Source organism: Bos indicus x Bos taurus, chromosome 7 (assembly GCF_003369695.1).
Source record: "Bos indicus x Bos taurus breed Angus x Brahman F1 hybrid chromosome 7, Bos_hybrid_MaternalHap_v2.0, whole genome shotgun sequence".
Classification (NCBI taxonomy): domain Eukaryota; kingdom Metazoa; phylum Chordata; class Mammalia; order Artiodactyla; family Bovidae; genus Bos; species Bos indicus x Bos taurus.
This window is the reverse complement of record NC_040082.1, coordinates 67,840,620-67,912,708: the sequence shown is the minus strand read 5'-3', so window position 1 is coordinate 67,912,708 and position 72,089 is coordinate 67,840,620. Positions and strand designations below refer to the sequence as shown.

Below are 72,089 nucleotides of genomic sequence, written 5' to 3'. Positions count from 1 at the left end.
ATCAAAGTGACCTAACAGTGTATTAAAGCCTCATAATTGTCCAAATTTAATGTAAGCACAATTAACATTAGATTGTTTATAAAGTAAGAATGGATGTGTCTAAGCATTTGAACAGATTAAAGAAAAAGTATACACATTAGAACAAAAACTTGATAAAATTAATTACTAAATACTGATTTAAAATCCATCCTAACTATTAATAACTAGTAGTAGAATAAGATATTCTAACATCCTATTGTATTACTTTCCTGCCAATATGTGACATTCATTTGTTAATGGAATTACTGAAAATATTATCTCTAAGGAGCTTCCCTGGTGGCTCAGATGGTAAAGCGCCTGCCTGCAATGCGGGAGACCTGGGTTCTATCCCTGGGTTGGGAAGATCTCCTGGAGAAGGAAATGGCAACCCACACCAGTACTCTTACCTGGAGAATCCCATGGATGGAGGAGCCTGGCAGGCTACAGTCCATGGACTCGCATAGAGTTGGACACGACTGAGTGACTTCACTTTCACTTTTCACTATCTCTGAGGGGCTTCTCAGGTGGCTCAGTGGTAAAGAATCTGCCAGCCAATGCTGGAGACGCAGGAGATGCCAGTTCGATCACTGGGTAGGGAAGATCCCCTAGAGGAGGAAGTGGCAACTCGATCCAGAATTCTTCCCTGGAAGATTCCATGGACAGAGGAGCTTGTTGGACTACGGTCCATGGGGTCACAAAGAGTCTGACACAACTGAGTGACTGAGCACACACACACATCATCTCTAAATTGTTAAGCTAATTCTTTCTTCACAGGTGTGCACTGTATATTTGTCAACATTAACAGCAAGATCCAGGTTTCCTTTACTTTTTGCAAGAAGTCTTTTTGCAGAGAGTCTTTCTCCCTCTAACACAACATTCCTTTCTCAGAAACAGTGAACTCAAACATTAGGTCCTTGTATACAACTCAATGGACATGAGTTTGAGCAAGCTTCAGGAGATAGTGAAGGACAGGGAAGCCAGGTGTGCTGCAGTCCACGGGGTCACAAAGAGTCGGACACAACTGAGTGACTGAACAACAATACATTTCTAATCTTGTGCAATTTGACCTCAACTCCTTGCTTCCATCCAGATATTGATTTAAATTTGTTCATCAAAAATGATGATGTTTTTAATGCAGAAATTCTGATAACAAAAATGGTCTAAGTCTGTTCTCCCATTGATCAATCACTGCTGCTGCTGCTGCTAAGTCGCTTCAGTTGTGACCGACTCTGTGCGACCCCATTGACAGCAGCCCACCAGGCTCCCCTGTCCCTGGGATTCTCCAGGCAAGAACGCTGGAGTGGGTTGCCATTTCCTTCTCCAATGCATGAAAGTAAAAAGTGAAAGTGAAGTCGTGCAGTCGTGTCCGACTCTTAGCGACCCCATGGACTGCAGCCCACCAGGCTCCACCATCCATGGGATTTTCCAGGTAAAAGTACTGGAGTGGGGTGCCATTTCCTTCTCCAATGCGTGAAAGTGAAGTCGCTCAGCCGTGTCCGACTCTTAGCGACCCCATGGACTGCAGCCTACCAGGCTCCTCTGTCCATGGGATTTTCCAGGCAAGAGTACTGGAGTGGGGTGCCATTGCCTTCTCCGATCAATCACTAAAAGGCTTCATTTCTTGTGAAGAACTAGCTGAACTCTGTGGGTTGGCACTGCCAGATTGAGACATCTATCTTTACATATCCACCTTTTATTCGAGCATACCATGTTGATCACCTTCAAACCAAGAAATCACAGTTAATCAGGGCCTTTCTCCTGGGTGAATGTCTTGAAGGGTTAGCCTGATTTTAGATGTGGACAGTTTAAGATTTAAAAAAGTAAATTTAATAACAAAAATGGTCAACGTTTATCTTATTCTCTCCTGCCTTAAAGGGAGCCTTCGTGCAGTCAGGGCACTGTATGTGGTTCATCTAGAGTCATCAGATGGTGAGAAACTGAGATTTCAGACTGGCCAGATCTTTGAAAATTTTCTGACTTTGTAAATAAGAAAGCAGGGTTCTGTGATGTAAGTGCTTGTTACACGTCATCCCATTTCTAGCACAGGTGCTGCTTTCCTACTTGGCTAGGTTCAATTATAAACTCTCACTCCAAATTCCATTCATCGCAGTCTGAATTTAAACCTATATTTCATCATTGTTGCGGTTACATGTGTTAATATGTATCTCACCCTTTAAGTCATAAAATTTGTGATGGAAGAAACTGTATTTGCTAAGTTCCACCTTTTCTCTCTAGATCTGACATGTTGCCTTCAGTGAAAATAAGTTAGATACACTATCAATTCAGGATTGGAATACAGGTCTTAGAACTCTGGATTTAATTCCTGTATCAAAAAGAAGCTTACAGGACAAAAACCATTTTTCTACCTAACAGCATTATTTTGTTGCTTTTATGATCCCTCATTGACTTCAGAGCATTTGGCAGCATTTTATCTGGTTGAACTATATGGGAAGAGGATCATCATTTCTATGTCCACTTGAGAAATAATATGCATAAATGACTAAAGGACATACAACTTTGCTAGTCATATAGTTAAATAACACTTTCTTACTGCTTAATAGTTATCTGCTTAACAAGATTGAACCCTACAAATATTATTTACAAATAACTATAGAATTAACATTAGGAATGGATTTTTCACAACCAGAAAAAATTGGATTCTCTATCAAGATGCTTACCTTGAATTTGTGCTCAGTCATAAGATCTTACAAAGTATAAAGTATTAAAAATTCCTTTGGCCCAGTGACTCTGATTATACCGTTTAAAAAGACAAGTAAACTATTCAGTAGGAAAAGATAGGTAATTGGGTATATCTTGATAAGCTGTCTCTCCTCAGCCTAAATTGTAAGCAGAACTGGAATCTCCCTAATTCCTCAGTGGCCTGGGATTTAGCATAGAGCGGCCAGTCACTCCGAGCATTGCTGCTTCCTGACTCAGCCCCACCAACTGCTCATTAAGGGTTGAGGTGCCCAGGTGTAGTGGCCTAAAGGAATCTTCTCTCCAGGATATAATTAGTGTTTTTTAAAACTATCCACTAGCTACATACTCTGAATTTTTTGTTTGCTTTCCTGTCAACATCACCATCATTTCCTCTAAGTTCCAACTTGTACTTTTCTTTTACTTTTAATCATTAATTTCATACAACCATTAAGTAACCAATATTGATTTCTCTTTTCTAACAATTCTTATTTTCTCCTTCATTTCTATTCATAGGACCCTCACTCTAGACCTATTTCCCCTGTGTAGAATATCACTTTTTCTTATCTTCTTAGCTAAATTCTCCCTTTTCTTCAAGGTCAGATTTAAGTCTTATCTCTGCATCAAAATCTACCTTTATTTCCACAGTGAATACCAGCATGTTTTCATTAGTTAATTACATCTCTCTCTCTCTCCCTTGGCTTATCATACCTACGTCACACTGTAAATGATTTTTTCCAACTCCCTTACAATTAACAGTGGGAATAAAGCTATGGAAGCCTAGGATTTTGCTTCAGTCCTCATTATGTTCCCTCCTTTTTTGTCCCTCTTTTTCATAAATTATCTTTTTCTTAGTAGGCACTGACTTAACACTATTAATTAAATTTATGTTTCATTAAAATCAACAAAAGCTGTACTATATGCTGAGAACTGAAATGGAAAAATAATAAATGCAGTAAGATCTGATCAAGTGGGGAAATTGATTTATGAAAAAAAAGAGAGATTATGATATGACCGATTAGTACCACAACAAAATTATGTAGAAATTGCTATGGTTCCACAAGTGAGGGAGGATTAAGTTGTCTAGATAGATAATTGGTAGATTATTAAAGGATGGTTTCATGTGTATAATAACATCTGAATTGAATTTTAAAGAATAAGTAGGAATGAATGAAAGTAGAAATGAGGAAAATTTAAGCATGGGAAGCTGTTTCAGAGCAGATGGACTAACATGGTTTTTATGGAAAAAATCATCCATAATTTTGATGGATATAGAAGCTATAGGAATGGACAGGGAATGATGATGGAATATAGAAAGAGGCTCAAATGTATACTCAGCTTAGGGGAAGTGAGTATGATCTGGGCACTAAATTATTGTACACCCCGACCAAAGGGAGAAGCTTTTATGATTAACAGGTATTATGAAATAAAAGACAGGTATTAGAATAATCAACATACTTAAATGGCCACATAATTGAAGACAGACACAGCAAGGCCCTTGAAGAATTTAAGGAAATGTGGAAACATCTTGTGTTTGGAGAATTCTGTGCCTTTTCATACTCTCCTCTGCTCTTCTTTTCCTCACACTCGACTTTGTTGCTTCTGTCCACAATTGCTTTTGACCTCCAATCAATTATTTTGGCCATTAGAATTTATCAGGCAGAGTTTTTGGATACTTTCCTTCTAAATATGAATTCAAATAGGTTCTTGATCAAAAAAAATTTAAACTGGTTCATCAAACTACACACTTTTAATAGACCAATAATACTTTAAAATAAACTTTTATTTTCTGAAAAGTTCTTGATTTACAGAGAAGTTGTAAAGATAATACAGAGAGTTCTCATAAATTCCTCACCATGTTTTCATCTTTCTTGACATTTTATTGCTGTTCAGTTGCTAAACTGTATCCTACTCTTTGTGACCCCATGGACTGGAGCACACCAAGCTTTCCTATCCTTCAATATCTCTGAGTTTGCTCAAACTCATGTCCATTGAATTGATGATGCCATCCAACCATCTCATGTTCTGTCTCCCCCTTCTCCTCCTGCCTCAATCGTTCTGAGCATCAGGGTTTTTTCTCAGTGAGTCAGCTCTTTGCATTAGGTAGCCAAAGTATTGGAGTTTCAGCTTCAGCATCAGTCCTTCTAAGGAGTATTCAGGGTTGATTTTCTTTAAGACTGACTGGTTTGATATCCTTGCTGTCTAAGATACTCTCAAGAGTCTTCTCCAACATCACAATTCAAAAGCATCAGTTCTTTGATACTCAGCCTTCTTTATGGTCCAATTCACACATCTTTACATGATTAAAGATGAAAAACCATAGCTTTGACTAGACGGACCTTTGTCGATAAAATGTCTCTGCTTTTTAATATGCTGTCTAGGTTTTTTCTTCCAAGGAACATGCGTCTTTTAATTTCATGGCTGCAGTCACCATCTGAAGTGATTTTGGAGCCCAAGAAAATAAAGTCTGTCACTGTTTCCATTGTTTCCCCATCTATTTGCCATGAAGTGATGGGACCGGATGCCATGATGTTCATTTTTGAATGTTGAGTTTTAAGCCATCTTTTTCACTCTCCTCTTTCACTTTCATCAAGAGGCTCTTTAGTTCTTCTTCACTTTCTGCCATAAGGGTGGTGTCATCTGCATATCTGAGGTTATTGATATATCTCCTGGCAATCTTGATTCCAGCTTGTGCTTCATCCAGCCCAGCATTTCTCATGATGTACTCTCCAAGTTTATCCAAAGCTTCTGGTCTGGGTGTTATATTTTAAGGACAAACTAACCATTAGGACTGTGTTTTATGTTGTTTTCACTTATGGTTTTTTAAGCTTTTAATCTAATTGACCCTTCTATTCAGGCAATAAATTCATTGTATATATGTGATTTATAGAAAATTCATATCAAGTAACAATAAGGGAACACGTTTTTTTCTACATGACATCATAGACACTTCCACTCTTGCAAAATTCATATTACCTTAATGATTAGTCATAGTAGTTAATGTGCCTGATAGGTACAGGTGAAATTAGGATTTCTTTCCCTCAGGCTTACCAACTTTTCCTTCTTAGATATTCATAGCTCTACATAATCTTTCTCCTTGATACTTGTATAGTCCTTTAAACTCCTACACATACTCTTGTTGAGTGCACGAAAGGACATGCACCATTCTCCCGTGAGACTCCTAAGACTTCATTACAAAAACCTAACCATAACAGCACAAGAATGGGAAAATTATAAGCAAGTTGTACTCATTAAAATAGTTTCAAAAATCCTAAAAAATTCAAATTATCTCTAATTGTGTATTAAAGTTCATAATTATTTAAATTTAACATCAGATCAGATCAGATCAGTCACGCAGTCGTATCCGACTCTTTGTGACACCATGAATCGCAGCACACCAGGCCTCCCTGTCCATCACCAACTCCAGAGTCCGAAATGCAGTACTTGGATGCAATCTCAAATATGACAGAATGATCTCTGTTCGTTTCCAAGGCAAACCATTCAGTATCACAGTAATCCAAGTCTATGCCCCAACCAGTAACGCTGAAGAAGCTGAAGTTGAACGGTTCTATGAAGACTTACAAGACCTTTTAGAACTAACACCCAAAAAAGATGTCCTTTTCATGATAGGGGACTGGAATGCAAAAGTAGGAAGTCAAGAAACACCTGGAGTAACAGGCAAATTTGGCCTTGGAATACGGAATGAAGCAGGGCAAAGACTAATAGAGTTTTGCCAAGAAAATGCACTGGTCATAACAAACACCCTCTTCCAACAACACAAGAGAAGACTCTATACATGGACATCACCAGATGGTCAACACCGAAATCAGATTGATTATATTCTTTGCAGCCAAAGATGGAGAAGCTCTATACAGTCAGCAAAAACAAGACTGGGAGCTGACTGTGGCTCAGATCATGAACTCCTTATTGCCAAATTCAGACTTAAGTTGAAGAAAGTGGGGAAGACAACTAGACTATTCAGGTATGACCTAAATCAAATCCCTTATGATTATACAGTGAAAGTGAGAAATAGATTTAAGGGCCTAGATCTGATAGATAGAGTGCCTGATGAACTATGGAATGAGGTTCGTGACATTGTACAGAAGACAGGGATCAAGACCATCCCCATGGAAAAGAAATGCAAAAAAGCAAAATGGCTGTCTGCGGAGGCCTTACAAATTTAACATAGATCAGATCAGATCAGTCGCTCAGTCGTGTCTTACTCTTTGTGACCTCATGAATCGCAGCACACCAGGCCTCCCTGTCCATCACCAACTCCCGGAGTTCACTCAGACTCACGTCCATCGAGTCAGTGATGCCATCCAGCCATCTCATCCTCTGTCGTCCCCTTCTCCTCCTGCCCCCAATCCCTCCCAGCATCAGAGTCTTTTGCAATGAGTCAACTCTTCTCACGAGGTGGCCAAAGTACTGGAATTTCAGCTTCAGCATCATTGCTTCCAAAGAAATCCCAGGGCTGATCTCCTTCAGAATGGACTGGTTGGATCTCCTTGCAGTCCAAGGGACTCTCAAGAGTCTTCTCCAACACCACAGTTCAAAAGCATCAGTTCTTCGGCGCTCAGCCTTCTTCACAGTCCAACTCTTACATCCATACATGACCACAGGAAAAACCATAGCCTTGACTAGACGAACCTTTGTTGGCAAAGTAATGTCTCTGCTTTTGAATATGCTATCTAGGTTGGTCATAACCTTCCTTCCAAGGAGTAAGCGTCTTTTAATTTCATGGCTGCAGTCACCATCTGCAGTGATTTTGGAGCCCCCAAAATAAAGTCTGACACTGATTCCACTGTTTCCCCATCTATTTCCCATGAAGTGGTGGGACCGGATGCCATGATCTTCGTTTTCTGAATGTTGAGCTTTAAGCCAACTTTTTCACTCTCCACTTTCACTTTCATCAAGAGGCTTTTTAGTTCCTCTTCACTTTCTGCCATAAGGGTGGTGTCATCTGCATATCTGAGGTTATTGATATTTCTCCCGGCAATCTTGATTCCAGCTTGTGTTTCTTCCAGTCCAGCGTTTCTCATGATGTACTCTGCATATAAGTTAAATAAACAGGGTGACAATCTACAGCCTTGACGTATTCCTTTTCCTATTTGGAACCAGTCTGTTGTTCCATTTCCAGTTCTAACTGTTGCTTCCTGACCTGCATACAAATTTCTCAGGAGGCAGATCAGGTGGTCTGGTATTCCCATCTCTTTCAGAATTTTCCACAGTTTATTGTGATCCACACAGTCAAAGGCTTTGGCATAGTCAATATAGCAGAAATAGATGTTTTTCTGGAACTCTCTTGCTTTTTCGATGATCCAGCGGATGTTGGCAATTTGATCTCTGGTTCCTCTGCCTTTTCTAAAACCAGCTTGAACATCAGGAAGTTCACGGTTCACATATTGCTGAAGCCTGGCTTGGAGAATTTTGAGAATTACTTTACTAGCGTGTGAGATGAGTGCAATTGTGCAGTAGTTTGAGCATTCTTTGGCATTGCCTTTCTTTGGGATTGGAATGAAAACTGACCTTTTCCAGTCCTGGGGCCACTGCTGAGTTTTCCAAATTTGCTGGCATATTGAGTGCAGCACTTTCACAGCATCATCTTTCAGGATTTGGAATAGCTCAACTGGAATTCCATCACCTCCACTAGCTTTGTTCGTAGTGATGCTTTCTAAGGCCCACTTGACTTCACATTCCAGGATGTCTGGCTCTAGGCCAGTGATCACACCATTGTGATTATCTGGGTCATGAAGATCTTTTTTGTACAGTTCTTCTGTGTATTCTTGCCATCTCTTCTTAATATCTTCTGCTTCTGTCCTTTATCGAGCTCATCTTTGCATGAAATGTTCCTTTGGTATCTCTGATTTTCTTGAAGAGATCCCTAGTCTTTCCCATTCTGTTGTTTTCCTCTATTTTTTTGCATTGATCGCTGAAGAAGGCTTTCTTATCTCTTCTTGCTATTCTTTGGAACTCTGCATTCAGATGTTTATATCTTTCCTTTTCTCCTTTGCTTTTCGCTTCTCTTCTTTTCACAGCTATTTGTAAGGCCTCCCCAGACAGCCATTTAGCTTTTTTGCATTTCTTTTCCATGGGGATGGTCTTGATCCCTGTCTTCTGTACAATGTCACGAACCTCATTCCATAGTTCATCAGGCACTCTATCTATCAGATCTAGGCCCTTAAATCTATTTCTCACTTCCACTGTATAATCATAAGGGATTTGATTTAGGTCATACCTGAATAGTCTAGTTGTTTTCCCCACTTTCTTCAACTTAAGTCTGAATTTGGCAATAAGGAGTTCATGATCTGAGCCACAGTCAGCTCCCAGTCTTGTTTTTGCTGACTGTATAGAGCTTCTCCATCTTTGGCTGCAAAGAATATAATCAATCTGATTTCGGTGTTGACCATCTGGTGATGTCCATGTATAGAGTCTTCTCTTGTGTTGTTGGAAGAGGGTGTTTGTTATGACCAGTGCATTTTCTTGGCAAAACTCTATTAGTCTTTGCCCTGCTTCATTCCGTATTCCAAGGCCAAATTTGCCTGTTACTCCAGGTGTTTCTTGACTTCCTACTTTTGCATTCCAGTCCCCTATCATGAAAAGGACATCTTTTTTGGGTGTTAGTTCTAAAAGGTCTTGTAAGTCTTCATAGAACCGTTCAACTTCAGCTTCTTCAGCGTTACTGGTTGGGGCATAGACTTGGATTACTGTGATATTGAATGGTTTGCCTTGGAAATGAACAGAGATCATTCTGTCGTATTTGAGATTGCATCCAAGTACTGCATTTCGGACTCTTTTGTTGACCATGATGGCCACTCCATTTCTTCTGAGGGATTCCTGCCCGCAGTAGTAGATATAATGGTCATCTAAGTTAAATTCACCCATTCCAGTCCATTTCAGTTCGCTGATTCCTAGAATGTCAACATTCACTCTTGCCATCTCTTGTTTGACCACTTCCAATTTGCCTTGATTCATGGACCTGACATTCCAGGTTCCTATGCAATATTGCTCTTTACAGCATCGGACCTTGCTTCTAACACCAGTCACATCCACAGCTGGGTATTGTTTTTGCTTTGGCTCCATCCCTTCATTCTTTCTGGAGTTATTTCTCCACTGATCTCCAGTAGCATATTGGGTACCTACTGACCTGGGGAGTTTCTCCTTCAGTATCCTATCATTTTGCCTTTTCATACCTTTCATGGGGTTCTCAAGGCAAGAATACTGAAGTGGTTTGCCATTCCCTTCTCCAGTGGACCACATTCTGTCAAATCTCTCCACCATGACCCACCCGTCTTGGGTTGCCCCACGGGCATGGCTTAGTTTCATTGAGTTAGACAAGGCTGTGGTCCTAGTGTGATTAGATTGACTAGTTTTCTGTGAGTATGGTTTCAGTGTGTTTGCCCTCTGATGCCCTCTTGCAACACCTACCATTTTACTTGGGTTTCTCTTACCTTGGGCGAGGGGTATCTCTTCATGGCTGCTCCAGCAGAGCGCAGCCATTGCTCCTTACGTTGCACGAGAGGTATCTCCTCACCACAGCCCTTCCTGACCTTCAATGTGGGACAGCTCCTCTAGGCCCTCCTGCGCCCGTGCAGCCACGGCTCCAGAAACTATTAAACATTACAATGTTTATAAAAAACAGATGTTTATTAAAGAAAAAGCATTGCATTAGTTACAAAAACCTGATCAAACTTGTCACTAAGTCATGATTTAACATCCACCCTAAGTTATGACCAACCTAGATAGCATATTCAAAAGCAGAGACATTACTTTGCCAAAAAAGGTCCATCTAGTCAAGGCTGTGGTTTTTCCTGTGGTCATGTATGGATGTGAGATTTGGACTGTGAAGAAAGCTGAGTGCCGAAGAATTGATGCTTTTGAACTGTGGTGTTGGAGAAAACTCTTGAGAGTCCCTTGGACTGCAAGGAGATCCAACCAGTCCATTCTGAAGGAGATCAGCCCTGAGATTTCTTTGGAAGGAATGATGCTGAAGCTGAAACTCCAGTACTTTGGCCACCTCATGCAAAGAGTTGACTCATTGGAAAAGACTCTGATGCTGGGAGGGGTTGGGGACAGGAGGAGAAGGGGATGACAGAGGATGAGATGGCTGGATGGCATCACTGACTCGATGGACGTGAGTCTGAGTGAACTCCGGGAGTTGGTGATGGACAGGGAGGCCTGGTGTGCTGCGATCCATGGGGTCACAAAGAGTCGGACACAATTGAGCAACTGAACTGAACTGAAAGCTGTTAAAGCCATATAAAATTTTTTCTGATCTGATATAGCAGGGTTTTTTTTGTTGAGTAGTTACTCTCATGGCAGCATTAGTTTCAAGGATTATATCACAAATAGAGAGAGTGAAGTGGATTTAAAGGCAAAGACTGGGGAGAACCAAGATGGCAGAGGAGTAGGTGGATATCGAGTGCATACATCTCTGTCCACAAATGTATTGGGAATACAAGTACACAGATCATTGGAAGAATACTAACAGGAGTCCTTAACCAACAGAAAGAATTATATGGATAGACACATGATTGGGTATGGCAAAAGAAAGAAGGAAGATGGAGGAACAGAGCAAAATCAGGAGAAGACCTGCAGTGGGGGTGGGAAAGCTGAAGCAGGAGAGACTCCTACATCCAGGGAAATCAGTTGGAACAGAAGGAAAGCATTTGAGGCTGTTGAAGTAGGGTGAAGCAGCTGATCTGTGAGAGTCTGAAATGAGTGAAAACCACAAAATCAGTTCTGCAGCTGTACATATCCCAGACTGAGACACAGGTCCAATGGTATGCACCAGGGCTGGGGACTAGAAACTCAGGTGGAGGACTGCTGTTGACTGAAGGGATTTGGCATGAGGAATGGTAGGGAGGAAATTCACAATAGACATTTTCTCCAATGTCTTTGGAGAAAAACTGGGTACCCATGGAAGCTAGGGGCTACTTCTGAGTTGTGTACAGGACTGGAGCCACCACTATAGACCTTCTCTCCCCACTTGGCAGTGCTATAAGTTGAGCAATAGAGGCACCAGTCAGGACTGCCCTTTCAGTGCTTACTGCTGGAGGCTAGAAAAGGCTCCTAATAGAGCCATATCTCTTGTGCCCATGGCTGTCAGATTCTCTGCACACCCTGTGTTGCCAAAATCCCTGCAATCCAAGCAGTCATGCCACCTCTATTCATTGTCCTTACTAGGGCAGACCCAAGTCCTCCAGGGACACCTCAGGAGCATACTCCTGTGGCTGTCTCACACACAGAGGTGAGTATAAAACCACAATTGAGCTCTAGGGGTGGGGCAAATAAGAAGCAGGATTAAAAACCTTTCTATCAGCTGCAGAAGCTGCAGATGAAATACATACAATCAACTAGTTATACTGTGTCTATGGAATATGTAAAAGGACAATGAGTGTTTTCACATAAGAAAACACTAGGTCTGGCAGCTGCAGACATTGGAGGCAAGTACACATATGAGCAGGGCCAGACTAGAGTCTGAGCTGCCCACAGTAGGTCCAGAGACCAGCCCTCCCTAGAACTGGAGGGCTTCTTAAGAAGGTGGAGGAAGGTTGTGTCTCAAACCTGGATCAAGAGCACTGACAGCTGAGACCCTATGAAAACATAAAATTATTTTAACAATGCTTTTATTTCATTCCTATATTTCTACTTCTACTGTTTGCTGTTTTATGTCTTTTCTAGTTTTGTTTGTTTGTGTATGTATGTATGTGTGTGTGTATATATATATATATATATATTTACTTCTATTTTAACTTTGCTTTTCTGTTTTTTCTTTTATTTTCTTTACAATTTTTGCCTGTTTGTCCTATTTATGTCCATTTGTCCTATTTGCTTTATTTCTCACTTGGCACTCTCTTTTGGTTTTTTTTTTTTCTCTTTTGTGTTTTAGTTAGTTGTTTTTAATTGGTTAATTTTGTTTTTTATTTATTTTGTTCATTGAATCGCTCTCTTATAGTGTGTTTTATTTGGTCTCAAGTACAACCTTGAGAACTTTTTTTTTCTTTTTTTCAACCACACTTTTAATTTCATTTATATACTTCTAACTCCATTTTGGCTTATTGAAATGCTTTTTTTTTTTTCCTATCTTGTTTCTTTGTTTTTCTTATTGTTCTTCTCCTGCTGTAGTCATTCTTTAATACATACAAATCTTTCTATTACTTCTATTTAACTTTGCTTTTCTGTTATTTTCCTCTTACCTTTTCTTCCTCTTTCTTTCTTTTTCTTTTTTTAACCATGTTTGTTAGTTTGCTTTGTTTTCTTTGCAATATTCACCAGTTGGCACTCTGCTTTGGTTTGGCTTCCTGGATTATATTTTAGCTAGCTTTGTTTCTAATTGGTCGATATACTTTTTTAATTCCTTTGCCTACCAGGTCAATCTAGTGTATTTTTATTTCCTTTGTACTGTTTCAACTTTGTTTATGTGTATGTGTGTGTGGGTATGTTACATTGTTTTTGTTATTATTAGTCCAATTTTCCACATACCATTCCTCTGGGCTCAACTTTTATCTTTTATTATGTTTTTTGTTTGTTTTCTTTGTATGTTTGTTTTAATCCCCTTTAAAACCATAACAAGTGACATGTGGAGTCTTGATTCCCTGCCCAGAGATCAGTCCTAAGTCTTTGGAGTAGGACTGCTGAGTCCAGGACCCTAAACTGCCCAAGGACTCTTAGCCCAGGCGAGTACTAATTAGTGAGAACTCCCAGAAAAGCCTCTACTTATATGCAAGACCCAGCATCACCCACCTGCTGACAGCACCCTGTACAGGATGCCTCACTCAACTAGCAAGCAAGAGAAAAATACAGACTCAATCAACAGCAGACAAGATTACCAGAGACACTCCAAAACTTACCATCTCACACAGCCCTACTCATCAGAGGGAAAAAAAGAAAACTCACCTCTGTGCTCCAGAATGCAGACACAAGTCACTCCCAACATGAAGCCTACACAAACAACTAGACCAACCTTATGCATCGAGGGTAGAAAACAAAAGGAAGGAATAATATGACCCTAAAGCCTAGGAAAAGGAGACCTCAAATATAGTAACTTAGAAAAAAGTGATGAAAATACAGAGAAATACTGCACAAATGAAGGAACAAGGCAGAAAGTCACAAGACCAAATAAATGAAAGGAAATAGTCAAGCTAGCTGAAAAAGAATTCAGAGTAATGTTAGTAAAGATAATCCAATACTTTGAAAATAAAATGGAGAAAATGAAAGAATCAGTTGGGTCACAAACGAAGCTTCAGTAAATTTAAGAAAATTGAAAACATATGAAGCATCTTTTCTGACCACAGTGCTATAGGACATTTATCAATTACAGGGGAAAAAACTGTGAAAACATAAACACCTAGAGATTTTACAATACATTTCTAAACAGTGAATAGATTACTGAAGAAATAAAAAGGGAAATAAAATTCCTAGAAACAGATAACAATGAAAACACAATGACCCAAAACCTATGGGGTGCACCAAAACCAGTTCTAAGAGGGAAATTTATAGCAATACAATCCTACCTGAAGAAACAAGAAAGGCATCAAATAGACAAGCTAACTACATGCCTAAAACTACTGGAAAAAGAAGAACAAAAGAACCATAAAGTTAGTAGAAGCAAAGAAATCATAAAGATCAGAGCAGAAATAAATGAAAAAGAAATGAAGGAAACAATAGGTTAATAAAACAAATATGGTTCTTTGAAAAGATAAACAAAATAGACCAACCATTAACCAGACTCATCAAGGAAAAAAAAGGGGAGAAGAATCAAATCAACAAAATTAGGATGAAAAAGGAAGGTTATAACAGGCAATATAGAAATACAAAAGATCATAAGAGACGATTATGAACAACAAAATGCAAATAAAATGGATGATCTGGAGGAAATGGACAGATTCTTAGCAAAGGTCAACTTTACAAGGTTGAACCAGGAAGAAAGAGAAATGATGAACAAACCAATTACAAGCACCTACATCAAACCTGTGATAAAAAAAAAAAAAAAAAACTTCCCCAAAAAACAAAAGCCCAGGGCCTGATTGCTTCACAGGTGAATTCTATCAAACAGTTAGAGAAGAGCTAAGCCCTATCCTTTTGCAACTCTTTCAAAAAACTGCAGAGGAAGGAACAGTTTGAAACTCATTCTACAAGGCCACCACCACAATGACACCAAAGCCAGACAAAGACAGCTCTCTGTCTCTCACACACACACATATACACACAGGGGGAAAAAATTACAGGTCAATATCACTGATGAACTTAGATGCAAAAATTCTCAACAAAATTCTAGCAAACAGGACTCAACAACACATTAAAAAGATCATACATCATGATCAAGTTGGATTTATCCCAGGGATGCATGGATTCTTCAATATACAGAAATCAATCAATGGTTAATACACCATATTAACTAATTGAAAGATTAAAAACCATATGATAATCTCAATAGATGAAGAAAAAGCCTTTGACAAAAGCCAGCACCCATTTATGATAAAAACTCTTCAAAAATGGGCATAGAAGAAACCTACCTCAACATAGCAAAGGCCATAATACAACAAAACCACAGCAAACATTATTCTCAAAGGTGAAAACTGAAAGTATTCCCTCTAAGATGAGGAGCAAGACAAGGGCACCCACTCTCACCACTATTGTTCAATATAGTTTTGGAAGTCTTAACTATGGCAATCAGAGGAATAAATGGAATAAAAGGAATCCAGATAGAAAAAGAAGTAAAACTCCCCCTGTTTGCAGACAACATGATACTATACATAAAAACCCTAAAGATACTATCACAAAATTACTAGAGCAAATCAATGAATTTAGTAAGGTTGCAGGATACAAAATCAATACACAGAAATCACTTGCATTCCTATATACTAACAATGAAAAACAGAAAGAGAAATTAAGGAATCAATTCCATTTACCATTGCATCAAAAAGAATACAATACATAGGAATAAACAAAACTAAGGAGACAAAAGAGTTGTATACAGAAAACTATGACACTGATGAAAGAAAACATAAACAGATGGAGAGATAATCTGTGTTCCTGGGTTGGAAGAAACAATACTGTGAAAGTGACTGTCCTACTAAATGCAATCTACAGAGTCAATGTGATCCCTATCAAATTATCAATTGCATTTTTCACAGAGCTAGAACAAAAAAACCTCACAATTTGTATGGAAACACAAAAAAATCACAAATAGCCAAAGGAATCTTGAGAAAGAAGAATGGAGTTGAAGGAATCAACCTTCCTGACTTCAGAGTATTCTAAAGAGCTACAGTCATTGAGACAGTGTGGTACAGGCACAAAAACAAAATACAGACCAAGGGAACAAGATAGAAAGCCCAGAGATAAACCCACACACCTGTAGGCATTTTATCTTTGACAGAGGAGGCAACATACAATGTGGCAAAGATAGTCTCTTCAATAAGTTGCGCTGGGAAAACTGGACAGTTACATGTAAAAGAATGAAATTAGAACACTTCCTAAAACCATATGCAAAAATAAACTCAAAATGGATTAAATACCTAACTTTAAGATGAGAAACTATAAAACTTAGAGGAAAACATAGACAGAACACTCAGTGACATAAATCACAGCAACACCCTCTATGACCCATATCCTAGAATAAAGGAAATAAAAAACAAAAATAAACAAGTGAAACCTAATTAAACTTACAAACTTTGCACAGTAAAGGAAAGTATGAACAAGGTGAAATGACAACTCTCAGGATAGGAAAAAATAATAGCAAGTGGGAAAACTAACAGAGGATTAATTTCCAAAGTATACAAACAGGTCATAAAACTCAAAATCAGAAAAACAAACAACCAAGTGAAAAAGTGCGGAAAAGACCTAAAGAGACATTTCCCCAAAAAAAGATATACAGATGGCTAATAAACGCATGAAAGGATACCATTCATTATTAGAGAAACGCAAATGAAAACCACAATGAGGTATCACCTCACACCAGTCAGAATGGCCATCATCAAAAAATCTACAAATGCTGGAGAGAGTGTGGAGAAAGGGAACCAAGCCTCTTGCACTGTTGGTAGGAATGTAAACAGATACACCACTCTGGAGGACAGTATGGAGATTCCTTACAAAACTAAGAATAAAACTACCATACGACTCAGCAGTCCCAGTACTAGGCATATATGCTGAGGAACCCATAATCTGAAAAGGCACCTGTACCCCAATGTTCATTGCAGCGGTGTTTACAATAGCCAGGTCTTGAAAGCAACCTAGATGTACATCAACAGATGAATGGATAAAAACGTTGTGGTGCATATATACAATGGGATATTCTCAGCCATAAGAAAAGAATGAATTTGAGTCAGTTGTAATGAGGTGGATGAACCTAGAGCCTGTTGTAAAGAGTGAAGTAAGTCAGAAAGAGAAAAACAAATACCATATGTTAATGAACATATGAAATCTAGACAAATGGTAATGATCACCCTATTTTCAGGGCACAGATATAGAGATTGGACTTGTGGACACAGCAGGGGAAGGTGAGTGTAGGATGAATTGAGGGAGTAGCTTATAAACATATACATTACTATACGTAAACTTAAAAGCTTCTGCACAACAAAGGAAACTATAAGCAAGGTGAAAAAACAGCCTTCATAATGGGAGAAAATAATAGCAAATGAAGCAACTGACAAACAACTAATCTCAAAAATATACAAGCAACTCCTACAGCTCAATTCCAGAAAAATAAATGACCCAGTCAAAAAATGGGCCAAAGAACTAAATAGACATTTCTCCAAAGAAGACATACAGATGGCTAACAAACACATGAAAAGATGCTCAACATCACTCATTATCAGAGAAATGCAAATCAAAACCACTATGAGGCACTATTTCACGCCAGTCAGAATGGCTGCTATCCAAAAGTCTACAAGCAATAAATGCTGGAGAGGATATGGAGAAAAGGGAACCCTCTTACACTGTTGGTGGGAATGCAAACTAGTACAGCCACTATGGAGAACAGTGTGGAGATTCCTTAAAAAACTGGAAATAGAACGGCCACGTGACTCAGCAATCCCACTGCTGGGCATACACACTGAGGAAACCAGAATTGAAAGAGACACGTGTACCCCAATGTTCATTGCAGCACTGTTTATAATAGCCAGGACATGGAAGCAACCTAGATGTCCATCAGCAGATGAAAGGATAAGAAAGCTATGGTACATATACACAATGGAGTATTACTCAGCCATTAAAAAGAATACATTTGAATCAGTTCTAATAAGGTGGATGAAACTGGAGCCTATTATACAGAGTGAAGTAAGCCAGAAAGAAAAACACCAATACAGTATACTAACGCATATATAAGGAATTTAGAAAGATGGTAACAATAACCCTGTATACGAGACAGCAAAAAAGACATTGATGTATAGAACAGTCTTTTGGACTCTGTGGGAGAGGGAGAGGGTGGGATGATTTGGGAGAATGGCATTGAAATATGTATAATATCATATATGAAACGAGTCACCACTCCAGGTTCGATGCATGATACTGGATGCTTGGGGCTGGAGCACTGGGACGACCCAGAGGGATGGTATGGGGAGGGAGGAGGGAGGAGGGTTCAGGATGGGGAACACATGTATACCTGTGGCAGATTCATTTTGATATATGGCAAAACCAATACAATATTGTAAAGTTAAATAAAATTAAATTAAAACAAAAAAAGTAGAAGTTAGTTGGAAGTGGCCGTGTAATACAGGGAGCTCAACTCGGTACTCTGTGACAACCTAGATGGGTGAGATGGGATTGGGGGTGGCAGGGAGTTTCAAGAGGGAGGAAACATATGTATTCTTTTAACTGATTCATGTTGTTGTACAGCAAAAACCAGTACAACATTGTAAAGCAATTACCATCCAACTAAATATAAATTTTAAAAAATAAAGGAAAACGCCATTAGTTTAATTTGAATCAGTTGTGAATGATGCTTGACAGTCTATCCAAATGCAGCTTTTAATAGTCTTTTGATAAATATGACACAGTATTCCTAAGATATAATTTGAATCATCAAACTCCTAGAATATCATTTCTTGTGAACAACTTCTTAGTAAGAACTTATTAACATATACTTGTATATTTTCATCATACTTTTACTTTCATGAGAAAAAAATCAAGTGTTTACATAGCTAATTTCACAAAGCATTAAGGGAATTCATAGGCCTTCTACTCATCAGCAAGAAACAAAACCCTAGGGAAACTTTAAGATGACAACAGGCTCAGGGCCCCAAAGGAGGTGATATTATATACATATTCCAGGGCCCAGTGGGGAAAAAGTGGCTGTTTAACTGTGGGTATACCTTAGAGAAGTTCTGGAAGCTCAGGGAAGTGGAAGATCCTAATAATTAAAGTGAAGGGACAGAAATCCCACAGGGGATCTGAAACAAGGCCCTAAGCACTATTAAGTCACCAGAATGAAAGAGGTTTGCTTCCTTTTATGAAATACTTCACTTTAATACTTTGAGGAAGGTTTCACTCCCTCAAACCCAGCTCATATTTAATCCTTAGTTTATTTTGGCGTCAAAACCTGTCCTCAGGGCTAAGCCTGTGACCCGATGAAAGTGAAGATGTGTTGATCTCTGTCAATATCACATTTCATTTCTTAAAAACACAAGGTGTCTCCTTGTGAGAACAGTCACCACCCACTGAACAAAAGTCTGAAAACCAACATTAACAAGAAAAAGATCGGATGGATGGACTTGAATAAGTCTGAGAAGTTATCAACTTGCTAAAACAATATTCTGAGGTTTGTCATTTTCTTGGCATCTTCTAGTCATTATACAAGCATTTTCTGAAGCATAAAATTACAATTAATAGACACGATTGAGTCAGGGCTTGGGAATAGATGTAGAAATATATGAATGACTACGACAACAGTAAGTTTACCTGTACTTTATTTTCAGCCCTTCCTCCAAGAAAAAACAAATCCTTGCCACTTTTTGCCACTACTAGGGCATTTTCCAGGGCTTCCTCAGTGGCTCAGATGGTAAAGAATCTGCCTGCAATGCAGGGGACAGGGTTTGATCCCTGGGTCAGGAAAATCCCCTGGAGAAGGGAATGACTACCCACTCCAGTATTCTTTCCTGGATAATCCCATGAACAGAGAAGCCTGGTGGGCTACAGTCCATGGGTTCACAAAGAGTCAGACATGACTGAGTGACTAAGCAGCCGAGAATTTTCATAATTAAAGCTCTAAAAGGATATGGAGACCATTTAGCTTGTCTCTTTCCGTGCTATATTTTACAGCACAACAACAAATGGTTCATGTGAGTAACTACGCAGCACAAATAAACCTTTGGCCAAACTCCTGGTGTTCTCATTAGGTGTTCAATGCTGCGGGAGTAGAGATGAAGTATGGAATTGTGACATGACAGACTAAGGACTCAGGATATGGCATATACCTGTGAAAACTTGGGCCAACTTCTGAATCTTTCAACATCAGTTTTCTTGTCTGAAAAATAGAGATGATACTATTTTCTTCATAGAGTTATGATTTATTCATTCTTCATTTATTAGCACCTTCTATGTTCTACAAATAATACTAAATGTGGAGGTTATCAAGATAAATGAGGCAGGATCACAGCAGTCAAAAAACTCATGGTGGAGATATATAGATAGAAACTAAAACTGAAAAAAAGATGAGAATAATAAGAAATTATGAAGGACTGCTTGAAAGATGTTAACTTCTCTATAAATATCATGTAACTAATGATTTCTTACATTGTCAGGCACAATCACTCCTTCCTTCAGCCTTATGTCAAGGCCCCTTATCAATATTTTTACAGCCTCTCTAATTTTTTTTTCTGTCTTGCTTCAGTGCTGTGTCCATTCACACCATCCTCCTTCTGCTCTCCCAACATCACTGTTATATCTGTGCTGTTTCTAACCAATCTAGGTAGATTGGTTAGAAATGTAGCACATTCCACTTTTCCAGCACCTAAATTCCCCACCCTCTCTTTTTTTCAGCACTCAGGTGCCCCTACTTATTGTGGACCCTTGTGGAAAACTTTTAGGAGAAGGAAAACATCCTTGAGCTCTATGGCATTTGAGAGGAAGAAGACCCTGGCTGTAGAGCTGCTCAGGGTCCTGGTTTGAAACCTGACTCTGCTCCTTGATAGCTGGATGGGAAATTATAGAACCTTTCTGTGCCCCCGTTTCACTTCAGCAAAAAAGGAGATAGTACTAATAATATGAACCTCTTTTTTAAATGAATATTTGTGGCATCTTTAATTAGTACTAAGGAGATCAGTCCTGGGTGTTCTTTGGAAGGAATGATGCTAAAGCTCAAACTCCAGTACTTTGGCCACCTCATGCGAAGAGTTGACTCATTGGAAAAGACTCTGATGCTCGCTCGGAGGCAGGAGCAGGAGGAAAAGGGGACGACAGAGGATGAGATGGCTGGATGGCATCACCGACTCGATGGACGTGAGTTTGAGTGAACTCCGGGAGATGGTAATGGACAGGGAGGCCTGGCGTGCTGCGATTCATGGGGTTGCAGAGTCAGACACGACTGAGCGACTGAACTGAACTGAAGCAACTGAGCATGCACGCACGCACGCACGCACTTAATGCCCGGTAAGCAAGTTCTCGCCATTTGTTTTCTTGTCTGTTGTTGCAGAGATCACCTTATTTGATGAAAGGTTGACAAGCCCTGGAAATGTCCTAAGCTCCATCCCCTTCTCTGCTCCCATTGGGTCTCCTGGAACACAGGCTCCAGGGTCTCTTTCTATATGATGGAATAGTGAGAAGCAGCAGCTGTCTTCATCAGCCCCACCCCCTACTCTGCTTTTTCTCTAGTGGAGAGAAACTTAGTTCCTGATGAGGTTCAGGGGAGAGTTCTAAACATGTTTTCCTCCAAAAACAACCAGGTGATAACTATCATAGGATTCTACAGAGCAGACACATAAGCCACTGATATTAGAGGTAGAAGTTTTTGGTTTAATGCCTGAAGCTGTTGCTAACAGATTTAGAGTGACAGGGGAAGCAGCAATGTGGTGGGTGTGGCAGTAAAAGCAGAGAGAGCTATAGCTAAGAGCCCAGTTATTTCTCTCCTTTTCTCCTTTATTTCTCCCTCTTATCAACTGCCTTATTCACTTACTATTTCTATGGTGTCCCACCCACCTTTATTCCTTATCCTATGGTATAAAATGACCAACAGGAATTAATCTCAATTAATAAGCAGTGGTCCAAGAGCAGGAGACTTCTTTGCTTTTATATTTGTTGGTGATAAATGTCCACTGGTTTCAGTAACACATTCTAGTTCTAAAAAGGTCCATAGACTGCACATTATATCTCCTACTTTTGGAGATAGGATCTGACTGCATTCCAGTATTTAGTCATGTTCTAGTGCTAAGCTTGAAACCAGGTTGCCAGTTGGAATTAAGCTGATGCATAATACCCAGGTCTCCCGCATTATAGACAGACGCTTTACTGTCTGAGCCACTAGTGAAGTCCGATGCATAATAACTCTCACCCAATTTGGAGATTTGAGTGCATGTGTTTATCTAGCTGTCTCTACCTCTCTTCATAGAAAATTCAGATTTCTTTGTAAACATGGTATAATTAAGTCATGTTGTGTTCAGTCTCTCAGTCATGTCCAACTTTTTGCAACCTCATGGACAGAGAAGCCCACCAGGCTTCTCTGGTCTATGGAATTTTTCAGGCAAGAATACTAGAGTAGGTTGCCATTTTCCTCCTCCAAGGAATCTTTCCAACCCAGGGATTGAATCTGCATCTCTTGTGTCTCCTGCATTGGCAGGCAGATTCTTTTAACACTAGTGCCACCTGGGAAGCCCTAATTAGGTCATGAAGAGAAGTCAAATTCCGTCAGTTAGAGCTCTGATTCTATACCAATTTTTTTGTGCTTGAGAAAATTTCTTGGTTTTTCTAAAACTAATTTACTGTCATACATAATAGAAGAAGCACATTTCTCACAAACTGTATTTTGATTATGACAAAGAGCCATAAGGAAAGTTTGTTAAAATAAAAAGTTAATTAACAAGTACATTAATTCACATGAATGATTACTCACAAGTGATTAGAAGGACCCAGGGCTTAGAGGCCTCAAAAGTGACCCACAAGCAGAATTTTTGTAATAGTATCTATGGTATGTGCTGATAATATCATAAAAGAATAAAACTTGGGCACCATTTTATTTTATATTTTAGCCACATCTCGTGGCATGTGGGATCTTAGTTCCCTGAGCAGGAATCAAACCCATGTCCCCAGCAGTGGAAATGGGGATTCTTAACTATTGGATTGCTAGAGAAGTTCATGGGCATCGTTTCAGTTAACACATTTCCTCTTCTTCTTTTTCCTTTACATTCTCTAACATCTTATTCCTCCCCCTCCTCTTATTTTACTTCTTTTATCTCCATTCCACTTCTTTCTCTTTCTCCTCCCAATCTTTATTCAACTCCCTTTTTCATGAGCTATTTTAACTCTAGGTTTCAATGATTTGTGACAGCAGCCAGACATACTGCTTGAGCACTGAGCTTGTCAAAGTAAAGAAATATTTCATTTTCATATGTTCACAAAAGTGAATAATAGCAAAGATATAATAATCTTGAAATATCTGCATTCCAATACTTTCTTATACACTTACCTATTTTATGATCCATGTTGTAAAATTGTACTGAGGGAACAATATGTAGGGATTATCAACTACAGGTATTAAAGTTACTACTCTATTCAGTTCAGTTCAGTTCAGTCACTCAGTCGTGTCCGACTCTTTGCGACCCCATGAATCACAGCACGCCAGGCCTCCCTGTCCATCACCAACTCCCAGAGTTCACTCAGACTCACGTCCATCGAGTCAGTGATGCCATCCAGCCATCTCATCCTCTGTTGTCCCCTTCTCCTCCTGCCCACAATCCCTCCCAGCATCAGAGTCTTTTCCAATGAGTCAACTCTTCGCATGAGGTGGCCAAAGTACTGGGGTTTCAGCTTCAGCATCATTCCTTCCAAAGAAATCCCTAGGCTGATCTCCTTCAGAATGGACTGGTTGGATCTCCTTGCAGTCCAAGGGACTCTCAAGAGTCTTCTCCAACACCACACAGTTCAAAAGCATCAATTCCTTGGCGCTCAGCCTTCTTCACAGTCCAACTCTCACATCCATACATGGCCACAGGAAAAACCACAGCCTTGACTAGACGGACCTGTGTTGGCAAAGTAATGTCTCTGCTTTTGAAAATGCTATCTAGGTTGGTCATAACTTTCCTTCCAAGGAGTAAGCGTCTTTTAATTTCATGGCTGCAGTCACCATCTGCAGTGATTTTGGAGCCCAAAAAAATAAAGTCTGACACTGTTTCCACTATTTCCCCATCTATTTCCCATGAAGTGATGGGACCGGATAACAAGTGTTGAAATTCAAAGGGAATCAAATATTTTAAAAAGAAGGTAAAATCAGTTTTTGATCAGAATGGAATGGACAGAGTTTTGAGAAGAATTCAAAAAGGCACTGACATTGATCAGAATGTTAAATGATGGGAAGGATTTGATACAGCCTTTACTGGAGGGAGCCTGGTCTAAATAAAAGGAAAACTATCAGTACATAAGTAAATGCATGAAGATGGAAAGATACGATATTTCATAAGATTATAGTGTAAGTCATTATAAGGGAAAATTTTTGTTGCAATACAAAAAAATTGGCCAGCTAAATTAGTGACAAACTTGTGGAGTATTTAAATGCAAATATAAGCAGCATTGAGCTTAATTCACTAATTCATGGAGAACATTTCAAATGTTGCCACGGAGAGTGACTCAATCACAGCTATGCTTTAAGATGATTATGTTTGAAGAAGGAGGAGTCTGGACAATCATGATAAGAAGACTAAAGATTTAGAATTGAGTGAAATAATAAGTTTGGAAAAGAGGGGAATGTCTGAGAGATATGATAGTTAAATATGGTTAGATCAATTAACTAATTAAATATATAAGGAAAAATAATTAAACGTGGTCTCAATGTTATAAGCCTGAGTGTTTGTGTTAGAGGAGAGGTGATGACTGAAATAATCAAGGCATAAAAGGTGGGAGTTGAGCTCAGTTTTGCCATGATAAATTGGAAGTGTTGGCAGGACATGTGATGAAAGTGTTTAAGAAATTGTTGGAAATACAGAAGTGAGCTCCAAAGAGGATAGACAGGTAAATATATTGTTCTGAGAGCTTGAACTCATAGAATCAGGAAAATCTTCACTCTGAGGTCATACAGTGTCCTGTGCTTAGGAGTGGCCCGTGTGTGATTTAGTGATCTGATGTTGCCATCTTGAAATTTTTAATAATTTTGAAAAAAGGGTACCACATTTTAATTTTGCCATGTGAAATATGTATTTGGTCCTGCATGGGGCTATGAAAGATTGACAAGGGAGATGATATAGACAGAGGAGAGGAGGAGCTACTTAAGACGCTTGAGGAAATGGTCCCGTTGATAAGTCAAAAACTAAAAGGAGACCAAAATATGGAGTCTCATTGTCCCAGGAAATTCCAAATAATGAGTTTTTAATTCTTGGATGGATATGATAACTGTAGATATGAAATAATTTTTAAATAGTGGAGTAAAATGATCAGCATTTAGTGTTTATCAAACAATAAGTTAAAGACTGGTGAACCTCACCTTTTTTTTTTTAATGGATTTCTGATTTATCATAAAAGGATGTGATCAAAGATATGGATGAACATTCAGATGAAAGAAATACGTAAGACATGGAGGTTCCATGCCTTGTCTGAGTGCTTCACTCTCCCCAACTCTCCATATGTTCACACCCATAAGTTCCTCATGTGCATGCTAAATCGCTTCAGTCATGTCCAACTCTTTGCAACCCTATGGACTCTAGCCCACCATGCTCCTCTGTCCATGGGATTCTCCAGGCAAGAATACTGGAGTGGTTTCCATTTCCTCCTCCAGGGGATCTTCCCAACCCAGGGATCGAACTCACATCTCTTACATCTCCTACATTGGCAGGCACCACGTGGGAAGACTGTAACTTCCTCAAGACATTTTAAATATCATTTTGTTCAACTAAGACATAGAAAGAATGGATAGGGGAATAACTAGTCTAAAATAAAGGTTCTTAACTAGGCATAAGATTTACGAGATGTCCCATATTTTTTGTCCCACAGTGCATCAGCCATCATAGAGGAAGTTAAGATATGGCAAAAAGAAATAACATATCTACTACAGATTTCATCCTCTTGGGCCTCTTTCCTGAGTTCCAATATGCCAGCCTCCTGGTCTACCTCATTCTTCTGGTCTACCTCATTGCCCTCACAGGGAACTCCATACTCACCTTCCTGATCTGGCTGGATGTTCACCTCCACACTCCCATGTACTTCTTACTCAGCCAGCTCTCTCTCATTGACTTGTTCTACATCTCCAGCTCAGTTCCTAAGATGGTCATCAACCACTCTTTGGGGAAGCACAGCATCTCTTTCATTGGCTGTGGAATCCAAATGTTTTTCTGCCTGAGTCTAGGTGGTGCTGAGTGTCTCCTTCTGACCTTCATGTCGTATGACCGATTTGTGGCTATTTGTAATCCCCTGCAATACACAGTCATCATGAATTCTAAGGTCTGTTTGCTCATAGCAGTAGCATCATGGACTGGGGGTGCTCTAAATTCACTCATTCAAACCATCTACACCATGCATTTTCCCATATGTGGTCTAAAGGAAATAAATCACTTCTTCTGTGAGATGCCAGCCATCTTAAAGCTATCCTGTGAGGATACTTCAGATTATGAGATGGTGGTATTTGTGGTAAGTATCATATTTATCCTCATCCCTTTCAACCTCATAATTGCCTCCTACATTCAAATCTTCCTCACTGTTCTCAAAATGAAATCTCCTGAGGGGAGGAACAAAGCTCTGGCCACGTGCTCTTCTCACCTGACTGTGGTGAGTCTCTACCTGGGGCCAGGCATAGTGGTGTACATGACACCTGGCTCCTCCCACACCCCAGCATTGGATCAAGGTCTTTCTGTGTTCTACACTCTTCTTACTCCCATGCTGAACCCCATTATATACAGCCTGAGGAACAAGGAGGTTGTGGGGGCCCTGAGAAAGGTCCTGAGGAAGAAGCTGGTATCAAAGTAATTTAAGAAATATCATTACCGTAAATCTAGTTTCAATATGGAAGTCCTGGCTTGCTTTTTCTTCCTCTACACAGAATTCCTATTTAGGAACATATATTATTTTAGAAATATTGACTATCCAGTTACTTTATTATGTTGGAAACAAAATAATTAAGTTCAGTTATGAGTTGCTTTCATAGAAATATTTGGAGAAAAAGGCTTTAATAGCACATAGATGGAAGCATATATACGCAGTTTCCTAATTCATCCACAAAAGTGGATGAGGATTCCCATTGAAAGGTTGTTGTTGAATCATGCGAATACACCGGGATTCTTGGCCCCCGGAGGAGAAGAATTCAATCCGGGGCCAGAGACGAGGCTTGATCGCTCAGAGCTTTTGTGTAATAAAGTTTTATTGAAGTATAAAGGAGATAGAGAAAGCTTCTGACATAGGCATCAGAAGGGGGCAGAAAGAGTACCCCCCTGCTAGTCTTTAGCTGGATGTTATATAGTCACTAGCAGTCTGTTAATGAAAGAAAGGAATATCTTAAAATTCAGAATGGCACCAGGCCCCTCACCCATAAGATGCGTTTTGGGATAAATGGTTTATCCTGGGCCATAAAATGATTAACTTGAATCTTGAAGAAGGGCAGACCACCATACAAATAGTTTCATTTACATAGATTAGGGGAACAATATCCATACTGGTTTGTCAAGTAGGTTCTGGGCCAAGAGGCGGAACCGACTTGGAGACAGAGTTTGGGGTAAAGGCATAGTACATTAGCATAGCTTAAGACAAACATTTCCATAAGAAAAAGGCATTGGTTATCTCTAGACTCGAGAATAGCTAACTTCAGGCAAAACCGGGTGTCATTATGGCAACACAATATTTTAAGAGAAACCTCCCTTTAAATTTGTATAGAGAAGGAAAAAATATTGCTAGTTTGTTTCCTCCTGCCGCTTAAGAGAGATAAAAATGTCTGACACTTGCAGGCTATTTCCTCTATTTGGAGACCCCTGGCCTTCCTGCCTGTTACCCTCTCACCATCATTTTTTTTTAATCATCACAGAGATAGAGAAAGCTGGGACTACTTATTCTAACATTTGACCAAGTATCAGCCTGGTCTGAGAGTAGAACAAAGAAAGAGATAGGGTCATTAATTTTCTCCAAGAAGAACTGTTTTCTCCAAGTTAATAATATTTCTTTTGATTGAGTGAAAACCAAATTTATTTCTTTGACAACTATTAAGGAACAATTATCTATTGACTGTATTTCATATCTTTTAATTTAATGAAATCGCATTCTGACCTCATAGTTACAGTAGGAGTTTTCAGAGATTTGTTACTTTACAGTTTCTTAGTTCTCTAACCTCATCTCCCATTATTCATTTCTCTCAGATAAACAAAACCAACATATCTTTGAGAAAGAAATTTCAAGGACAGATGGATGTCCAATCCCTCCCCACTTCCTATGAGAAAAAGTTGGATGGTGAAAGTAGGGGAGCGATAAAGGAGAGATGAAGACAGTACAGTGTTTTGTTAGTAGATTGTATCTCATTACCCTATCAGAACCTCATGGAGGTCAGCAATATTATAGCCAAACAAAGGAACTGTGTCTTGATACGCAGGGAAACGATTCCCATGATCCCTTCACGATCTCAGAGAGACAGAACATTAGTAAAAGTAATAGTAGCTGATATAACAGATATCCCTCCCAAATCTTAGCTCACTAACACAATAGAAGTTTATTTTTTGTTCATAAAAGGTCTAATCTTTAGAGAGGTAGAATCTGTGGTTCTGTTCCTTACAATCAGTGATCCAGACTGACATAGGTTCTGACATCATTAGCATGTGATTTCTAAGATTGAATGGGCTTTGGTGTATATCCAGCAAAAAGAAGTGCAGAAATGTCTGAGATGGTCTTACAGGCTAGTCAGGGAAGTGGCAAACATGACATCTACCCATATTGAATTTGTCAGAGTCTTACACCATGGGCTTTCCTGGCAGCTCAGTGGTATAGAATATGCCTGCCAATGTAGGAAATGTAGGTTTGATCCCTGGGTAGAGAACATACCCTGGAGAAAGAAACGGCAAACCACTCCAATATTCTTGCCTGGGAATTCCCAAGGAGCTTGGTGAGCTACCATCCATGGGGTTGCAAAAGTGTCAGACACAGCTTAGTGACAACAACAGCAAGTCCTATGCCACATCTTACTGAATGGTGGCTGGAAAATATCTTCTAGCTGTGTCACCAGAGGAAAAGAAAATGGGTATGGTGAATACTTAGCCAAATAATTGTGTATTGTGCCCTGGTTGTTGCTGTTCAATCACTCAGTCATGTCAGACTCTTTGTGACCCCAGTGACTGCAGCACCCTAGGCTTCCCTATCCTTTACCATCTCCTAGAGCTCGATTAAACTCATGTCCATTGAGTTGGTGATGCCATCCAACCATCTTGTCCTCTGTCATTCCCTTCTCCCCCTGCTTTCAATCTTTCCCAGCATCAGGGTCTTTTCTAATGAGTCGGCTCTTCCCATGAGGTGGCCAAAGTATTGGAGGTTCAGCTTCAGCATCAGTCCTTCCAATGAATATTCAGGATTGAATTCCTTTAGAATTAACTGGTTTGATCTCCTTGCAGTCCCAGGGATTCTCAAGAGTCTTCTGCAACACCACAGTTCAAAAGCAATCCTTCAGCGCTCAGCCTTCTTTATGGTCAAACTCTCACATCCATACATGACTACTGGGAAAACCATAGCTCTAACTAAATGGACCTTCGGTCAGCAAAGTAATGTCTTTGCTTTTCAATATGTTGCCTAGGTTTGTCATAGTTTTTCTTCCAAGGAGCATGCATCTTTTAATTTCATGGCTGCAGTCACAATCCACAGTGAATTTGGAGCCCAAGAAAATAGAGTCTGTCACTGTTTCCATTGTTTCTCCATGTATTTTCCATGAAGTGATGGGACCAGATGCCATGATCTTCATTTTTTGAATCTTCAATTGTAAGCCAGCTTTTTCACTCTCCTCTTTCACCTTCATCAAGAGGGTCTTTAGCTCCCCTTCACTTTCTGCCATAAGGGTGGTGTCAATTGCATATATGAGGTTATTGATATTTCTCCCAGCAATCTTGATTCCAGATTCTGCTTCATCCAGTCTAGCATTTCACATGATGTACTCTGCATATAAGTTAAATAAACAGAGTATCAGTATACATCCTTGACGTAATCCTTTCCCAATTTTGAACCAGTCCATTTTTCCATGTTTGGTCTTAACTGGATCTTCTTAACCTGCATACAGGTTTCACTAGGCAGGTAAGGTGGTCTGGTATTCCCATCTGATTAGGAATTTTCCACAGTTTGTTGTGATCCACACAAAGGCTTTAGTGTCGTCAATGAAGCAGAAATAGATGTTCTTCTGAAATTCTCTTGCTTTTTCTATGATCCAAAACATGTTGGCATTTTGATCTCTGGCTCCTCTGCCTTTTTCAAATCCAGCTTGAATATCTGGACGTTCTCGGTTCATGTACTGTTGAAGCCTAGCTTAGAGAATTTTGAGTATTACTTTGCTAGCATGTGAAATGAGTGCAACTGTGTGATACTTTAAACATCCTTTGACATTACCCTTCTTTGGCATTGGAATTAAAACTGATATTTTCCAGTCCTGTGGCCACTGCTGAGCTTTCCAAATTTGCTGGCATATTGAGTGCAGTCCTTTCACAACATCATCTTTTAGTATCTGAAATATCTCAGCTGGAATTCCATCACCTCCACTAGCTTTGTTCATGGTGATGCTTCTAAGGCCCACTTGACTTGGCACTCCAAGATGTCTGGCTCTAGTTGAGTAATCACACCATTGTGGTTATCTGGATCATTAAGATCTTTTTTTGTATACTTCTATGTATTCTTGCCACCTCTTCTTAATGTCTTCTGCTTCTGTTAGTTTCATACCATTTCTGTTCTTTATTGTGCCCATCTTTGCATGAAATGTTCCTTTGGTATCTCTAATTTTCTTCAAGAGATCTCTAGTCTTTCCCAGTCTATTGTTTTTCTCTATTTCTTTGCACTGATCACTGAGGAAGGCTTTCTTATCTCTCCTTGCTATTCTTTGGAAGTCTGCATTCAAATGGGTATATCTTTCCTTTTCTCCTTTGCCTTTCACTTCCCTTCTTTTCTCAGCTATTTGTAAGGCCTCCTCAGACAATCATTTTGCCTTTTTGCATTTCTTTTTCTTGGGGATCACTGCCTCCTGTACCTGTTATGAACCTCCATCCATAGTTCTACAGGCACTTTATCAGATCTAATCCCTTGAATCTATTTGTCACTTCCACTGTGTAATCGTAAGGGATTTGATAGGTCATAATAGAGTCAATAACATAGTTACTGGCTTCAGCAAAGCAGTTGAATAATACACATGCTCTTCAGTATCAAAAGAAAGAAGCTACTAAAGGACATGCTCACAGAAACAAGGTAAAATGAGAGGTTAATTGCATAATATGCTAAAAATGTTTTTTAATTACAGCAAGCAACCAGATTGGGCCTCAAACAGTTCATTTCCTATGAAAAACTATATTTAAAACTGTTTTCTCACTGTTTTATACAACTCAATTTTTCTATCATATCATAAAATAACTTGAAAAGTTGTTGTGTGTGTATAGCATACCTGTGCATGTGTGCTAAGTCATCTCAGTCGTGTCCAATTCTTTGTGATCCCATGGACTGTAGCCTTCCAGGCTCCTCTGTCCATGGGATTCTCCAGGCAGGAATATCAGAGTGGGTTGCCACATCCTTTTCCAGGGGATCTTTCTCACCCAGGAATCAAGCCAGCATCTCTTATATCCCTTGGGTTGGTAGGAGGGCTCTTTACCACTAGCACCACCTGGAAAGCCCAGTATCCTTATAGTACTTTGTAGTATTCATGATGTATTTATCACCTGAGAAAACTGAAAAATTATTCTAATTAAATCCCAAATAACATCTACCATATGGTTCTCCAGAACAGTGACTCTTAAACACATCTGGACCATGTTAAGTACCCTGCTTAAGTAATGAAAATGAGAACTAAGATGCATTTCTTTCCTGAGCTCTCGTTACTCTCAAGGATTTACCAATCATATTTATCAAATTGAATATAACATATTGTGAAAATATTATGTGCCATAAACTATGCTAATGTTTGTGACCAAAGTCCCATAAAATGCATATGAATTAAAATCTGTCTATTTTTAATGTTGGGATGGGCACATCAAAAAGACTACAAACAATACATGCTGAAGAGTACGTGAAGAAAAGGGAACCCTCTTACAGTGTTGGTTGAAATGAAAACTGATGCATCCACTATATAAAACAGTATGCAGTTTCTTTTTAAAAATGGAGTTACTATATGATCCAAGATTCTCATTCCTGCACCTATATCCAAAAAATGAGAAATGTAATTTGAAAAGACATATGCATCCCAATGATCATATCAGCACTATTTATAATTGGCCAAGACATGGAAGCAACCTAAGTGTGCATCAACAAATGAATGGATAAAGAATATACACATACACAATGGAAAATGGAATATTACTTCTACAAAAGGAATGAAACATTGCCATTTGCAGCAATGTGAGTGGGCTTAGACATTATCATACTAAGTAAATCAGACAGAGAAAGAAAAACATTATATGATATTATTTATATGTGTAGTCTAAAAATAGTACAAGTGAACTTACTTACAAAACAAAAACAGACTCATAGACATACAAAACAAACCTAGAGTCATCAAAGGGAAACGGGCACAGGGATAAATCAGAAGTAAGGGATTAACAGATGTATACTACTATACATAAAATAGATAAACAGCAAGGATTTGCTGTATAGCACAGGGAACTACATTTAATATCCTGTCATAACTTGTAAGGAAAAAACTCTGAAAAAAAATTACATATCTGAATCATTTTTCTGTACACCTGAAACTAATCAAATCTTGTGAACAAACTATACCTGAGTAAAAAATAATGTTGGGATGAGCAGACTTCCAAGTTTAGTACATTTAGGGAGTGTCAAGGAAGATTCCTCTGAGGAAGTTTACTTTTTAAATTGAAGTATTGTTGATTTATGATGAAGTTTGCTGAAGTTAAAACATGAAAATAGGGAGTAACCAAGTTGAGGAAAAGAGAAAATGTATTTCAGGATAAAGAACAGAAAGCAGGGGATTCTAGAATTTGTGAAGTACTTAGGGTATTGATGTCTCCAAGCCTTCGTGATCGTAACTAGCAGGAAAGCAAAGAGTGGTGGGAAATAAGTTTGAAGAATTTCTTGTCTTGAGTTCTCCTGAAAACAGAACCTGATACAGGGACTTGGGAGATGATCTCAGGAAGCAAGAGTGATACAGTAGGGAGAGTGACATAGAGAAGGTGGAAAAATATCAAGTTTTTATTGGGTTTTTTTGTTTGGTTGGTTGGTTCATTTTCTGGCCGCACTATGCAGCATGCAGGATCTTAGTTCCTCTACCAGGAATGGAACCTCTGCCCCCTGTGTTTGGAGTGCAGAGTCTTAACCCCTGAACTGCCAGGGAAGTATGTATTATAAGATTTTCATTTATAGGGTATTCAAGGATGTTACTGTGTGTAGCTGGAGTTCTATTTTGTTGGCCCTCCTAAGAAGCATACATAATGCCTTCCAGAATTACCCAACTGAAGGTCAGAAGAAAGAAAAATCCCTCACCAGTCTCAGTCTCCTTTGGTCAATGTCTATTCTCAGGAGGTACTTCCACAGTTGCATCCCGTGTTCAGGACCTATATTTTGACAGAACCCAAGCTTAAGGGAATGGGAAGCATAAATGTCACAAGTGACAGAGTAAAGGGAGGAAGAAGCAATCATTGCTTTACCCTTGCACTGATACATTCCCGGTATTGTGCAACAACACCATGCAATAACCCTTGATTCAGTACATATGCCACATCCTGAGGGACAATACCCCATCTCACTGACCTTTAGCTAGAATCTTCAATGAAACTCTAAAAGGTATTCTGTTGTTCTATCAGGTTAACAGTTTCCACATTAATTCTCACATGGTAGGATGAGAGAATCATGAGGTCATACATGCATTGCCACAGGCCCATCCCTGTAAAATAGGCATCTTTGCCTGAGGCAATATTGATGTAAGATTCAGTATTTCTCAATAAGGAACTGTGCAAACTCTTGAAGAAGTACTGGAAGAGGTAGTGCAGAAAATAAAAATCAAATTCACCACCACAGATGCCAATTCCATGAAGAAGCTTCCTTGTCTTGTCTGGGGTACTATGGTCCAATGTGGCAATCATAGTGTTCATTCAGCATTGGTTTCTAGATAATCCCCAATTGATTGATTTTGGTTCAAGGGTACCCATGGTATTGGACCCATGCACAGCCTGCTTCATTGCATTCATTGTCATTCCATTCATGGTCCTATTATATATAAGCACCAGGTTGGCCACTGATAAAAACTATATGACCTTTACTGGATAAGTCATTCTGTCCACCTCTTTCTTTAGTGGCCATTCAATGATGGGTGCTCTAAGAAGGCACTGATATGAAGTAGAAAGTTCTGCTCAGTTTATTCCTATCTTACAGATTCATTCATACTTCATGCTCCTTCCATAGACTTCTTTGTTTCTGATTTTTCAAATTATGCTTCCCCAGGCCACATACAACTAGCCAAGCCATTAACCATGGCTTAAGTTATGTATGTCCTTATCTCAGTCTATATCTCTCTACATACAGAGTAAATAATTAAACCTCTGCCCTGAGGGAAGATTTTCACACACAACTGTCCTTTAGGGTCTCCTAAGAATGGGGTCATAAGGTAAAAGAAATCCCTTATTTTGGCTTAAACCAATGTACTAAACTAATGCATCAGTGAATTAGGTTCACATTTTTGCTTTTTCCATTCTTTGATCTTAGGAAGAGGCATTGGTTTAACAAAAGTAGATGTCTTTGAAGACTGATTGGGCTACCATTCATGGTACCATTCGTGGATCATTACTTATGATCTCTGAATCTGCTTAATTCAATTTCTCAATACATCATTTTCATTATATGTTGGATTGCTGCGCCTGGTTAAACTCACAATTTGATCCATTTAAAATAGTGGCTCATGGTAGGCTACTCCTGCTGCACAGTCACTTGTCATATACAGGCGTTCAGTTTCTGACATCAGGTTGTGTGTCCAATGATAAGCCACGCTCTGCTGTAGAAGACATGGACAACTTTAAAATCCTAGGATTCTGAATTGTAACTCTTCTATAGCTCCTGTTTAAGAGTCCACACACCATTTTAAACACTACTGTGGAAATAACTGAAGATATTACAAATGAGAGAATATCAAGGATATTTAATTAGAGCTTTTACAGTAAGGAGGGTTTCTCTGGTGGCTCAGAAGGTAAAGAATCTGCATGCAATGCAGGAGGTCCAGGTACAATCCCTGGGTTAGGAAGATCCCCTGGAGAAGGGAATGGCTACCCATTCTAGTATTCTTGTTTGTCTGTTTGTTTGTTTTTACTTTTTATTTTATTCTCCTATAATTTTGTTGTTGTTGTTGTTGTTTTTTCTAGTATTCTTGCCTGAAGAATTCCAAAGACAGAGGAGCCTTGTGAACTGCAGTCTATGGGGTCACAAAGAGCTGGACACAACTGAGTGACTAATGCTTTACAGTAAGGGAATCAGCTACCATCACTTCAGTTTGGTAAAGAATCAAAGTCAAGTAGAGGAGTGGGAAAACTTCATTGTGGGAAAAAGGAAGGTGTCATGTATGCCCTATTGGAGATTTTTGACTTGTGGAAGTTGTCGGCAGGCTAACTAAAAACAGAGTGTCCTGTGTTATTGATTAGGAGAGGATATTTGGCTTCTTTCAATTGGTCAGAAGTTGGAAATGAGCATAAAAACTGTCTGATAATAATTAGTCAAGTCTTAACTGGTACAGGTCAGTTGCTATTGGGTGATCATCTGATCTCTTGAATTGGTTACTAGAGAATATAGGCTGGCTTCCTGGGCTGATAGCTGAAAGTTGTGGGTAGAAGTTCTGTTTTGATACAGAGTCTGGCTGTTATCCATTTGTTATTCATTTGTACGCTTACCTCACACTTCTAGCAATATTTGATATGGAGAGTTTTAACACTGCAAGACTGTGAATATTTACTACTTGTACTTCCCACATAATAACTGAATGCTTTTTATTCTCTTTATTGAAAAGTGAAGTGAAGGTGTTAGTTGCTCAGTCATATCTGACTCTCTGTGACCCCAAGGAATGTAGCCCACCAGGATCCTTTGTCCATGGAATCCTCCAGGCAAGAATACTGGAGTGGGTATCCATTCCCTTCTCCAAGGGATCTTCCTTACCCAGGGATCAAACCTGGGTCTCCTGAATTGCAGGCAGATTCTTTACTGTCTGAGCCACAAGGGAAGCCCCATTCTCTTTATTGGTGGGAAATTAAAACAACATTTTTGCAAGATTAACAACCAAATACCAGTACTAGAGATTGTGATTATTTTATTCATCAAAGATATCACGTTTGGAATGAAACCATTCTAGGGAATATCACCAACCTGCTAATCCCTTCATCCTTAAAATGGAGAATAAAATTAAATATAATTTCATATTTCATATTCACTAACAATTAGTGATGGAGAAGGCAATGCACCCCACTCCAGTACTCCTGCCTGGAAAATCCCATGGACAGAGGAGCCTGGTAGGCTGCAGTCCGTGGGGTCGCTGAGGGTCGGACAAGACTGAGCAACTTCGCTTTCACTTTTCACTTTCATGCATTGGAGAAGGAAATGGCAACCCACTCCAGTGTTCTTGCCTGGAGAATCCCAGGGACGGGAGAGCCTGGTGGGCTGCCATCTATGGGGTCACACAGAGTCGGACACAACTGAAGTGACTTAGCAGTAGCAACAGCAACAATTAGTGAATATGTTTTCAATAAACTTATAAAGATAACAAAGACCAGAAGTTGGCAAACTTTTTCTTTGAAGATTCAGATATTTAATATTTTAGTCTTTGTGGTCTATAGGGTCTCTGCCACAACTAATCAACTCTGAAAATATAGAAGCAGCTGTAGCTAATATGGAAATTAATAAGAATGAATAAACCTTCCTGATGGACACTGAAATTTGAATTTCACACAATTTTCTGAGCCCATGGGCCATACAAATATATGCAGCAGGACACATTTGGTGGTAGGTTGCTGACTCTAAATAAAGATGATATAAAGGTAAATTAGTGTTATCTTTGTCCTCAAACAGCTGCATTATAACATGAAACTGTAAACACATATTCTAGAGTAATTCAAATAACAAGGCAGAACTTTTGATCAAAAATCCAGAGTACTGTATGGTATGTTTGTTCATACCACTTGTACAAATTAAGCACATAAATTTATACATTTGTATGCAAAGAGTTGATATTGCCAAAATACTACATATTAATTTAAAATTGCATTTTAAAAAAATAAAATAAATAAAATTGCATTTTTATTGATAAAACATAAAATTATTAAATTATTTCCAACCCTTTTGAGATTTGCATGTGTGATGAAGGGGTTAAAGTGTTCAGAACTAAGCTTACATTTTTAACTAAGGTACATTACTTTTCCAACTTTTTCTGAATGTATTTGCCTGATTTTTTATTTCCTTTGACAATTGTCTGTTGTTTTTAAGGAATTGAAATGTATATTTCAAAACAATCTGGTTTTCATGATAATTATTTTGCAAATTATTTTTGAGTCTTTGTGGGCAAATATTCAGTCATAGTCAGTTAGACTGCTTTTAGAGACAGGAAACATTAAATCTTTAGATACTGTGTTTTGCTCTAGATATGCAAAAGGTACTCTCAAAACCAGGTAATAATAATAAACCAAGAGAGACTTCACATTGACTTTCTGAAAAACATTACAAGGACACCATTAATTTTGTTAATTCAAATGGGTTATATAAAACACAGCCTAGTGAGACAGCTTTACTATGCCCACATCCACAGACAACATTACTAAAACTCAGAAATCTAATTTACTTGAATAAAATTTACAGTTAAAAAATTGGAGAGATGACCATTAATTTAGGTCCATCTGATTTCAGTTAATTTTATTTACCATATGTCAGTATGTTAAAATGAAGCTATATTATCAAACTGCTATAAAATGAACTTCATTAGAAGTCATATTGGCTATAAAGAATCATATAAAAATTGGGTAAAGTTTCTTGGGGGGGCGAGGTAAATGTAGAGATACTGAATATTGAGTATCCTTCTATTTTTGAAGTTTATCATAGGGCAGATTACATGTCCCTGATGGAAATTTATCATTTGCCTTGTGGTTTATCATGTGAAAATATTTTAAAACATCTGAATATTTTTCCATGGTGAGGGATATTTTTGTACATTTTAACTGTTGCCAATTAATTTCTAAGTTTTCCTATTACAATCTGGAATCAAAATTAATTAAAGTCTGGGGACTGTGTTCCCATAAGTCACTCACTAACAAGGTCTCCAGATCCTTGAAGGAAAATTATTAAACAATCTTACTGTCAAGTTAGATCTTCACTGATATACCAACCAGTATATAATATACACAGAATCATAGCCACTGATCTCACTTTCAAAATGCATGACTTGCCATCAACATCATGTCAGTTGCATTCACTTTTCTATGCAAAATAAAGGGCTAATGCTGCATAGTGAGAAGGTATGCCTGATCACAGAAAATTTGGAAGTTTTCAGCAATTCCAAGAGGCAGAGGAGACTGGAGATAAATAGAATTTAAGGTAGAAATGAAACCAGGAAAATAAAGAGTTTTGAACCTTGCCTGGTAATGGAAATTCTGTAGAGAATCTATATGATTAAGTCCTCAAATGTCAGACTTTGGTGATTGTATTTGTCAAAGGAAAATAAAAATCTGACTGTAGGCTTCCCAGGATTGAGGTCTAGGGGAAAACTACATAGAATTACATTTCTGTTTGACTATCTGTAGGAATTACATCACTTAAATAATGAGTCATAAATACTCATATAATCAAACACAGTATAATACTAAGCATGTACCATTTATGATGTCAAGTAAAACATTTGAGAATGAGAATTACTATTCATTTAGACTCAAAACTGATATCCAAAGATGCACCTAAACTCAGGAAACGATTTAATCTCTTGATAATTTCTTGAATCAATCCTGCTGCTTTAGAAAAGCTGTTTGATGACTGAGTTGTGATTTCATTTCCATCTGCCTTGTATGAACCCATAATAGGTATGGCCTCAAAGTATGCTAACAATAAGGGCAAACTCTGTTCCTAAAATGATATAGTAGTCATATCATTGTAAAAAGTCTTAAAAGGTCAATAAAATTCTACAGGTTAATATCACACTGTCCTCTTTATAAGCAGATTCATCTTCCATATTAGAGAAATAATGGAAATATATTCAGAGTTGACTCTCAGTAAATACTTATTCCATTGAATTAAACTAATAAAATTGATCCACTTTTGTGAGAAAAGTTTAATAAATAATACAGAAATATTTACTAAGGGATAGTTTATTGTTCTGTTTTAAAAATACTGTGTATAATTGGGTTATGCTATGATCCAAGGTTTCTACTTCCTGAACACCAACCAACAATTTGTTTTCAGGTAGCTGGTTATTATTTAATAAGAATTTATAAAAAGCAAAATAAAAGTATCAGGTAAAAAATTAAACACATTTGGAGGTTTTTTCTTAAAGTTTTGGCTCCAAAATTTTTAAACACTGACTTAGTCATCTTCATTAACCTCTTTGCCAGTTGTATTCTCATTGTTATAAAGTTAACCACTCATAATCTTAAAGAATATCATACCTTGGGTAATTAAAGTCAGGAGCACAGACCTAAAGCAAATTGTCAAATAGGGTGGTTGCAGTGATACTCATGATTTCTGAGATTTAGAATGTTTGAATGTTAGAATGTTTGCCATACCTCATACTCACTTTAAGTTGAAAGTCCTTTGATTATTATTCTAGCGAGAGAAATCAAGTATTTTTAGTAGACATATGAGTTCAACATAAAATACCAAAAGAGTTGGATGTCTCGACTCATTGAAGTAAATGGCAGGACAAGTTACGCGGCATGATATGACTGTACAGTTAAGAATTCCATGAGGTTACTCAGGAATGAGAAAACCTCAGGCTTTCAGAGTTATATAGTTCAAAACAGTTGAATAAAAAAGTGTGTAAGAATTCTAATTTGTTTCCCACTCACTTAGGAAATGTGATTTTCGCCATCAATGTGTTTTTAACCACAACAAACTCTGTGTTGCCTCAATCTTTAAATGTACATGAGTTGCTGTGTACTAAGGTAGATATGGGGCTTCCCTGGTGGCTCAGATGGTGAAGAATCCACCTGCAATGCGGGAGACCTGGGTTCGATCCCTGGATTGGGAAGATCCCCTGAAGGAGGGCATGGCAACCCACTCCAGGATTCTTGCCTGGAGAATCCCCACGGACAGAGGAGCCTGATGGACTACAGTCCATAGGATCACGAAGAATCAGACATGACTGAGCGACTAAGCACAGCACAAGGTAAATAGAACTCAAATTAAACCTTACCTAATTATCCACTTACATCGTACTCAGACATTAGCTCTGTCTTCTGCGTTGGCATGTCACCCCATAGGAGACTTAGTTATAGCACTTGTTTCACTCTTCTGTGATTAGTAGATAGAAATGATTTCATATCTAAGCTCACAGTTCATTGAAGGTATTGAAGGTATTGACTGTATCTGAATGCATTGCTGCCCCTTCTTCAACACCTAGTACAGAATGTGTAAAATATAGTGATTACTAAGTAAATGTAGAATGAAAAATAAGTGGCTGGTAAAAGTATTTCAAGAACTATTCTGTAACTCTTCTGAAATCATATGAATATGACTTTAGCAAAATGTGTGCTTCCTGATCATTTTCAACAAGATTACCTTCATAATTTATATTGTAGCAGAGTTGTCACTAAAGGAACAATAATAGTATTTATTAACTGACATTTTGTTACAAAAATCATCAGGATAAACACATTCAGAAATGAACCATCACCATTAAACCAAAGGAGGGCATTGTTTAAATTATGAAATTCCTGCTGCATTCATAGAGAACAGGATTTCCAGCTATTTTGATGTCTATGCTATATTACTGCACTTCTGAGAGAAAACAGCAAAGAATATGAAATTTCCCCATATACAGCAACTGTCTTATTCAGGAGCAGGAAATCCACTTTTCCGTAAGATGACATGGAAGGAATGAGCTTTAGTTCTCATCATCAATGCCAATCCAGTGAGGGATTTGTCATATATTCTACATGAAAATGTTACTACTAACTCCATGGGGTTTGTTCAACTTTCTGGTTAAATATTCATTGACTATATATTCTTCTATAGCTACTGTGCTGATTTTATTGAGATAGAGTAGATAAGTAAAACATAATCCTAGCACTTAAAACCTCAACATTTATGTTGGAGAAATATGTATACATGGAAAACTATAATAAACATATACAATAATAACTCATCTAAGCTTCATGACTACACTCTTGATGTTATTTGATTAACTTCCTTATTTTAAAGATCAGGAAAGTGAGGCACAGATAGTAAATGATGCAGCTAGGCTTGAATTTGGGTATCCTAGCCCTTGATACCCTGAGGTGTCTCAGTGGTAAGTATCCATCTGCCAGGGCAGGAGACGCAGGAAACGTGGGTTTGATCCCTGGGTCAGGAAGATCACTTGGAGGAAGACATGGTAAGCCATCCAGTATTTGTTCCTGAAAAATCCCATGGACAGAGGAGCCTGGAGGGCTACAGTCCTTTGCGGTCACAAAGAGTCAGAAGACTGAGTGACTGAACACGTATGCAGCCTCTGACATATGCTCTTAGACTCCAAGCTACACTGCCTCTTAGTTATGATGATAAATAATTATATGTCTGATGTTATTAGGGACCGTAGGAATGTGGATAGGAAAATTTCTTCTTCATCAGCTTTCAGTATACTGATAATTCTGAGCAGAAATAAAAGCGAAGGAGTTCAGCTGTGTGAATACATAAGTCCTGTGGAGAAACCATGAGAACGTATGTTTGACTGGAATGTGGGTTGTCTGTTTTAAATTAATGGAATCTAAGATTTATAAGCTTTCTTGGACCCAAGTCATGGAAAATCTAAAATTCTAGACTGAAAATATAAGCTTTATTTGGTCAGAAATAGGGAATATTGATGGCTTCCTAGCAGGTAATAATGTAAGTCTAGGAATTTCTATTACTCCATCTATGATGGTATGCATACCTGCTAAGTTGCTCAGTCAAGTCTGACTCTTTGTGTACCCATGGACTATAGCCTGCCAGGCTCCTCTGTCCATGGGATTTCCCAAGCAAGATTACTGGAATGGGTTGCCATTTCCTATTCCCGGGAATCGTCCCAATCCAGGGATTGAACCTGTGTCTCTTGCATCTCCTGCATTCGCAGGCAGATTCTTTACCACCTGTGCCACTTGGGAAGCCTGTTTATGATGGCACTTACCATAGAAAGTAAATCAACGGGATATTTCATTAAAATTTGAAAAGCAATTGATTTGTGATTTTCAAAACTAAATTGAGTGAATTAAGTTGATATTTCTTTTGCCCAAATCTATAAGAGTTAATAATCAGGGTCCATGACTATCAGAAATAATATATACATTTTGAGGTTCAAATTTGTAGAAAGTAGATCCATTGCTATGATAAGTTTCTCCAAGAAAAAGCAAAGAGAGAGGAAAAAATAAAGAATAGAAAGAGGAAAACAAGATGAATCTTAGCGAGGTGAAGAGGAACTAAATTTGATCATTTTTTATAATATTCTTTATTTAACACACTTTTAGGCAATTGCTCAACAAAATGTAGTTAAATACTTCTGATGAGTTAATAGCACATATTGTGAAAGTCCAAATGGGAGGAAAGATATAAAATTTTAGATCCACATATTGATATAAGACATGTACTGAGTGTTCATTGTTCTAATGCATTTGATTTGTTCCCCAGCCCTGTTATATTTCTTTTAGAGGCATGGTGGGTGGGAATGCGTCATCAGTAACTGATTTTATCCTTGTGGGACTCTTTCCTGAATTTCAGCATTCCATTGTTCTCAACTTCGTGGTCATTTTCATCTACATCCTTGCTTTCCTGGGAAACTTACTTCTCATTGTCTTGATTTGGGGGGACTCTCGGCTCCATACACCCATGTACATTCTCCTCAGTCAACTCTCCCTCACTGACTTGACATTAACTTCCACCATTGTTCCGAAGACAGCCTCTAACTTTTTCACAGGGAAAAGGACCATATCATGGATTGGCTGTGGAACACAGAGTTTCTTCTACTTGATGTTGGGAATGTCAGAATGCCTCATCTTGACTCTCATGGCTTATGACCGCTACGTGGCTGTCTGCATCCCGCTGCGTTATCTCACCATCATGAGCCCCAGGTTCTGTCTGCACATGGTTGCTGGATGTTGGTTTGGAGGCTCCATAAGTTCATTTATCCATACAGTCTACCCTATGCATTTTCCCATCTGTGGGTCAAGGGAGATCCACCATTTCTTCTGTGAGGTCCCAGTCCTCATTAAGCTTTCCTGTGAAGACACTTCAGTGTATCAGTTAGTGGTGGTGGTCACAAGCATTGTACTGCTTGTTGTGCCTTTCAGTCTCATCATAGCTTCCTATACACTCATCTTCCTCACTGTCCTGCGTATGAACTCTGTCAAGGGCAGGAAAAAAGCCCTGGCCACCTGCTCTTCCCACCTAACTGTGGTAAGTCTCTTCTTCGGCCCAAACATATTCATCTACATGACTTTCGCTTCCTCACATAGTCCAGAGCAGGACCAGGCTCTCTCTCTTTTCAGCAACATCCTCACTCCCATGCTGAACCCCCTTATCTACAGCCTGAGGAATAAGGAGGTGGTGGCAGCTCTCATGAAGTTGATGGGGAGATGTGGGGTATCTTAGTAGATAAGGAATACTTCTCAGTTGTGGAAAGAACATGCTTGTGACCATGGACTAAACTACAATTCAGAGTTTAAATCCCAAGGTGTTGCATGGTTCAGGAAACCAGGGTGATTGCGACCCTACGTAAATAAAACTTTTCACGTGTGATTTCCAGGTTTCTAATGGAGGTCCTTAATTTTTCACTGGGGCATTATCATGTAAGGAGAAATTTAAGAAAATTAGTTTACCTGTTAAGTTAAATAATATTTGAAATCTTTGAAGTTATTAGAAAATTTTTCTAATAAAATATAAATTCACTATGGACCTCAAGATGAACTAAAATTCCATGAGCTGGCTTACTATTAAAATTAGCAGATAAGTTGAAATACAATCAATAAAAATTATTTTAAATGAACCAGGTTTAGGTGCATTCCAAAGTTTAATATTAAAATAAACTGGTATCTTTCATAATACAAGATGCTAAGGAAAGTGGCATTTTAAACTACAAGATGATGAGATAAAGTCATTTTAATATGTATGAGGTGTTATGAGCTCATACCCTACTGTATAAATATCTTATTGCATAGTTGACTCATAATTAGTTATTAAAATCACATTAAATAAATAGATACAAATTCCATACTGTAATTTAAAGGGAGGAATAATACCTATAAGTAGTATACTGAACAATTGGGGAAATTATGAGATGTTGCCCTTCTGCTGTTTTCTCCCCAACATTTTTCCCTTCCCTTGAATGAAACCTCAGGAACTCTGCAGAGTTGATTTGCTTCCCCTTAGACAGTGAGAATTCCTTGTTCATTTGAAGCTACTCACTTTAGTAAATTTCCTTGAGATATGTTTCTATATCTCAAGAAAACAGCTTCTAGAACTAACACCCAAAAAAGATGTCCTTTTCTTCATAGGGGACTGGAATGCAAAAGTAAAAAGTCAAGAGATACTTGGAGTAACAGGCAAGTTTGGCTTTAGTGTACAAAATGAAGCAGGGCAAAGACTAACAAAGATTTTCCAAGAGAACACACTGGTCATAGCAAACATCCTCTTCCAACAACACAAAAGACAACTATACGCATGGACATCACCAGATGATCAATACCAAAATCAGATTGATTATATTCTTTGTGACTGAAGATGGAGAGGCTCTATACAGTCAGGAAAAACAAGACCTGGAGCTGACTGGGGCTCTCATCATGAACACCATATTGCAAAATTCAGACTTAAATTAAAGAAAATAGGGAAAACCACTAGGCCATTCAGATATGACCTAAATCAAATCCCTTATGATTATGCTGTGGAAGTGACAAATACATTCAAGGGATTAGATCTGATAGACAGGGTGCCTGAAGAACTATGGGTGGAGGTTTGTGACATTGTAGAGGAGGCAGTGATCAAGACCACCCCCAAGGAAAGGAAACACAAAAGGCAAAGTGGTTGTCTGAGGAGGGCTTCCAAACAGCTGGGAAAAGACAAGAAGCTAATGCAAAGGAGAAGAGGAAAGATATACCCATCTTTGGAATGAAACCATTCTAGGGAATATCACCAGCCTGATTATCTTTTCATCCTTAAAATGGAGAATAAAATTAAATAGAATGTCATATTTCATATTCACTAACATGTTTTCATTATAAAGATAACAAACTTTTTCTTTTAGTATTCAGATATTTAATATTTTAGGCTTTGTGATCTATAGTGTCTCTGCCACAACTAATCAACTCTGAAAGTATAGAAGCAACTGTAGCTAATATGGAAATTAATAAGAATGAACATATTCTAGTAAACCTTCCTGATGGACACTGAAATGTGAATTTCACACAATTTTCTGAGCCCCTGGGCCATACAAATATATGCAGCAGGGAAGTTTTGGTGGTAGTTCACTGACCTAAATACAGATGATATAAAGAGGAATTAGTGTTATCTTTGTCCTCAAACAGCTGTATTATAACATGAAAGTGTAAGCACACATGCAAAGGAGAAATTCAATATACCAAGGCAGAAATTTTGATAAAAAATCCAGAGTAGTGTATGGTATGTTTGTTCATACCACTTGTACAAATTAAACATTTATTAATTTATACATTTGTATGCAAAGAGTTGATATTGCCAAAATACTACATATTAATTTATAATTGCATTTTCATTGATGAAACATAAAATCATGCAATTATTTCCAACCCTTTCTTTAACTAAGGTACCTTACTTTTCCAACTTTTTCTGAATATGTTTGCCTGATTTTTTACTTCCTTGACATTTCTAGTTGTTTTTAAAGAACTGAAGTGCATATTTTAAAACAATCTGGTTTTCATGATAATTATTTTGCAAATTATTTTTGAGTCTTTGTGGGCAAATATTCAGTCATAGTCAGTCAGATTGCTTTTAGAGACAGGAAACATTAAGTCTTTAGATACTATGTTTCCCTCTAGATATGCAAAAGATACCCTCAAAACCAGGTAATAATTAACCAAGACAGACTTCACATTGACTTTCTGAGAAACTTTACAAGGACTACATTAATTTTGTTCATTCAAATGGGTTATATAAAACACAGCCTAGTGAGGCAGCTTTACTATGCCCATGTTCACAGACAACATTACTAAAACTCAGAAATTTAAGTTACTTGAACAAAATTTACAGTTAAAAAATTGGAGGGATGACCATTAATTTAGGTCCTTCTGATCTCAGTTGATTTTATTTACCATATGTTAGTATGTTAAAATGAAGCTATATTATCAAACTGCTATACAATTAACTTCTTTATAAGTCATACTGGCTAAAAGAATCATATAAAAGTTGGGGGAAGTTTCTTGGGGGGGGTGAGGTAAATGTAGAAATACTGAATATTGAGTATCCTTCTATTTTTGAAATTTATCATAGGACAGACTACATGTCCCTGATGGAAATTCATCATTTGCCTTGTGGTTTATCATGTGAAAATATTTTAAAACATCTGAATATTTTTCCATGGTGAGAAATATTTTTGTACATTTTAATGTTTGCCAATTAATTTCTAAATTTTCCTATTACAATCTGGAATCAAAATTAATTAAAGTCTGGGGACTGTGTTCCCCTAGGTTATTCACTACCAAGGTCTCCAGACCCTTGATGGGAAATTAGTAAGCCTTCTATCTAGATCTTTGCTGATATACCAACCAGTATTTAATATACATAGTATCATAGAATCATAGCCACTGGTCTCATTTTCAAATGTATGACTTGCCATCAACATCAAGTCAGTTGCATTCACTTTTCTATGCAAAATAAAGGGCTAATGCCGCATAATGAGAAGTGTACCTGATCACAGAAATAATCCGGAAGTTATCAGCAATTCCAAGAGGCAGAGGAGATTGGAGATAAATAGAATTTAAGGTAGATATGAAACCAGGAAAAATAAGGAGTTTTGAACCTTGCCTAGTAATGGAAATTCTGTAGAGAATCTATATGATTATCATTAAGTCCTCAAATGTCAGACTTTGGTGATTGTATTTGTCAAAGGAAAATAAAAATCTGACTGTAGGCTTCCCAGGATTGAGGTCTAGGGGAAAGCTACATAGAATTACATTTCTGTTTGACTATCTGTAGGAATTACATCAATTAAATAATGAGTCATAAATACTCATATAATCAAACAGCATAATACTAAGCAGGTACCATTTATGATGTCAAGTAAAACATTTGAGAATGAGAATTACTATTCATTTAGACTCAAAACTGATATCCAAAGATGCACCTAAACTCAGGAAACGATTTAATCTCTTGATAATTTCTTGAATTAATCCTGTTGCTTTAGAAAAGCTGTTTGATGACTGAGTTGTGATTTCATTTCCATCTGCCTTGTATGAACCCATAATAGGTATGGCCTCAAAGTATGCTAACAATAAGGGCAAACTCTGTTCCTAAAATGATATAGTAGTCATATCATTGTAAAAAGTCTTAAAAGGTCGATAAAATTCTACAGGTTAATATCACACTGTCCTCTTTATAAGTAGATTCATCTTCCATATTAGAGAAATAATGGAAATATATCCAGAGTTGACTCTCAGTAAGTACTTATTCCATTGAATTAAACTAATAAAATTGATCCACTTTTGTGAGAAAAGTTTAATAAATAATACAGAAATATTTACTAAGGGATAGTTTATTGTTCTATTTAAAAAATACTGTGTGTTATTTGGTTATATTATGATCCAAGGTTTCTACTTCCTAAACACCAACCAACAATTTGTTTTCAGGTAGTTGGTTATTATTTAATACGAATTTATAAAAAGCGAAGTAAAAGTATCAAGTAAAAAATTAAACACATGTGGATGTTTTTTCTTAAAGTTTTGGCTCCAAAATTTTTAAACACTGACTTGGTCATCTTCATTAACCTCTTTGCCAGTTGTATTTTCATTGTTATAAAGTTAACCACTCATAATCTTAAAGCATATCATACCTTGGGTAATTAAAGTCAGGAGCACAGACCTAAAGCAAATTGTCAAATAGGGTTGATACAGTGATACTGATGATTTCTGAGATTTAGAATGTTTGAATGTTAGAATGTTTGCCATACCTCATACTCACTTTAAGTTGAAAGTCCTTTGATTATTATTCTAGCGAGAGAAATCAAGTATTTTTAGTAGACATATGAGTTCAACATAAAATACCAAAAGAGTTGGATGTCTCGACTCATTGAAGTAAATGGCAGGACAAGTTACGTGGCATGATATGACTGTACGGTTAAGAATTCCATGAGGTTACTCAGGAATGAGAAAACCTCAGGCTTTCAGAGTTATATAGTTCAAAACAGTTGAATAAAAAAGTGTGTAAGAATTCTAATTTGTTTCCCACTCACTTAGGAAATGTGATTTTCGCCATCAATGTGTTTTTAACCACAACAAACTCTGTGTTGCCTCAATCTTTAAATGTACATGAGTTGCTGTGTACTAAGGTAGATATGGGGCTTCCCTGGTGGCTCAGATGGTGAAGAATCCACCTGCAATGCGGGAGACCTGGGTTCGATCCCTGGATTGGGAAGATCCCCTGAAGGAGGGCATGGCAGCCCACTCCAGGATTCTTGCCTGGAGAATCCCCACGGACAGAGGAGCCTGATGGACTACAGTCCATAGGATCACGAAGAATCAGACATGACTGAGCGACTAAGCACAGCACAAGGTAGATAGAACTCAAATTAAACCTTACCTAATTATCCACTTACATCGTACTCAGACATTAGCTCTGTCTTCTGCGTTGGCATGTCACCCCATAGGAGACTTAGTTATAGCACTTGTTTCACTCTTCTGTGATTAGTAGATAGAAATGATTTCATATCTAAGCTCACAGTTCATTGAAGGTATTGAATGTATTGACTGTATCTGAATGCATTGCTGCCCCTTCTTCAACACCTAGTACAGAATGTGTAAAATATAGTGATTACTAAGTAAATGTAGAATGAATAATAAGTGGCTGGTAAAAGTATTTCAAGAACTATTCTGTAACTCTTCTGAAATCATATGAATATGACTTTAGCAAAATGTGTGCTTCCTGATCATTTTCAACAAGATTACCTTCATAATTTATATTGTAGCAGAGTTGTCACTAAAGGAACAATAATAGTATTTATTAACTGACATTTTGTTACAAAAATCATCAGGATAAACACATTCAGAAATGAACCATCACCATTAAACCAAAGGAGGGCATTGTTTAAATTATGAAATTCCTGCTGCATTCATAGAGAACAGGATTTCCAGCTATTTTGATGTCTATGCTATATTACTGCACTTCTGAGAGAAAACAGCAAAGAATATGAAATTTCCCCATATACAGCAACTGTCTTATTCAGGAGCAGGAAATCCACTTTTCCGTAAGATGACATGGAAGGAACTAGCTTTAGATCTCATCGTCAATGCCAATCCAGTGAGGGATTTGTCATATATTCTACATGAAAATGTTACTACTAACTCCATGGGGTTTGTTCAACTTTCTGGTTAAATATTCATTGACTATATATTCTTCTATAGCTACTGTGCTGATTTTATTGAGATAGAGTAGATAAGTAAAACATAATCCTAGCACTTAAAACCTTAACATTTATGTTGGAGAAATATGTATACATGGAAAACTATAATAAACATATACAATAATAACTCATCTAAGCTTCATGACTACACTCTTGATGTTATTTGATTAACTTCCTTATTTTAAAGATCAGGAAAGTGAGGCACAGATAGTAAATGATGCAGCTAGGCTTGAATTTGGGTATCCTAGCCCTTGATACCCTGAGGTGTCTCAGTGGTAAGTATCCATCTGCCAGGGCAGGAGACGCAGGAAACGTGGGTTCGATCCCTGGATCAGGAAGATCACTTAGAGGAGGACATGGCAAGCCATCCAGTACTTGTTCCTGAAAAATCCCATGGACAGAGGAGCCTGGAGGGCTACAGTCCTTTGCAGTCACAAAGAGTCAGAAGACTGAGTGACTGAACACGTATGCAGCCTCTGACATATGCTCTTAGACTCCAAGCTACACTGTCTCTTAGTTATGATGATAAATAATTATATGTCTGATGTTATTAGGGACCGTAGGAATGTGGATAGGAAAATTTCTTCTTCTTCAGCTTTCAGTATACTGATAATTCTGAGCAGAAATAAAAGCGAAGGAGTTCAGCTGTGTGAATACATAAGTCCTGTGGAGAAACCATGAGAACATATGTTTGACTGGAATTTGGGTTATCTGTTTTAAATTAATGGAATCTAAGATTTATAAGCTTTCTTGGACCCAAGTCATGGAAAATCTAAAATTCTAGACTGAAAATATAAGCTTTATTTGGTTAGAAATAAGGAATATTGATGGCCTCGTGGCAGATAATTATGTAAGTTTAGGAATTGCTATTACTCCATCTATGATGGTATACATACCTACTCAGTTGCTCAGTCAAGTCCAACTCTTTCTGACCCCATAGACCCTGCTGGCTCCTCTGTCCATGGGATTTCTCAAGCAAGATTACTGGAATGGGTTGCTATTTCCTATTCCCGGGAATCATTCCAATCCAGGGATTGAACCTGTGTCTCTTGCATCTCCTGCGTTGGCAGGCAGATTCTTTACCACCTGTGCCACTTGGGAAGCCTGTTTATGATGGCACTTACCATAGAAAGTAAATCAACGGGATATTTCATTAAAATTTGAAAAGCAATTGATTTGTGATTTTCAAAACTAAATTGAGTGAATTAAGTTGATATTTCTTTTGCCCAAATCTATAAGAGTTAATAATCAGGGTCCATGACTATCAGAAATAATATATACATTTTGAGGTTCAAATTTGTAGAAAGTAGATCCATTGCTATGATAAGTTTCTCCAAGAAAAAGCAAAGAGAGAGGAAAAAATAAAGAATAGAAAGAGGAAAACAAGATGAATTTAAGCGAGGTGAAGAGGAACTAAATTTGATCATTTTTTATAATATTCTTTATTTAACACACTTTTAGGCAATTGCTCAACAAAATGTAGTTAAATACTTCTGATGAGTTAATAGCACATATTGTGAAAGTCCAAATGGGAGGAAAGATATAAAATTTTAGATCCACATATTGATATAAGACATGTACTGAGTGTTCATGATTCTAATCCATTTGATTTGTTCCCCAGCCCTGTTATATTTCTTTTAGAGGCATGGTGGGTGGGAATGCATCATCAGTAACTGATTTCATCCTTGTGGGACTCTTTCCTGAGTTTCAGCATTCCATTGTTCTCGACTTCGTGGTCATTTTCATCTACATCCTTGCTTTCCTGGGAAACTTACTTCTCATTGTCTTGATCTGGGGGGACTCTCAGCTCCATACACCCATGTACATTCTCCTCAGTCAACTCTCCCTCACTGACTTGACATTAACTTCCACCATTGTTCCGAAGACAGCCTCTAACTTTTTCACAGGGAAAAGGACCATATCATGGATTGGCTGTGGAACACAGAGTTTCTTCTACTTGATGTTGGGAATGTCAGAATGCCTCATCTTGACTCTCATGGCTTATGACCGCTACGTGGCTGTCTGCATCCCGCTGCGTTATCCCACCATCATGAGCCCCAGGTTCTGTCTGCACATGGTTGCTGGATGTTGGATTGGAGGCTCCATAGGTTCATTTATCCATACAGTCTACCCTATGCATTTTCCCATCTGTGGGTCAAGGGAGATCCACCATTTCTTCTGTGAGGTCCCAGTCCTCATTAAGCTTTCCTGTGAAGACACTTCAGTGTATCAGTTAGTGGTGGTGGTCACAAGCATTGTACTGCTTGTTGTGCCTTTCAGTCTCATCATAGCTTCCTATACACTCATCTTCCTCACTGTCCTGCATGTGAACTCTGTCAAGGGCAGGAAAAAAGCCCTGGCCACCTGCTCTTCCCACCTGACTGTGGTAAGTCTCTTCTTCGGCCCAAACATATTCATCTACATGACTTTCACTTCCTCACATAGTCCAGAGCAGGACCAGGCTCTCTTTTCAGCAACATCCTCACTCCCATGCTGAACCCCCTTATCTATAGCCTGAGGAATAAGGAGGTGGTGGCAGCTCTCATGAAGTTGATGGGGAGATGTGGGGTATCTTAGTAGATAAGGAATACTTCTCAGCTGTGAAAAGAACATGCTTGTGACCATGGACTAAACTACAGTTCAGAATTTAAATCCCAAGGTGTTGCATGGTTCAGGAAACCAGGGTGATTGCGACCCTATGTAAATAAAACTTTTCATGTGTGATTTCCAGGTTTCTAATGGAGGTCCTTAATTTTTCACTGGGGCATTATCATGTAAGGAGAAATTTAAGAAAATTAGTTTACCTGTTAAGTTAAATAATATTTGAAATCTTTGAAGTTATTAGAAAATTTTTCTAATAAAATATAAATTCACTATGGACCTCAAGATGAACTAAAATTCCATGAGTTGGCTTACTATTAAAATTAGCAGATAAGTTGAAATACAATCAATAAAAATTATTTTAAATGAACCAGGTTTAGGTGCATTCCAAAGTTTAATATTAAAATAAACTGGTATCTTTCATAATACAAGATGCTAAGGAAAGTGGCATTTTAAACTACAAGATGATGAGATAAAGTCATTTACATATGTTAGGTGTTATAAGGTCATACCCTACTGTATAAATATCTTATTGCATAGTTGACTCATAATTAGTTATTAAAATCACATTAAATAAATGGATACAAATTCCATACTGTAATTTAAAGGGAAGAATAATACCTATAAGTAATGTACTGAACAATTGGGGAAATTATGAGATGTTGCCCTTCTGCTGTTTTCTCCCCAACATTTTTCCCTTCCCTTGAATGAAACCTCAGGAACTCTGCAGAGTTGATTTGCTTCCCCTTAGACAGTGAGAATTCCTTGTTCATTTGAAGCTACTCACTTTAGTAAATTTCCTTGAGATATGTTTCTATATCTCAAGAAAACAGCTTCTAGAACTAACACCCAAAAAAGATGTCCTTTTCTTCATAGGGGACTGGAATGCAAAAGTAAAAAGTCAAGAGATACTTGGAGTAACAGGCAAGTTTGGCTTTAGTGTACAAAATGAAGCAGGGCAAAGACTAACAAAGATTTTCCAAGAGAACACACTGGTCATAGCAAACATCCTCTTCCAACAACACAAAAGACAACTATACGCATGGACATCACCAGATGATCAATACCAAAATCAGATTGATTATATTCTTTGTGACTGAAGATGGAGAGGCTCTATACAGTCAGGAAAAACAAGACCTGGAGCTGACTGGGGCTCTCATCATGAACACCATATTGCAAAATTCAGACTTAAATTAAAGAAAATAGGGAAAACCACTAGGCCATTCAGATATGACCTAAATCAAATCCCTTATGATTATGCTGTGGAAGTGACAAATACATTCAAGGGATTAGATCTGATAGACAGGGTGTCTGAAGAACTATGGGTGGAGGTTTGTGACATTGTAGAGGAGGCAGTGATCAAGACCACCCCCAAGGAAAGGAAACACAAAAGGCAAAGTGGTTGTCTGAGGAGGGCTTCCAAACAGCTGGGAAAAGACAAGAAGCTAATGCAAAGGAGAAGAGGAAAGATATACCCATCTCTGGAATGAAACCATTCTAGGGAATATCACCAGCCTGATTATCTTTTCATTCTTAAAATGGAGAATAAAATTAAATAGAATGTCATATTTCATATTCACTAACATGTTTTCATTATAAAGATAACAAACTTTTTCTTTTAGTATTCAGATATTTAATATTTTAGGCTTTGTGATCTATAGTGTCTCTGCCACAACTAATCAACTCTGAAAGTATAGAAGCAACTGTAGCTAATATGGAAATTAATAAGAATGAACATATTCTAGTAAACCTTCCTGATGGACACTGAAATGTGAATTTCACACAATTTTCTGAGCCCCTGGGCCATACAAATATATGCAGCAGGGCAGTTTAGGTGGTAGTTCGCTGGCTCTAAATACAGATGATATAAAGAGGAATTAGTGTTATCTTTGTCCTCAAACAGCTGTATTATAACATGAAAGTGTAAGCACACATGCAAAGGAGAAATTCAATATACCAAGGCAGAAATTTTGATAAAAAACCCAGAGTAGTGTATGGTATGTTTGTTCATACCACTTGTACAAATTAAACATTTATTAATTTATACATTTATATGAAGGAGATCCAACCAGTCCATTCTGAAGGAAATCAGCCCTGGAATTTCTTTGGAGGGAATGATGCTGAAACTCCAGTACTTTGGCCACCTCATGCAAAGAGCTGACTCATTGGAAAAGACTCTGACGCTGGGAGGGATTGGGGTCAGGAGGAGAAGGGGACGACAGAGGATGAGATGGCTGGATGGCATCACTGACTTGATGGACGTGAGTCTGAGTGAACTCCAGGAGTTTGTGATGGACAGGGAGGCCTGGCGTGCTGCGATTCATGGGGTCGCAAAGAGTCGGACACGACTGAGCGACTGAACTGAACTGATGCAAAGAGTTGATATTGCCAAAATACTACATATTAATTTATAATTGCTTTTTCATTGATGAAACATAAAATTATGCAATTATTTCCAACCCTTTTTTTAACTAAGGTACCTTACTTTTCCAACTTTTTCTGAATATGTTTGCCTGATTTTTTACTTCCTTGACATTTCTAGTTGTTTTTAAAGAACTGAAGTGCATATTTTAAAACAATCTGGTTTTCATGATAATTATTTTGCAAATTATTTTTGAGTCTTTGTGGGCAAATATTCAGTCATAGTCAGTCAGATTGCTTTTAGAGACAGGAAACATTAAGTCTTTAGATACTATGTTTCCTTCTAGATATGCAAAAGATACCCTCAAAACCAGGTAATAATTAACCAAGACAGACTTCACATTGACTTTCTGAGAAACTTTACAAGGACTCCATTAATTTTGTTCATTCAAATAGGTTATATAAAACACAGCCTAGTGAGGCAGCTTTACTATGCCCACGTTCACAGACAACATTACTAAAACTCAGAAATTTAAGTTACTTGAACAAAATTTACAGTTAAAAAATTGGAGGGATGACCATTAATTTAGGTCCTTCTGATCTCAGTTGATTTTATTTACCATATGTTAGTATGTTAAAATGAAGCTATATTATCAAACTGCTATACAATTAACTTCTTTATAAGTCATACTGGCTAAAAGAATCATATAAAAGTTGGGGGAAGTTTCTTGGGGGGGTGAGGTAAATGTAGAAATACTGAATATTGAATATCTCTATTTTTGAAATTTATCATAGGGCAGACTACATGTCCCTGATGGAAATTCATCATTTGCCTTGTGGTTTATCATGTGAAAATATTTTAAAACATCTGAATATTTTTCCATGGTGAGAAATATTTTTGTACATTTTAACGTTTGCCAATTAATTTCTAAGTTTTCCTATTACAATCTGGAATCAAAATTAATTAAAGTCTGGGGACTGTGTTCCCCTAGGTTATTCACTACCAAGGTCTCCAGACCCGTGATGGGAAATTAGTAAGCCTTCTATCTAGATCTTTGCTGATATACCAACCAGTATTTAATATACATAGTATCATAGAATCATAGCCACTGGTCTCATTTTCAAAATGCATGACTTGCCATCAACATCAAGTCAGTTGCATTCACTTTTCTATGCAAAATAAAGGGCTAATGCCGCATAATGAGAAGGTGTACCTGATCACAGAAATAATCCGGAAGTTATCAGCAATTCCAAGAGGCAGAGGAGATTGGAGATAAATAGAATTTAAGGTAGATATGAAACCAGGAAAAATAAGGAGTTTTGAACCTTGCCTAGTAATGGAAATTCTGTAGAGAATCTCATCATATGATGAGATCTATATGGCCTATAATCATTAAGATTAATGTCAGACTTTGGTGATTGTATTTGTCAAAGGAAAATAAAAATCTGACTGTAGGCTTCCCAGGATTGAGGTCTAGGGGAAAGCTACATAGAATTACATTTCTGTTTGACTATCTGTAGGAATTACATCAATTAAATAATGAGTCATAAATACTCACATAATCAAACAGCATAATACTAAGCAGGTACCATTTATGATGTCAAGTAAAACATTTGAGAATGAGAATTACTATTCATTTAGACTCAAAACTGATATCCAAAGATGCACCTAAACTCAGGAAACGATTTAATCTCTTGATAATTTCTTGAATTAATCCTGTTGCTTTAGAAAAGCTGTTTGATGACTGAGTTGTGATTTCATTTCCATCTGCCTTGTATGAACCCATAATAGGTATGGCCTCAAAGTATGCTAACAATAAGGGCAAACTCTGTTCCTAAAATGATATAGTAGTCATATCATTGTAAAAAGTCTTAAAAGGTCGATAAAATTCTACAGGTTAATATCACACTGTCCTCTTTATAAGTAGATTCATCTTCCATATTAGAGAAATAATGGAAATATATCCAGAGTTGACTCTCAGTAAGTACTTATTCCATTGAATTAAACTAATAAAATTGATCCACTTTTGTGAGAAAAGTTTAATAAATAATACAGAAATATTTACTAAGGGATAGTTTATTGTTCTATTTAAAATATACTGTGTGTTATTTGGTTATATTATGATCCAAGGTTTCTACTTCCTAAACACCAACCAACAATTTGTTTTCAGGTAGTTGGTTATTATTTAATACGAATTTATAAAAAGCGAAGTAAAAGTATCAAGTAAAAAATTAAACACATGTGGATGTTTTTTCTTAAAGTTTTGGCTCCAAAATTTTTAAACACTGACTTGGTCATCTTCATTAACCTCTTTGCCAGTTGTATTCTCATTGTTATAAAGTTAACCACTCATAATCTTAAAGAATATCATACCTTGGGTAATTAAAGTCAGGAGCACAGACCTAAAGCAAATTGTCAAATAGGGTTGATACAGTGATACTGATGATTTCTGAGATTTAGAATGTTTGAATGTTAGAATGTTTGCCATACCTCATACTCACTTTAAGTTGAAAGTCCTTTGATTATTATTCTAGCGAGAGAAATCAAGTATTTTTAGTAGACATATGAGTTCAACATAAAATACCAAAAGAGTTGGATGTCTCGACTCATTGAAGTAAATGGCAGGACAAGTTACGCGGCATGATATGACTGTACAGTTAAGAATTCCATGAGGTTACTCAGGAATGAGAAAACCTCAGGCTTTCAGAGTTATATAGTTCAAAACAGTTGAATAAAAAAGTGTGTAAGAATTCTAATTTGTTTCCCACTCACTTAGGAAATGTGATTTTCGCCATCAATGTGTTTTTAACCACAACAAACTCTGTGTTGCCTCAATCTTTAAATGTACATGAGTTGCTGTGTACTAAGGTAGATATGGGGCTTCCCTGGTGGCTCAGATGGTGAAGAATCCACCTGCAATGCGGGAGACCTGGGTTCGATCCCTGGATTGGGAAGATCCCCTGAAGGAGGGCATGGCAACCCACTCCAGGATTCTTGCCTGGAGAATCCCCACGGACAGAGGAGCCTGATGGACTACAGTCCATAGGATCACGAAGAATCAGACATGACTGAGCGACTAAGCACAGCACAAGGTAGATAGAACTCAAATTAAACCTTACCTAATTATCCACTTACATCGTACTCAGACATTAGCTCTGTCTTCTGCGTTGGCATGTCACCGTGTAGGAGACTTAGTTATAGCACTTGTTTCACTCTTCTGTGATTAGTAGATAGAAATGATTTCATATCTAAGCTCACAGTTCATTGAAGGTATTGAAGGTATTGACTGTATCTGAATGCATTGCTGCCCCTTCTTCAACACCTAGTACAGAATGTGTAAAATATAGTGATTACTAAGTAAATGTAGAATGAAAAATAAGTGGCTGGTAAAAGTATTTCAAGAACTATTCTGTAACTCTTCTGAAATCATATGAATATGACTTTAGCAAAATGTGTGCTTCCTGATCATTTTCAACAAGATTACCTTCATAATTTATATTGTAGCAGAGTTGTCACTAAAGGAACAATAATAGTATTTATTAACTGACATTTTGTTACAAAAATCATCAGGATAAACACATTCAGAAATGAACCATCACCATTAAACCAAAGGAGGGCATTGTTTAAATTATGAAATTCCTGCTGCATTCATAGAGAACAGGATTTCCAGCTATTTTGATGTCTATGCTATATTACTGCACTTCTAAGAGAAAACAGCAAAGAATATGAAATTTCCCCATATACAGCAACTGTCTTATTCAGGAGCAGGAAATCCACTTTTCCGTAAGATGACATGTAAGGAACGAGCTTTAGTTCTCATCGTCAATGCCAATCCAGTGAGGGATTTGTCATATATTCTACATGAAAATGTTACTACTAACTCCATGGGGTTTGTTCAACTTTCTGGTTAAATATTCATTGACTATATATTCTTCTATAGCTACTGTGCTGATTTTATTGAGATAGAGTAGATAAGTAAAACATAATCCTAGCACTTAAAACCTCAACATTTATGTTGGAGAAATATGTATACATGGAAAACTATAATAAACATATACAATAATAACTCATCTAAGCTTCATGACTACACTCTTGATGTTATTTGATTAACTTCCTTATTTTAAAGATCAGGAAAGTGAGGCACAGATAGTAAATGATGCAGCTAGGCTTGAATTTGGGTATCCTAGCCCTTGATACCCTGAGGTGTCTCAGTGGTAAGTATCCATCTGCCAGGGCAGGAGACGCAGGAAACGTGGGTTCGATCCCTGGGTCAGGAAGATCACTTGGAGGAGGATATGGCAAGCCATCCAGTATTTGTTCCTGAAAAATCCCATGGACAGAGGAGCCTGGAGGGCTACAGTCCTTTGCAGTCACAAAGAGTCAGAAGACTGAGTGACTGAACACGTATGCAGCCTCTGACATATGCTCTTAGACTCCAAGCTACACTGCCTCTTAGTTATGATGATAAATAATTATATGTCTGATGTTATTAGGGACCGTAGGAATGTGGATAGGAAAATTTCTTCTTCATCAGCTTTCAGTATACTGATAATTCTGAGCAGAAATAAAAGCAAAGGAATTCAGCTGTGTGAATACATAAGTCCTGTGGAGAAACCATGAGTCAAAAAATATGTTTGACTGGAATTTGGGTTATCTGTTTTAAATTAATGGAATCTAAGATTTATAAGCTTTCTTGGACCCAAGTCATGGAAAATCTAAAATTCTAGACTGAAAATATAAGCTTTATTTGGTCAGAAATAAGGAATATTGATGGCCTCCTGGCAGATAATTATGTAAGTTTAGGAATTGCTATTACTCCATCTATGATGGTATACATACCTACTCAGTTGCTCAGTCAAGTCCAACTCTTTCTGACCCCATAGACCCTGCTGGCTCCTCTGTCCATGGGATTTCTCAAGCAAGATTACTGGAATGGGTTGCTATTTCCTATTCCCGGGAATCATTCCAATCCAGGGATTGGACCCGTGTCTCTTGCATCTCCTGCGTTGGCAGGCAGATTCTTTACCACTGTGCCACTTGGGAAGCCTGTTTATGATGGCACTTACTATAAAAAGTAAATCAATGGGATATTTCATTAAAATTTGAAAAGCAATTGATTTGTGATTTTCAAAACTAAATTGAGTGAATTAAGTTGATATTTCTTTTGCCCAAATCTATAAGAGTTAATAATCAGGGTCCATGACTATCAGAAATAATATATACATTTTGAGGTTCAAATTTGTAGAAAGTAGATCCATTGCTATGATAAGTTTCTCCAAGAAAAAGCAAAGAGAGAGGAAAAAATAAAGAATAGAAAGAGGAAAACAAGATGAATTTAAGCGAGGTGAAGAGGAACTAAATTTGATCATTTTTTATAATATCTTTATTTAACACACTTTTAGGCAATTGCTCAACAAAATGTAGTTAAATACTTCTGATGAGTTAATAGCACATATTGTGAAAGTCCAAATGGGAGGAAAGATATAAAATTTTAGATCCACATATTGATATAAGACATGTACTGAGTGTTCATTGATTCTAATGCATTTGATTTGTTCCCCAGCCCTGTTATATTTCTTTTAGAGGCATGGTGGGTGGGAATGCGTCATCAGTAACTGATTTCATCCTTGTGGGACTCTTTCCTGAGTTTCAGCATTCCATTGTTCTCAACTTCGTGGTCATTTTCATCTACATCCTTGCTTTCCTGGGAAACTTACTTCTCATTGTCTTGATTTGGGGGGACTCTCGGCTCCATACACCCATGTACATTCTCCTCAGTCAACTCTCCCTCATTGACTTGACGTTAACCTCCACCATTGTTCCGAAGACAGCCTCTAACTTTTTCACAGGGAAAAGGACCATATCATGGATTGGCTGTGGAACACAGAGTTTCTTCTTCCTGATGTTGGGAATGTCAGAATGCCTCATCTTGACTCTCATGGCTTATGACCGCTACGTGGCTGTCTGCATCCCGCTGCGTTATCTCACCATCATGAGCCCCAGGTTCTGTCTGCACATGGTTGCTGGATGTTGGATTGGAGGCTCCATAGGTTCATTTATCCATACAGTCTACCCTATGCATTTTCCCATCTGTGGGTCAAGGGAGATCCACCATTTCTTCTGTGAGGTCCCAGTCCTCATTAAGCTTTCCTGTGAAGACACTTCAGTGTATCAGTTAGTGGTGGTGGTCACAAGCATTGTACTGCTTGTTGTGCCTTTCAGTCTCATCATAGCTTCCTATACACTCATCTTCCTCACTGTCCTGTGTATGAACTCTGTCAAGGGCAGGAAAAAAGCCCTGGCCACCTGCTCTTCCCACCTAACTGTGGTAAGTCTCTTCTTCGGCCCAAACATATTCATCTACATGACTTTCGCTTCCTCACATAGTCCAGAGCAGGACCAGGCTCTCTCTCTTTTCAGCAACATCCTCACTCCCATGCTGAACCCCCTTATCTACAGCCTGAGGAATAAGGAGGTGGTGGCAGCTCTCATGAAGTTGGTGGGGAGATGTGGGGTATCTTAGTAGATAAGGAATACTTCTCAGCTGTGAAAAGAACATGCTTGTGACCATGGACTAAACTACAGTTCAGAATTTAAATCCCAAGGTGTTGCATGGTTCAGGAAACCAGGGTGATTGCGACCCTACGTAAATAAAACTTTTCATGTGTGATTTCCAGGTTTCTAATGGAGGTCCTTAATTTTTCACTGGGGCATTATCATGTAAGGAGAAATTTAAGAAAATTAGTTTACCTGTTAAGTTAAATATTATTTGAAATCTTTGAAGTTATTAGAAAATTTTTCTAATAAAATATAAATTCACTATGGACCTCAAGATGAACTAAAATTCCATGAGTTGGCTTACTATTAAAATTAGCAGATAAGTTGAAATACAATCAATAAAAATTATTTTAAATGAACCAGGTTTAGGTGCATTCCAAAGTTTAATATTAAAATAAACTGGTATCTTTCATAATACAAGATGCTAAGGAAAGTGGCATTTTAAACTACGAGATGATGAGATAAAGTCATTTACATATGTTAGGTGTTATAAGGTCATACCCTACTGTATAAATATCTTATTGCATAGTTGACTCATAATTAGTTATTAAAATCACATTAAATAAATGGATACAAATTCCATACTGTAATTTAAAGGGAAGAATAATACCTATAAGTAATGTACTGAACAATTGGGGAAATTATGAGATGTTGCCCTTCTGCTGTTTTCTCCCCAACATTTTTCCCTTCCCTTGAATGAAACCTCAGGAACTCTGCAGAGTTGATTTGCTTCCCCTTAGACAGTGAGAATTCCTTGTTCATTTGAAGCTACTCACTTTAGTAAATTTCCTTGAGATATGTTTCTATATCTCAAGAAAACAGCTTCTAGAACTAACACCCAAAAAAGATGTCCTTTTCTTCATAGGGGATTGGAATGCAAAAGTAAAAAGTCAAGAGATACTTGGAGTAACAGGCAAGTTTGGCTTTAGTGTACAAAATGAAGCAGGGCAAAGACTAACAAAGATTTTCCAAGAGAACACACTGGTCATAGCAAACATCCTCTTCCAACAACACAAAAGACAACTATACGCATGGACATCACCAGATGATCAATACCAAAATCAGATTGATTATATTCTTTGTGACTGAAGATGGAGAGGCTCTATACAGTCAGGAAAAACAAGACCTGGAGCTGACTGGGGCTCTCATCATGAACACCATATTGCAAAATTCAGACTTAAATTAAAGAAAATAGGGAAAACCACTAGGCCATTCAGATATGACCTAAATCAAATCCCTTATGATTATGCTGTGGAAGTGACAAATACATTCAAGGGATTAGATCTGATAGACAGGGTGCCTGAAGAACTATGGGTGGAGGTTTGTGACATTGTAGAGGAGGCAGTGATCAAGACCACCCCCAAGGAAAGGAAACACAAAAGGCAAAGTGGTTGTCTGAGGAGGGCTTCCAAACAGCTGGGAAAAGACAAGAAGCTAATGCAAAGGAGAAGAGGAAAGATATACCCATCTTTGGAATGAAACCATTCTAGGGAATATCACCAGCCTGATTATCTTTTCATTCTTAAAATGGAGAATAAAATTAAATAGAATGTCATATTTCATATTCACTAACATGTTTTCACTATAAAGATAACAAACTTTTTCTTTTAGTATTCAGATATTTAATATTTTAGGCTTTGTGATCTATAGTGTCTCTGCCATAACTAATCAACTCTGAAAGTATAGAAGCAACTGTAGCTAATATGGAAATTAATAAGAATGAACATATTCTAGTAAACCTTCCTGATGGACACTGAAATGTGAATTTCACACAATTTTCTGAGCCCCTGGGCCATACAAATATATGCAGCAGGGCAGTTTTGGTGGTAGTTCGCTGGCTCTAAATACAGATGATATAAAGAGGAATTAGTGTTATCTTTGTCCTCAAACAGCTGTATTATAACATGAAAGTGTAAGCACACATGCAAAGGAGAAATTCAATATACCAAGGCAGAAATTTTGATAAAAAACCCAGAGTAGTGTATGGTATGTTTGTTCATACCACTTGTACAAATTAAACATTTATTAATTTATACATTTATATGAAGGAGATCCAACCAGTCCATTCTGAAGGAAATCAGCCCTGGAATTTCTTTGGAGGGAATGATGCTGAAACTCCAGTACTTTGGCCACCTCATGCAAAGAGCTGACTCATTGGAAAAGACTCTGACGCTGGGAGGGATTGGGGTCAGGAGGAGAAGGGGACGACAGAGGATGAGATGGCTGGATGGCATCACTGACTTGATGGACGTGAGTCTGAGTGAACTCCAGGAGTTTATGATGGACAGGGAGGCCTGGCGTGCTGCGATTCATGGGGTCGCAAAGAGTCGGACACGACTGAGCGACTGAACTGAACTGATGCAAAGAGTTGATATTGCCAAAATACTACATATTAATTTATAATTGCTTTTTCATTGATGAAACATAAAATTATGCAATTATTTCCAACCCTTTTTTTAACTAAGGTACCTTACTTTTCCAACTTTTTCTGAATATATTTGCCTGATTTTTTATTTCCTTTGACAATTCTAGTTGTTTTTAAAGAACTGAAGTGCATATTTTAAAACAATCTGGTTTTCATGATAATTATTTTGCAAATTATTTTTGAGTCTTTGTGGGCAAATATTCAGTCATAGTCAGTCAGATTGCTTTTAGAGACAGGAAACATTAAGTCTTTAGATACTATGTTTCCCTCTAGATATGCAAAAGATACCCTCAAAACCAGGTAATAATTAACCAAGACAGACTTCACATTGACTTTCTGAGAAACTTTACAAGGACTCCATTAATTTTGTTCATTCAAATAGGTTATATAAAACACAGCCTAGTGAGGCAGCTTTACTATGCCCATGTTCACAGACAACATTACTAAAACTCAGAAATTTAAGTTACTTGAACAAAATTTACAGTTAAAAAATTGGAGGGATGACCATTAATTTAGGTCCTTCTGATCTCAGTTGATTTTATTTACCATATGTTAGTATGTTAAAATGAAGCTATATTATCAAACTGCTATATAATTAACTTCTTTATAAGTCATACTGGCTAAAAGAATCATATAAAAGTTGGGGGAAGTTTCTTGGGGGGTGAGGTAAATGTAGAAATACTGAATATTGAATATCCTATTTTTGAAATTTATCATAGGGCAGACTACATGTCCCTGATGGAAATTCATCATTTGCCTTGTGGTTTATCATGTGAAAATATTTTAAAATATCTGAATATTTTTCCATGGTGAGAAATATTTTTGTACATTTTAATGTTTGCCAATTAATTTCTAAGTTTTCCTATTACAATCTGGAATCAAAATTAATTAAAGTCTGGGGACTGTGTTCCCCTAGGTTATTCACTACCAAGGTCTCCAGACCCTTGATGGGAAATTAGTAAGCCTTCTATCTAGATCTTTGCTGATATACCAACCAGTATTTAATATACATAGTATCATAGAATCATAGCCACTGGTCTCATTTTCAAATGCATGACTTGCCATCAACATCAAGTCAGTTGCATTCACTTTTCTATGCAAAATAAAGGGCTAATGCCGCATAATGAGAAGGTGTACCTGATCACAGAAATAATCCGAAAGTTATCAGCAATTCCAAGAGGCAGAGGAGATTGGAGATAAATAGAATTTAAGGTAGATATGAAACCAGGAAAAATAAGGAGTTTTGAAACTTGCCTAGTAATGGAAATTCTGTAGAGAATCTATATGATTATCATTAAGTCCTCAAATGTCAGACTTTGGTGATTGTATTTGTCAAAGGAAAATAAAAATCTGACTGTATATACTAACGCATATATATGGAATTTAGAAAGATGGTAACAATAACCTGGTGTACGAGACAGCAAAAGAGACACTGATGTATAGAACAATCTTATGCACTCTGTGGGAGAGGGGAGGGAAGATTTGGGAGAGTGACATTGAAACATGTAGAATATCATGTAAGAAACGAGTTGCCAGTCCAGGTTCGATGAGCGATACTGGATGCTTGGGGCTGGTGCACTGGGACGACCCAGAGGGATGGTGTGGGGAGGGAGGAGGGAAGAGGGTTCAGGATGGGGAACACATGTATGCCTGTGGCGGATTCATTTTTGATATTTGGCAAAACTAATACAATTATGTAAAGTTTAAAAATAAAATAAAATTAAAAAAAAAAAAATCTGACTGTAGGCTTCCCAGGATTGAGGTCTAGGGGAAAGCTACATAGAATTATATTTCTGTTTGACTATCTGTAGGAATTACATCAATTAAATAATGAGTCATAAATACTCATATAATCAAACACAGCATAATACTAAGTAGGTACCATTTATGATGTCAAGTAAAACATTTGAGAATGAGAATTGCTATTCATTTAGACTCAAAACTGATATCCAAAGATACACCTAAACTCAGGAAACGATTTAATCTCTTGATAATTTCTTGAATCAATCCTGCTGCTTTAGAAAAGCTGTTTGATGACTGAGTTGTGATTTCATTTCCATCTGCCTTGTATGAACCCATAATAGGTATGGCCTCAAAGTATGCTAACAATAAGGGCAAACTCTGTTCCTAAAATGATATAGTAGTCATATCATTGTAAAAAGTCTTAAAAGGTCAATAAAATTCTTCAGGTTAATATCACACTGTCCTCTTTATAAGTAGATATATCTTCCATATTAGAGAACTAATGGAAGTATATTCAGAGTTGATCTCTGTAAGTAATCATTCCATTGAATTAAGGTAATAAAATTGATTCACTTTTGTGAGAAAAATTTAATAAATAATACAGAAATATTTACTAAGGGATAGTTGATTGTTCTATTTAAAAAATACTGTGTGTTATTTGGTTATGCTATGATCCAAGGTTTCTACTTCCTAAACACCAGCCAACAATTTGTTTTCAGGTAGTTGGTTATTATTTAATAAGTATTTATAAAAAGCTAAGTAAAAGTATCAAGTAAAAAATTAAACACATATAGATGCTTTTTCTTAAAGTTTTGGCTCCAAAATTTTTAAACACTGACTTGGTCATCTTCATTAACCTCTTTGCCAGTTGTATGCTCATTGTTATAAAGTTAACCACTCATAATCTTAAAGAATATCATACCTTGGGTAATTCAAGAACTATTCTGTAACTCTTCTGAAATCATATGAATATGACTTTAGCAAAATGTGTGCTTCCTGATCATTTTTAACAAGATTACCTTCATAATTTATATTTTAGCAGAGTTGTCACTAAAGGAACAATAATAGTATTTATTAACTGACATTTTGTTACAAAAATCATCAGGATAAACACATTCAGAAATGAACCATCACCATTAAACCAAAGGAGGGTATTGTTTAAATTATGAAATTCCTGCTGCATTCATAGAGAACAGGATTTCCAGCTATTTTGATGTCTATGCTATATTACTGCACTTCTGAGAGAAAACAACACAGAATATGAAATTTCCCCATATACAGCAACTGTCTTATTCAGGAGCAGGAAATCCACTTTTCCATAAGATGACACGGAGGGAAAGAGCTTTGTCTCTCATCATCAATGCCAATCCAGTGAGAGATTTGTCATATATTCTACATGGAAATGTGGACTGCTGAATTCCATGGGGTTTGTTCAACCTTCTGGTTAAATATTCATTGACTATATACTCTTCTATAGCTATTGTGCTGATTTTATTGAGATATAGATTTGTAAAACATAATCCTAGCACTTAAAACCTTAACTTTTATGTGAGGAGAAATATGTATACGTGGAAAACTATAATAAACATATATAATAATAATAACTCATCTAACCCTGACTACCCTCTTGGAGTCATTTGATTAACTTCCTTATTTTAAAGATGAGGAAAGTGAGACATAGATAGTAAATGATGCAGCTAGGCTTGAATTTGGGTATCCTAGCCCCTGATACTCTGAGGTGTCCCAGTGGTAAAGTATCTGTCTGCCAGGGCAGAGATGCAGGAGACATGGGTTCAGTCCCTTGGAGGGAAGATCCCTTGGAGGAGGACATGGCAAGCCACTCCAGTCTTCGTTCCTGAAAAATCCAATGGACAGAGGAACCTGGAGGGCTACAGTCCATTGAGGTCACAAAGAGTCAGACACAACTGAGTAACTGAGCACACATGCAGCCCCTGATATATGCCCTTAGACACCAATCTACACTGTCTCTTAGCTCTGGTGATAAATAATTATATGTGTGATATGATAAGGGACTGTAGAAATGTGGATAGGAAAATTTCTTCTTCTTCAGCTTTAAGTATACTGATAATTCTGAGCAGAAATAAAAGCAAAGTTTCAGCTGTGTGGAGAAACCATGAGAATGTACATTTGACTGGAATTTGGGTTATCTGCTTTAAAATTAATGGAATCTAAGGTTTAAAAAGTATCTTGGACCAAGTAAAGGAAAATCTAAAATTCTAGACTGAAAATATAAGCTTTATTTGGTAAAAAAAAAAAAAAAAAAAGAGAATATTGATGGCCTCCTGACAGATAATTATGTAAGCTTAGGAATTGCTATTACTCCATCTATGATGGTATATATACCTACTTGTTGCTCAGTCAAGTCCAACTCTTTGTGACCCCATAGACCCTGCTGGCTCCTCTGTACATGGGATTTCCCAAGCAAGATTACTGGAATGGGTTGCCATTTCCTATTCCTGGGAATCATCCCAATCCAGGTATTGAACCCATGTCTTTTGCATCTCCTGCATTGGCAGGCAGATTCTTTACCACCTGTGCCACTTGGGAAGCCTGTTTATGATGGCACTTAGCCATAAGGAGTAAATCAATGGGATATTTCATTAAAAATTTGAAAAGCAATTGATTTATGATTTTCAAAACTAATTGAGTGAATTAAGTTGATATTTCTTTTGCCCAAATCTACAAGAGTTAATAATCAGGGTCCATGACTATCAGAAATAATATATACATTTTGAGGTTCAAATTTGCAGAAAGTAGATGCATTGTTACGATAAGATTCTCCAAGTGAAAACAAAAAGAGAGAAAAAAGAAAGAGGAAAACAAGATGAATCCAAGTGAGGCAAAGAGGGACTAAAGTTAATCATTTAATATTCTTTATTTAACACGCTTTTAGGCAATTGCTCAATAATATGTAGTTAAATATTTCTGATGAGTTGATGGCACATATTGTGAGAGTCCAATATTGGGAAGAAAGATATAAAATTTTAGATCCACATATTGATATAAGACATGTACTGAGTGTTCATTGTTCTAATCCATTTGATTTGTTCCCCAGCCCTGTTATATTTCTTTTAGAGGCATGGTGGGTGGGAATGCGTCATCAGTAACTGATTTCATCCTTGTGGGACTCTTTCCTGAGTTTCAGCATTCCATTGTTCTCAACTTCGTGGTCATTTTCATCTACATCCTTGCTTTCCTGGGAAACTTACTTCTCATTGTCTTGATTTGGGGGGACTCTCGGCTCCATACACCCATGTACATTCTCCTCAGTCAACTCTCCCTCATTGACTTGACATTAACTTCTACCATTGTTCCGAAGACAGCCTCTAACTTTTTCACAGGGAAAAGGACCATATCATGGATTGGCTGTGGAACACAGAGTTTCTTCTTCCTGATGTTGGGAATGTCAGAATGCCTCATCTTGACTCTCATGGCTTATGACCGCTACGTGGCTGTCTGCATCCCGCTGCGTTATCCCACCATCATGAGCCCCAGGTTCTGTCTGCACATGGTTGCTGGATGTTGGATTGGAGGCTCCATAGGTTCATTTATCCATACAGTCTACCCTATGCATTTTCCCATCTGTGGGTCAAGGGAGATCCACCATTTCTTCTGTGAGGTCCCAGTCCTCATTAAGCTTTCCTGTGAAGACACTTCAGTGTATCAGTTAGTGGTGGTGGTCACAAGCATTGTACTGCTTGTTATGCCTTTCAGTCTCATCATAGCTTCCTATACACTCATCTTCCTCACTGTCCTGCGTATGAACTCTGTCAAGGGCAGGAAAAAAGCCCTGGCCACCTGCTCTTCCCACCTGACTGTGGTAAGTCTCTTCTTCGGCCCAAACATATTCATCTACATGACTTTCACTTCCTCACATAGTCCAGAGCAGGACCAGGCTCTCTCTCTTTTCAGCAACATCCTCACTCCCATGCTGAACCCCCTTATCTACAGCCTGAGGAATAAGGAGGTGGTGGCAGCTCTCATGAAGTTGGTGGGGAGATGTGGGGTATCTTAGTAGATAAGGAATACTTCTCAGTTGTGGAAAGAACATGCTTGTGACCATGGACTAAACTACAATTCAGAGTTTAAATCCCAAGGTGTTGCGTGGTTCAGGAAACCAGGGTGATTGCGACCCTACGTAAATAAAACTTTTCATGTTTGATTTCCAGGTTTCTAATGGAGGTCCTTAATTTTTCACTGGGGCATTATCATGTAAGGAGAAATTTAAGAAAATTAGTTTACATGTTAAATTAAATATTATTTGAAATCTATGAAGTTATTAGAAATTTTCTCTAATAAAATATAAATTCACTATGGGCCTCAAGATGAACTAAAATTCCATGAGTTGGCTTACTATTAAAATTAGCAAGAAAAGTTAAAATACAATAAATAAAAATTATTTTAAATGAACCAGGTTTAGATGAATTCCAAAGTTTAATATTAAAATAAATTGGTATCTTTTATAATACAAGATGCTAGGAAAGGTGCATTTTAAACTATGAGATAATGAGATAAAGTCATTTAAATATGTATTAGGTGTTATAAGCTCATACCCTACTGTGAAAGTGAAAGTGAGATCACTCAGTCGTGTCCGACTCTTTGTGACCCCATGGACTGTAGCCTACCAGGCTCCTCAGTCCATGGAATTTTCCAGGCAACAGTACTGGAGTGGGTTGCCATTTCCTTCTCCAAGGGATCTTCCTGGTGAAGGAAGGATCAAACCTGGGTCTCCCGCATTGCAGACAGATGCCTTACCATCTGAGCCACCAGGGAAGACCCTTATTGCATAGTTGACTCATAATTAGTTACTAAAATCACCATAACTAAATGAATACAAATTCCATGCTGTAATTTAAAAAAGAATAACACCTATATGTAGTATACTGAACAATTGGGGAAATTATGAGATGCTGCCCTTCTGCTGTTCTCTCCCTAACATTTTTCCCTTCTCTTGAATGAAACCTCAGGAACTCTCCAGAGTTGATTTGCTTCCCCTTAGACAGTGAGCAGTCGGACACGACTGAGCGACTTCACTTTCACTTTTCACTTTCACACATTGGAGAAGGAAATGGCAACCACTCCAGTGTTCTTGCCTGGAGAATCCCAGGGAAGGGGGAGCCTGGTGGGCTGCCGTCTATGGAGTCACACAGAGTCAGACACGACTGAAGTGACTTAGCAGCAGTAGCAGCAGCAGCAGACAGAATTCCTTGTTCATTTTAAGCTACAAGAGTAGCCTAAATTTAATAACTTTAGTAAATTTTCTTGAGATATGTATCTATATTTCAAGAAAATACCTTCTAGAACTAACACCCAAAAAAATGTCCTTTTCTTCATAGGGGACTAGAATGCAAAAGCAAAAAGTCAAGAGATACTTGGAGTAACAGGCAAGTTTGGCCTTAGGTACAAAATGAAGCAGGGCAAAGAGTAACAAAGATTTTCCAACAGAACACACTGGTCATAGCAAACATCCTCTTCCAACAACACAAAAGACAACTATACACATGGACATCACCAGATGGTTAATACCAAAATCTGATTGATTATATTCTTTGTGACTGAAGAAGGAGGAGTTCTATACAGTCAGGAAAAACAAGACCTGGAGCTGACTGTGGCCCTTATCATGAATTCTGTATTGCAAAATTTAAACTTAAATTGAAGTAAGGAAAACCACTAGGCCATTCAGATATGACCTAAATCAAATTCCTTATGATTATGCTGTGGAAGTGACAAATACATTCAAGGGATTAGATCTGATAGACAGGGTGCCTGAAGAACTATGGGTGGAGGTTTGTGACATTGTAGAGGAGGCAGTGATCAAGACCACCCCTAAGAAAAAGAAATGCAAAAGGCAAAATGGTTGTCTGAGGAGGACTTACAAACAGCTGAAAAAAGAAAAGAAGCTAAAGGCAAAGGAGAAAGGGAAAGATATACCCATCTGAATGCAGAGTTCCAAAGAATAACAAGGAAAGATAGGAAAGTCTTCTTAAGTGAACAAGACAAAGAAATAGAGGAAAATAATAGAATGGGAAAGACTAGAGATATCTTCAAGAAAATCAGAGATACCAATGGAACATTTCATACAATGATGGGCACAATAGTGGACAGAAACAATATGGACTTAACAGAAGCAGGAGATATTAAGAAGATGTGACCAGAATACACAGAACAGTACAAAAAAGCTCTTAATGACCATGATGGTGTGATCATTCACCTAGAGCCAGACATCCTGGAGTATGAAGGCAAGTGGGCCATAGGGAAGTATTACTATGAACAAAGCTATTGGATGTGATGAAATTTCAGCTGAGCTATTTTAAATCCTAAAAGATGATGCTGTTAAAGTGCTGCACTCATTATGCCAGCAAATTTGGAAAACTCAGCAGCTGCCACAGGACTGGAAAAGGTCAGTTTTCATTCCCCTCCCAGAGAAAAGCAATGACAAAGAATGTTCAAACTGCTGCACAATTGCACTCAATTCACATGCTAGCAAGGTAATGCTCAAAATCTTTCAAGCTAGATTTCAAAAACACATGAACTGAGAACTTCCAGATGGATTTAGAAAAGGCCGAGGAACTAGATATCAAATTGCCAAAATCTGCTGGATCATA

General features: G+C 37.7%; 4 protein-coding genes and 1 pseudogene across 4 annotated transcripts; all 5 read left to right on the top strand.

Annotated features, from left to right (window-relative positions):
* Positions 1-25,875: 25,875 nt before the first annotated feature.
* LOC113896267 (olfactory receptor 2T27-like) lies at positions 25,876-26,814 on the top strand. The gene has a single exon (XM_027548502.1). The coding sequence runs from the start codon at positions 25,876-25,878 to the stop codon at positions 26,812-26,814; it is 939 nt and encodes a 312-aa protein (XP_027404303.1).
* A 16,032-nt stretch (positions 26,815-42,846) lies between these two features.
* LOC113896266 (olfactory receptor 2T27-like) lies at positions 42,847-43,962 on the top strand. The gene has a single exon (XM_027548501.1). It carries the CDS (start codon positions 42,847-42,849, stop codon positions 43,780-43,782), a length of 936 nt encoding a protein of 311 aa, XP_027404302.1. The 3' UTR covers positions 43,783-43,962.
* A 7,423-nt stretch (positions 43,963-51,385) lies between these two features.
* On the top strand, positions 51,386-52,351 carry LOC113896265 (annotated as a pseudogene).
* A 7,816-nt stretch (positions 52,352-60,167) lies between these two features.
* LOC113895470 (olfactory receptor 2L8-like) lies at positions 60,168-61,295 on the top strand. Its single transcript, XM_027546728.1, has one exon. It carries the CDS (start codon positions 60,325-60,327, stop codon positions 61,258-61,260), a length of 936 nt encoding a protein of 311 aa, XP_027402529.1. The 5' UTR covers positions 60,168-60,324; the 3' UTR covers positions 61,261-61,295.
* Positions 61,296-68,321: 7,026 nt separating this feature from the next.
* Positions 68,322-70,103, top strand: LOC113895469 (olfactory receptor 2L3-like). The gene has a single exon (XM_027546727.1). The coding sequence runs from the start codon at positions 68,564-68,566 to the stop codon at positions 69,497-69,499; it is 936 nt and encodes a 311-aa protein (XP_027402528.1). The 5' UTR covers positions 68,322-68,563; the 3' UTR covers positions 69,500-70,103.
* Positions 70,104-72,089: the final 1,986 nt, after the last annotated feature.

Excerpts from the sequence above, each read along its gene's own strand:
- LOC113896266 (XM_027548501.1), top strand. The coding sequence starts at position 42,847 with ATGGTGGGTGGGAATGCGTCATCAGTAACTGATTTTATCCTTGTGGGA.
- LOC113896267 (XM_027548502.1), top strand. The coding sequence starts at position 25,876 with ATGGCAAAAAGAAATAACATATCTACTACAGATTTCATCCTCTTGGGC.
- LOC113895469 (XM_027546727.1), top strand. The coding sequence starts at position 68,564 with ATGGTGGGTGGGAATGCGTCATCAGTAACTGATTTCATCCTTGTGGGA.
- LOC113895470 (XM_027546728.1), top strand. The coding sequence starts at position 60,325 with ATGGTGGGTGGGAATGCGTCATCAGTAACTGATTTCATCCTTGTGGGA.